Source organism: Coregonus lavaretus, assembly GCF_964263955.1.
Source record: "Coregonus lavaretus genome assembly, contig: HAP1_SCAFFOLD_738, whole genome shotgun sequence".
Lineage (NCBI taxonomy): Eukaryota > Metazoa > Chordata > Actinopteri > Salmoniformes > Salmonidae > Coregonus > Coregonus lavaretus.
This window is the reverse complement of record NW_028157677.1, coordinates 174,844-246,932: the sequence shown is the minus strand read 5'-3', so window position 1 is coordinate 246,932 and position 72,089 is coordinate 174,844. Positions and strand designations below refer to the sequence as shown.

Sequence of the window (72,089 nt, the reverse complement as noted above, 5' to 3'; positions counted from 1 at the left end):
CATCACGCTGCGCATTGGTCTCTCCCTGACGATCGTGACAGAAAAACCCACCATACAAGGACCAAGCAGCGTGTCCAGGAACAGGCAGCCTGGACATGGGAGGAGATATTGGACGGGAAAGGGTCCTGGACTTGGAAGGAGATACAGGCCGGGATGGATCGACGACGGTGGAGGCGCGCCGTAGAGAGGAGCAGCGGCGCCAAACGGGTCAACGTCGGACAAGCGAGAGGCAACCCCAGAAATTTTTTAGGGGGGGGCACACGGCATGGACGACGGGGCTGACGGAGGCAGACAAGGGGCCAGAAGGCAGGTTGGCGGAGCCTGGATGGAGAGCGGAACCAACTTCCCGTGCTCAGGCATGGCAGCATGGGACGGGGCAGGTTCCGCGGTATGCGGAGCGGCGTACTGTGCCACGAGTGGTCCGGCATAGTCCTGTACGTCCTGTGCGAGCACCCCGCACGTGTCGTGCGAAGGTGGGTATGCAGCCAGGACGGAGTGTGCCGGCTCAATGCTCGTGGTCTCCAATGCCTCTCCGCGGTCCCGGATATCCTGCTCCAGTGTCACGTGCTGTTATGCCAGTACGGGTACACAGGCCTGTACGTCCTGTGCGGATGCCTCACACAGAGTGTGTGAGGGTAGGCATTCAGCCAGGACGGGTTGTGGCCGCTCTTCACTCCAGGTCTCCTATCCATCTCCACAGCCCGGTTCGGCCTGTCCCTGCTCCACGCACCAAGCCTACGGTGTGCGTCGCCAGCCCGGTCCGGCCTGTCCCTGCTCCACGCACCAAGCCTACGGTGTGCGTCGCCAGCCCGGTCCGGCCTGTCCCTGCTCCACGCACCAAGCCTACGGTGTGCGTCGCCAGCCCGGCCTGGCCTGTTCCTGCCACTCGCACCAAGTCTACGGTGCGCGTCGCCAGCCCGGCCCGGCCTGTCCCTGCTCCACGCACCAAGCCTACGGTGTGCGTCGCCAGCCCGGTCCGGCCTGTCCCTGCTCCACGCACCAAGCCTACGGTGTGCGTCGCCAGCCCAGTCCGGCCTGTCCCTGCTCCACGCACCAAGTCTACGGTGCGCGTCGCCAGCCCGGCCAGGCCTGTTCCTGCCACTCGCACCAAGTCTACGGTGCGCGTCGCCAGCCCGGCCCGGCCTGTTCCTGCCACTCTCACCAAGTCTACGGTGCGCGTCGCCAGCCCGGCCCGGCCTGTTCCTGCCACTCGCACCAAGTCTACGGTGCGCGTCGCCAGCCCGGCCCGGCCTGTTCCTGCCACTCGCACCAAGTCTACGGTGCGCGTCGCCAGCCCGGCCCGGCCTGTTCCTGCCACTCGCACCAAGTCTACGGTGCGCGTCGCCAGCCCGGCCCGGCCTGTTCCTGCCACTCGCACCAAGTCTACGGTGCGCGTCGCCAGCCCGGCCCGGCCTGTTCCTGCCACTCGCACCAAGACTACGGTGCGCGTCGCCAGCCCGGCCCGGCCTGTTCCTGCCACTCGCACCAAGTCTACGGTGCGCGTCGCCAGCCCGGCCCGGCCTGTTCCTGCCACTCGCACCAAGTCTACGGTGCGCGTCGCCAGCCCGTCCCGGCCTGTTCCTGCTACTCGCACTAAGCCAGGGGTGCGAGACGTCAGCCTGGTAAGGCCCGTCCCTCCTCCACGCACCAAGCCAGGGGTGCGAGTCGTCAGCCTGGTAAGGCCTGTCCCTGCTCCACGCACCAAGCCAGGGGTGCGAGTCGTCAGCCTGGTAAGGCCCGTTCCTCCTCCACGCACCAAGCCAGGGGTGCGCGTCGTCAGCCTGGTAAGGCCCGTTCCTCCTCCACGCACCAAGCCAGGGGTGCGCGTCGTCAGTCCAGCACAACCCGTGCCTGGGTCACCGGTGCCTGGTAAGGTACCGGTCAACTGCTCCACTACGGAGCTGAAGCTAACCGCTCCTGCTAAGTCCAGTTCAGCTCCAGCCAGCGGGGCCAGACTGGACCAGGGGCGCTATGGGGGGTTTATTGGAGGGTGGTGGGCAAGGCCGGAGCCAGAACCGCCGCCGAGCAGGTATGCCCACCCAGCCCTCCCCTATTTTGTTCAAGTTGAGGCGCGGTCGCAGTCCGCGCCTTTAGGGGGGGGTACTGTCACACCCTGGCTCTGGGACTCTATATGTTGAGCCAGGGTGTGTTCATTCTGTGTGTTTATTTCTATGTTGGTAGTTCTGTTGTGTTTAGTTCTAGGTTGGCCAGAGTGACTCCCAATCAGAGGCAACGAGTGTCAGCTGTCGTTGGTTGTCTCTGATTGGGAGCCATATTTAAACTGTCTGTTTTCCCTTTGTGTTTGTGGGTTCTTGTTCCGTGTTGGTCATTGTTACAGTGGACTTCACGAGTCGTTTCTTGTTTTGTTTATTGTTGTCTATTATCACTAAAGATAATAAAGTTAACTATGTTCGTTCATCACGCTGCGCCTTGGTCTATTCAATACGACGATCGTGACAGAAGAACCCACCAAAACTGGACCAACCAGCGTGTCCAGGAGCCATCGCCAGGGGAATCGCTTGCAGATCTCCGTGGCAACCTCGACTGGGTCCAGCCTTGTAAAGAGCAGAGTGGATGGACTTGGGAACAGTGGAGGAGGAGTCTCGACTGGGTCAAGCCTAATGAAGAGCAGAATGGCTGGAATTGGGGGCAGACGAGCGAGAGTTGGGCGAGAACGATAGAGGCCTGGCCCACGGGGAGGAGAGACCCCCAGAAAATTTTTAGGGGGGTCTGTGTCAGCTTTTGGCTGGTTGTCTCTGATTGGGAGCCATATTTAACTGTCTGTTTTTCACTTTGTGTTTGTGGGTTTTTGTTCCGTGTTCGGTCATTGTCACCGTGGACGTTACGAGTCGTTTGTTGTTTTGGTCGTGCTTTAATTTAATAAAGTAAACATGTTCATTCATCACGCTGCGCATTGGTCTCTCCCTGACGATCGTGACATCTTTCCTTTAAATTAAGACCTTGACAACCAAGGAGGGGAGTTACTTACTAATTAGTGACCTTAATTCTACAGGTGGAAAAAACAACATTTATATTCTTATATTCTGAAGGCTACAACCTATCTGTCTGTTGTAAAATATACTGCAGTTACACAAGCAGGACGCAGTCCTTACACTTTGGACACGTTTTGTGTGATGATGCAGGGTAATCTTTATAGTTGCTTCAATATCATAGTTCCTGAAAAAAGAACACTACTTGACTGCCTGTCTGCCTCCTGTGCAGCTTAGCCAATGTTTGCAATGATGATGAATAAATAACATTCAGTCGCTAACTAGCTCAGCTGGTAGCGGCGCTTGTAACGGCGCTTGTAACGCCAAGGTAGTGGGTTCGATCCCCGGGACCACCCATACACACAAAAAATTTATGCACGAATGACTGTAAATCGCTTTGGATAAAAGCGTCTGCTAAATGGCATATTATATTACATTATATTTTATGTTCCACCTCTGGGTAGCCTAACGTTCTAGGCAGCCGAGTATGTTTCAAGACGGGTAAAAAGAGTCTGACAATGGGCGAGTTCGTTTTGCATCGCCCGGTGCCATAGTTTTGCCATATATGCTGATATCTTGGCGAGAGTAAATAGCTGCATGTAACTCAGCAGCTAAGAAGAACATGAAATTGTTATTATGTTTGCAATACTGATAACAAAGTTTGTACGAACATGTCGATAATGTATTTTGTGTAAAACATGTCAATAGCTGCATGTAGCCAACTCCCTTCATGAAAAAGCAACATGACATCACGTTTATTCAACACCTTGATCACACCTACAGCTTCATTGTGCAAAATGGTACACAGCATGTGTTAGACAAATATGATATGTGTTCAACAAAAGTTCAACATTCACCTTCAGCTAATATTCCTATCAAGTCCTCTATGCATACAATTTGGTGCATAATGACTGGATCACACCGACAACGTCTTCCCGTTTTGGTACACCAGAAGTACATTAATTTCCTATGGAAGCTGCATGGCAGTTGCAGTGCGTTCTGTGTGGTGCATAAATCGGATTTATCGAACATATACATCAAATTGTATGTGTAGACGGCTTGACAGAAATGGTAGCAGAGGGTGAATGTTGAACTTTTGTTGCACTCATATCCAGACAATGCTGTGTACCATTTCGAGTAATAATGATGTAGGTGTGTTCAAGGTGTAAATTAGATAAATCCAACCTATGCACCACACAGAACACACTGCAACTGCCTCTGCAATGCAGCGTTCCATAGAGTACCACAGTATGAGTCATAATACCCATAAAACCTAGCGGTCAAACATGGACATTTCTTCCAATCGTTTTTCAACCATAAATTTTTCCCATAAGGGGTGTTTAGAAACACTTAAAATAAGGGCTGTGTTTAATGTTGGCTTACCTTGGTGTGACGATTGATAACCATGTAAATCTCTCTGGACAAGGTGACTTTTATCAATATAATCAGCTGTATTGTACAACATGAAGTTTGTAGGAAATCACCCTTATGCTTAATATACTACTGAAGGAATGTAACAGAACAGACACTTTGTGAATAACGGCCCAGATCTTCTGTGAGTGTATTGGCAGTTCATAAGTACTGAATGCAATCAATTGTTTACTCATCATAACCTAGATATACACCCATATACTACTAACACAACTACACACAGCCCTATACTACTGACACAACTACACACACAGCCCCATACTACTAATACAACTACACACACAGCCCTATACTACTAACACAACTACACACACAGCCCCATACTAATAATACAACTACAAACACAGCCCCATACTACTAATACAACTATACACACAGCCCTATACTACTAATACAACTACACACACAGCCCTATACTACTAATACAACTACACACACAGCCCTATACTACTAATACAACTATACATACAGCCCTATACTACTAATACAACTACAAACACAGCCCCAAACTACTAATACAACTACAAACACAGCCCCATACTACTAATACAACTATACACACAGCCCTATACTACTAATACAACTACACACACAGCCCTATACTACTAATACAACTACACACACAGCCCTATACTACTAATACAACTATACATACAGCCCTATACTACTAATACAACTACAAACACAGCCCCAAACTACTAATACAACTACAAACACAGCCCCAAACTACTAATACAACTACACACACAGCCCTATACTACTAATACAACTACACACACAGCCCTATACTACTAATACAACTACACACACAGCCCCATACTACTAATACAACTACACACACAGCCCTATACTACTAATAAAACTACACACACAGCCCCATACTACTAATACAACTACACATACAGCCCTATACTACTAACACAACTACACACAGCCCCATACTACTAATACAACTACACACACAGCCCTATACTACTAATACAACTACACACACAGCCCTATACTACTAATACAACTACACATACAGCCCTATACTACTAATACAACTACAAACACAGGCCCATACTACTAATACAACTACAAACACAGCCCCAAACTACTAATACAACTACACAAACAGCCCTATACTACTAATACAACTACACATACAGCCCTATACTACTAATACAACTACAAACACAGCCCCAAACTACTAATACAACTACAAACACAGCCCCAAACTACTAATACAACTACACACACATCCCTATACTACTAATACAACTACACACACAGCCCTATACTACTAATACAACTACACACACAGCCCCATACTACTAATACAACTACACACACAGCCCTATACTACTAATACAACTACACACACAGCCCCATACTACTAATACAACTACACACACAGCCCCATACTACTAATACAACTACACACACAGCCCTATACTACTAATACAACTACACACACAGCCCCATACTACTAATACAACTACACACACAGCCCTATACTACTAATACAACTACACACACAGCCCCATACTACTAATACAACTACACATACAGCCCTATACTACTAACACAACTACACACACAGCCCCATACTACTAATACAACTACACACACATCCCTATACTACTAATACAACTACACACACAGCCCTATACTACAAAAACAACTACACACACAGCCCTATACTACTAATACAACTACACACACAGCCCCATACTACTAATACAACTATACACACAACCCTATACTACTAACACAACTACACACACAGCCCTATACTACTAATACAACTACACACACAGCCCTATACTACTAATACAACTACAAACACAGCCCTATACTACTAACACAACTACACACACATCACAATACTACTAACACAACTATACACACAGCCCCATACTACTAACACAACTACACACAGCTCCATACTACTAATACAACTACAAACACAGCCCCAAACTACTAATACAACTACACACACAGCCCCAAACTAATAATACAACTACACACACAGCCCTATACTACTAATACAACTACAAACACAGCCCTATACTACTAACACAACTACACATACAGCACCATACTACTAATACAACTACAAACACAGCCCCAAACTACTAATACAACTACACACACATCCCTATACTACTAATAAAACTACACACACAGCCCTATACTACTAATACAACTACACACACAGCCCCATACTACTAATACAACTACACACACAGCCCTATACTACTAATACAACTACACACACAGCCCCATAATACTAATACAACTACACACACAGCCCTATACTACTAATACAACTACACACACAGCCCTATACTACTAATACAACTACACACACAGCCCAATACTACTAATACAACTACACACACAGCACCATACTACTAATACAACTACACACACAGCCCTATACTACTAATACAACTACACACACAGCCCCATACTACTAATACAACTACACACACAGCCCTATACTACTAATACAACTACACACACAGCCCCATACTACTAATACAACTACACATACAGCCCTATACTACTAACACAACTACACACACAGCCCCATACTACTAATACAACTACACATTCAGCCCTATACTACTAACACAACTACACACACAGCCCCATACTACTAATACAACTACACACACAGCCCTATACTACTAATACAACTACACACACAGCACTATACTACAAAAACAACTACACACACAGCCCCATACTACTAACACAACTACACACAGCCCCATACTACTAATACAACTACAAACACAGCCCCAAACTACTAATACAACTACACACACAGCCCCAAACTACTAATACAACTACACACACAGCCCTATACTACTAATACAACTACAAACACAGCCCTATACTACTAACACAACTACACATTTAGCACCATACTACTAATACAACTACAAACACAGCCCCAAACTACTAATACATCTACACACACAGCCCCATACTACTAATACAACTACACACACAGCCCTATACTACTAATACAACTACACACACAGCCCCATAATACTAATACAACTACACACACAGCCCTATACTACTAATACAACTACACACACAGCCCTATACTACTAATACAACTACACACACAGCCCAATACTACTAATACAACTACACACACAGCACCATACTACTAATACAACTACACACACAGCCCTATACTACTAATACAACTACACACACAGCCCCATACTACTAATACAACTACACACACAGCCCTATACTACTAATACAACTACACACACAGCCCCATACTACTAATACAACTACACATACAGCCCTATACTACTAACACAACTACACACACAGCCCCATACTACTAATACAACTACACATTCAGCCCTATACTACTAACACAACTACACACACAGCCCCATACTACTAATACAACTACACACACAGCCCTATACTACTAATACAACTACACACACAGCACTATACTACAAAAACAACTACACACACAGCCCCATACTACTAACACAACTACACACAGCCCCATACTACTAATACAACTACAAACACAGCCCCAAACTACTAATACAACTACACACACAGCCCCAAACTACTAATACAACTACACACACAGCCCTATACTACTAATACAACTACAAACACAGCCCTATACTACTAACACAACTACACATTTAGCACCATACTACTAATACAACTACAAACACAGCCCTAAACTACTTATACAACTACATACACAGCACCATACAACTAATACAACTACAAACACAGCCCCAAACTACTAATACACCTACACACACAGCCCCAAAATACTAATACAACTACACACACAGCCCCAAACTACTAATACAACTACACACACAGCCCTATACTACTAATACAACTACAAACACAGCCCTATACTACTAACACAACTACACATACAGCACCATACTACTAATACAACTACACACACAGCCCCAAACTACTAATACAACTACACACACAGTCCTATACTACTAATACAACTACAAACACAGCCCTATACTACTAACACAACTACACACACAGCACCATACTACTAATACAACTACAAACACAGCCCCAAACTACTAATACAACTACACACACAGCCCCAAACTACTAATACAACTACACACACAGCCCTATACTACTAATACAACTACAAACACAGCCCTATACTACTAACACAACTACACACACATCACAATACTACTAACACAATTATAAACACAGCCCCATACTACTAACACAACTACACATACAGCCCTATACTACTAATACAACTACAAACACAGCCCCAAACTACTAATACAACTACACACACAGCCCTATACTACTAATACAACTACACACACAGCCCCATACTACTAATACAACTACACACACAGCCCTATACTACTAATACAACTACACACACAGCCCCATACTACTAATACAACTACACACACAGCCCTATACTACTAATACAACTACACACACAGCCCTATACTACAAAAACAACTACACACACAGCCCTATTCTACTAATACAACTACACACACAGCCCCATACTACTAATACAACTATACACACAACCCTATACTACTAACACAACTACACACACAGCCCTATACTACTAATACAACTACACACAGCCCTATACTACTAATACATCTACAAACACAGCCCTATACTACTAACACAACTACACACACATCACAATACTACTAACACAACTATACACACAGCCCCATACTACTAACACAACTACACACAGCCCCATACTACTAATACAACTACAAACACAGCCCCAAACTACTAATACAACTACACACACAGCCCCAAACTACTAATACAACTACACACACAGCCCTATACTACTAATACAACTACAAACACAGCCCTATACTACTAACACAACTACACATACAGCACCATACTACTAATACAACTACAAACACAGCCCCAAACTACTAATACAACTACATACACAGCACCATACTACTAATACAACTACAAACACAGCCCCAAACTACTAATACAACTACACACACATCCCCAAACTACTAATACAACTACACACACAGCCCCAAACTACTAATACAACTACACACACAGCCCTATACTACTAATACAACTACAAACACAGCCCTATACTACTAACACAACTACACACACAGCACCATACTACTAATACAACTACACACACAGCCCTATACTACTAATACAACTACACACACAGCCCCAAACTACTAATACAACTACACACACAGCCCTATACTACTAATACAACTACACACACAGCCCCATACTACTAATACAACTACACACACAGCCCTATACTACTAATACAACTACACACACAGCCCCATACTACTAAGACAACTACACATACAGCCCTATACTACTAACACAACTACACACACAGCCCCATACTACTAATACAACTACACACACAGCCCTATACTACTAATACAACTACACACACAGCCAAATACTACTAATACAAAAACACACACAGCCCTATACTACTAAAACAACTACACACACAGCCCTATACTACTAATACAACTACAAACACAGCCCTATACTACTAATACAACTACACACACAGCCCCATACTACTAATACAACTACACACACGGCCCCATACTACTAATACAACTACACACACAGCACTATACTACTAATACAACTACACACACAGCCCTATACTACTAATACAACTACACACACAGCCCAATACTACTAATACAACTACACACACATCACCATACTACTAATACAACTACACACACAGCCCTATACTACTAATACAACTACACACACAGCCCCATACTACTAATACAACTACACACACAGCCCTATACTACTAATACAACTACAAACACAGCCCTATACTACTAACACAACTACACATACAGCACCATACTACTAATACAACTACAAACACAGCCCCAAACTACTAATACAACTACACACACATCCCTATACTACTAATAAAACTACACACACAGCCCTATACTACTAATACAACTACACACACAGCCCCATACTACTAATACAACTACACACACAGCCCTATACTACTAATACAACTACACACACAGCCCCATAATACTAATACAACTACACACACAGCCCTATACTACTAATACAACTACACACACAGCCCTATACTACTAATACAACTACACACACAGCCCAATACTACTAATACAACTACACACACAGCACCATACTACTAATACAACTACACACACAGCCCTATACTACTAATACAACTACACACACAGCCCCATACTACTAATACAACTACACACACAGCCCTATACTACTAATACAACTACACACACAGCCCCATACTACTAATACAACTACACATACAGCCCTATACTACTAACACAACTACACACACAGCCCCATACTACTAATACAACTACACATTCAGCCCTATACTACTAACACAACTACACACACAGCCCCATACTACTAATACAACTACACACACAGCCCTATACTACTAATACAACTACACACACAGCACTATACTACAAAAACAACTACACACACAGCCCCATACTACTAACACAACTACACACAGCCCCATACTACTAATACAACTACAAACACAGCCCCAAACTACTAATACAACTACACACACAGCCCCAAACTACTAATACAACTACACACACAGCCCTATACTACTAATACAACTACAAACACAGCCCTATACTACTAACACAACTACACATTTAGCACCATACTACTAATACAACTACAAACACAGCCCCAAACTACTAATACATCTACACACACAGCCCCATACTACTAATACAACTACACACACAGCCCTATACTACTAATACAACTACACACACAGCCCCATAATACTAATACAACTACACACACAGCCCTATACTACTAATACAACTACACACACAGCCCTATACTACTAATACAACTACACACACAGCCCAATACTACTAATACAACTACACACACAGCACCATACTACTAATACAACTACACACACAGCCCTATACTACTAATACAACTACACACACAGCCCCATACTACTAATACAACTACACACACAGCCCTATACTACTAATACAACTACACACACAGCCCCATACTACTAATACAACTACACATACAGCCCTATACTACTAACACAACTACACACACAGCCCCATACTACTAATACAACTACACATTCAGCCCTATACTACTAACACAACTACACACACAGCCCCATACTACTAATACAACTACACACACAGCCCTATACTACTAATACAACTACACACACAGCACTATACTACAAAAACAACTACACACACAGCCCCATACTACTAACACAACTACACACAGCCCCATACTACTAATACAACTACAAACACAGCCCCAAACTACTAATACAACTACACACACAGCCCCAAACTACTAATACAACTACACACACAGCCCTATACTACTAATACAACTACAAACACAGCCCTATACTACTAACACAACTACACATTTAGCACCATACTACTAATACAACTACAAACACAGCCCTAAACTACTTATACAACTACATACACAGCACCATACAACTAATACAACTACAAACACAGCCCCAAACTACTAATACACCTACACACACAGCCCCAAAATACTAATACAACTACACACACAGCCCCAAACTACTAATACAACTACACACACAGCCCTATACTACTAATACAACTACAAACACAGCCCTATACTACTAACACAACTACACATACAGCACCATACTACTAATACAACTACACACACAGCCCCAAACTACTAATACAACTACACACACAGTCCTATACTACTAATACAACTACAAACACAGCCCTATACTACTAACACAACTACACACACAGCACCATACTACTAATACAACTACAAACACAGCCCCAAACTACTAATACAACTACACACACAGCCCCAAACTACTAATACAACTACACACACAGCCCTATACTACTAATACAACTACAAACACAGCCCTATACTACTAACACAACTACACACACATCACAATACTACTAACACAATTATAAACACAGCCCCATACTACTAACACAACTACACATACAGCCCTATACTACTAATACAACTACAAACACAGCCCCAAACTACTAATACAACTACACACACAGCCCTATACTACTAATACAACTACACACACAGCCCCATACTACTAATACAACTACACACACAGCCCTATACTACTAATACAACTACACACACAGCCCCATACTACTAATACAACTACACACACAGCCCTATACTACTAATACAACTACACACACAGCCCTATACTACAAAAACAACTACACACACAGCCCTATTCTACTAATACAACTACACACACAGCCCCATACTACTAATACAACTATACACACAACCCTATACTACTAACACAACTACACACACAGCCCTATACTACTAATACAACTACACACAGCCCTATACTACTAATACATCTACAAACACAGCCCTATACTACTAACACAACTACACACACATCACAATACTACTAACACAACTATACACACAGCCCCATACTACTAACACAACTACACACAGCCCCATACTACTAATACAACTACAAACACAGCCCCAAACTACTAATACAACTACACACACAGCCCCAAACTACTAATACAACTACACACACAGCCCTATACTACTAATACAACTACAAACACAGCCCTATACTACTAACACAACTACACATACAGCACCATACTACTAATACAACTACAAACACAGCCCCAAACTACTAATACAACTACATACACAGCACCATACTACTAATACAACTACAAACACAGCCCCAAACTACTAATACAACTACACACACATCCCCAAACTACTAATACAACTACACACACAGCCCCAAACTACTAATACAACTACACACACAGCCCTATACTACTAATACAACTACAAACACAGCCCTATACTACTAACACAACTACACACACAGCACCATACTACTAATACAACTACACACACAGCCCTATACTACTAATACAACTACACACACAGCCCCAAACTACTAATACAACTACACACACAGCCCTATACTACTAATACAACTACACACACAGCCCCATACTACTAATACAACTACACACACAGCCCTATACTACTAATACAACTACACACACAGCCCCATACTACTAAGACAACTACACATACAGCCCTATACTACTAACACAACTACACACACAGCCCCATACTACTAATACAACTACACACACAGCCCTATACTACTAATACAACTACACACACAGCCAAATACTACTAATACAACTACACACACAGCCCTATACTACTAAAACAACTACACACACAGCCCTATACTACTAATGCAACTACAAACACAGCCCTATACTACTAATACAACTACACACACAGCCCCATACTACTAATACAACTACACACACGGCCCCATACTACTAATACAACTACACACACAGCACTATACTACTAATACAACTACACACACAGCCCTATACTACTAATACAACTACACACACAGCCCAATACTACTAATACAACTACACACACATCACCATACTACTAATACAACTACACACACAGCCCTATACTACTAATACAACTACACACACAGCCCCATACTACTAATACAACTACACACACAGCCCTATACTACTAATACAACTACACACACAGCCCCATACTACTAATACAGCTACACATACAGCCCTATACTACTAACACAACTACACACACAGCCCCATACTACTAATACAACTACACACACAGCCCCATACTACTAATACAACTACACACACAGCCCCATACTACTAATACAACTACACATTCAGCCCTATACTACTAACACAACTACACACACAGCCCCATACTACTAATACAACTACACACACAGCCCAATACTACTAACACAACTACACACACAGCCCTATACTACTAATACAACAACACACACAGCCCCAAACTACTAATACAACGACACACACAGCCCTATACTACTAATACAACTACAAACACAGCCCTATACTACTAACACAACTACACACACATCACAATACTACTAACACAACTATAAACACAGCCCCATACTACTAACACAACTACACATACAGCCCTATACTACTAATACAACTATAAACACAGCCCCAAAAAACTAATACAACTACACATACAACCCTATACTACTAACACAACTACACACACAGCACCATACTACTAATACAACTACAAACACAGCCCCAAACTACTAAAACAACTACACACACAGCCCTATACTACTAATACAACTACACACACAGCCCTATACTACTAATACAACTACACACACAGCCCATTACTACTAATACAACTACACACACAGCCCCATACTACTAACACAACTACACACACAGCCCCATACTACTAACACAACTACACACACAACCCCAAACGACTAATACAACTACACACACAACTCTATACTACTAACACAACTACACACACAGCACCATACTACTAATAAAACTACAAACACAGCCCCAAACTACTAAAACAACTACACACACAGCCCTATACTACTAATACAACTACACACACAGCCCCATACTACTAATACAACTACACACACAGCCCTATACTACTAATACAACTACACACACAGCCCTATACTACAAAAACAACTACACACACAGCCCTATACTACTAATACAACTACACACACAGCCCCATACTATTAATACAACTATACACACAACCCTATACTACTAACACAACTACACACACAGCCCTATACTACTAATACAACTACACACACAGCCCTATACTACTAATACAACTACAAACACAGCCCTATACTACTAACACAAATACACACATCACAATACTACTAACACAACTATACACACAGCCCCATACTACTAACACAACTACACACAGCCCCATACTACTAATACAACTACAAACACAGCCCCAAACTACTAATACAACTACACACACAGCCCCAAACTACTAATACAACTACATACACAGCCCTATACTACTAATACAACTACAAACACAGCCCTATACTACTAACACAACTACACATACAGCACCATACTACTAATACAACTACAAACACAGCCCCAAACTACTAATACAACTACATACACAGCACCATACTACTAATACAACTACAAACACAGCCCCAAACTACTAATACAACTACACACACAGCCCCAAACTACTAATACAACTACACACACAGCCCCAAACTACTAATACAACTACACACACAGCCCTATACTACTAATACAACTACAAACACAGCCCTATACTACTAACACAACTACACACACAGCACCATACTACTAATACAACTACAAACACAGCCCCAAACTACTAATACAACTACACACACAGCCCCAAACTACTAATACAACTACACACACAGCCCTATACTACTAATACAACTACAAACACAGCCCTATACTACTAACACAACTACACACACATCACAATACTACTAACACAACTATAAACACAGCCCCATACTACTAACACAACTACACATACAGCCCTATACTACTAATACAACTACAAACACAGCCCCAAACGACTAATACAACTACACATACAACCCTATACTACTAACACAACTACACACACAGCACCATACTACTAATACAACTACAAACACAGCCCCAAACTACTAAAACAACTACACACACAGTCCTATACTACTAATACAACTACACACACAGCCCTATACTACTAATACAACTACACACACAGCCCAATACTACTAATACAACTACACACACAGCCCCATACTACTAACACAACTACACACACAGCCCCATACTACTAACACAACTACACACACAACCCCAAACGACTAATACAACTACACACACAACCCTATACTACTAACACAACTACACACACAGCACCATACTACTAATACAACTACAAACACAGCCCCAAACTACTAAAACAACTACACACACAGCCCTATACTACTAATACAACTACACACACAGCCCTATACTACTAATACAACTACACACACAGCCCAATACTACTAATACATCTACACACACAGCCCCATACTACTAACACAACTACACAAACAGCCCCATACTACTAACACAACTACACACACAACCCCAAACGACTAATACAACTACACACACAACCCTATACTACTAACACAACTACACACACAGCACCATACTACTAATACAACTACAAACACAGCCCCAAACTACTAATACAACTACACACACAGCCCTATACTACAAAAACAACTACACACACAGCCCTATACTACTAATACAACTACACACACAGCCCCATACTACTAATACAACTATACACACAACCCTATACTACTAACACAACTACACACACAGCCCTATACTACTAATACAACTACACACACAGCCCTATACTACTAATACAACTACAAACACAGCCCTATACTACTAACACAACTACACACACATCACAATACTACTAACACAACTATACACACAGCCCCATACTACTAACACAACTACACACAGCCCCATACTACTAATACAACTACAAACACAGCCCCAAACTACTAATACAACTACACACAGAGCCCCAAACTACTAATACAACTACACTCACAGCCCTATACTACTAATACAACTACAAACACAGCCCCATACTACTAACACAACTACACACAGCCCCATACTACTAATACAACTACAAACACAGACCCAAACTACTAATACAACTACACACACAGCCCCAAACTACTAATACAACTACACACACAGCCCTATACTACTAATACAACTACAAACACAGCCCTATACTACTAACACAACTACACATACAGCACCATACTACTAATACAACTACAAACACAGCCCCAAACTAATAATACAACTACATACACAGCACCATACTACTAATACAACTACAAACACAGACCCAAACTACTAATACAACTACAAACACAGCCCCAAACTACTAATACAACTACACACACAGCCCCAAACTACTAATACAACTACACACACAGCCCTATACTACTAATACAACTACAAACACAGCCCTATACTACTAACACAACTACACATACAGCACCATACTACTAATACAACTACAAACACAGCCCCAAACTACTAATACAACTACATACACAGCACCATACTACTAATACAACTACAAACACAGCCCCAAACAACTAATACAACTACACACACAGCCCCAAACTACTAATACAACTACACACACAGCCCCAAACTACTAATACAACTACACACACAGCCCTATACTACTAATACAACTACAAACACAGCCCTATACTACTAACACAACTACACACACAGCACCATACTACTAATACAACTACAAACACAGCCCCAAACTACTAATACAACTACACACACAGCCCCAAACTACTAATACAACTACACACACAGCCCTATACTACTAATACAACTACAAACACAGCCCTATACTACTAACACAACTACACACACATCACAATACTACTAACACAACTATAAACACAGCCCCATACTACTAAAACAACTACACACACAGCCCTATACTACTAATACAACTACATACACAGCCCCATACTACTAATACAACTACACACACAGCCCTATACTACTAATACAACTACACACACAGCCCCATACTACTAATACAACTACACACACAGCCCAATACTACTAACACAACTACACACACAGCCCTATACTACTAATACAACTACACACACAGCCCCAAACTACTAATACAACTACACATACAGCCCTATACTACTAATACAACTACAAACACAGCCCTATACTACTAACACAACTACACACACATCACAATACTACTAACACAACTATAAACACAGCCCCATACTACTAACACAACTACACATACAGCCCTATACTACTAATACAACTACAAACACAGCCCCAAACGACTAATACAACTACACATACAACCCTATACTACTAACACAACTACACACACAGCACCATACTACTAATACAACTACAAACACAGCCCCAAACTACTAAAACAACTACACACACAGCCCTATACTACTAATACAACTACACACACAGCCCAATACTACTAATACAACTACACACACAGCCCCATACTACTAACACAACTACACACACAGCCCCATACTACTAACACAACTACACACACAACCCCAAACGACTAATACAACTACACACACAACCCTATACTACTAACACAACTACACACACAGCACCATACTACTAATACAACTACAAACACAGCCCCAAACTACTAATACAACTACACACACAGCCCTATACTACAAAAACAACTACACACACAGCCCTATACTACTAATACAACTACACACACAGTCCCATACTACTAATACAACTATACACACAACCCTATACTACTAACACAACTACACACACAGCCCTATACTACTAATACAACTACACACACAGCCCTATACTACTAATACAACTACAAACACAGCCCTATACTACTAACACAACTACACACACATCACAATACTACTAACACAACTATACACACAGCCCCATACTACTAACACAACTACACACAGCCCCATACTACTAATACAACTACAAACACAGCCCCAAACTACTAATACAACTACACACAGAGCCCCAAACTACTAATACAACTACACACACAGCCCTATACTACTAATACAACTACAAACACAGCCCCATACTACTAACACAACTACACACAGCCCCATACTACTAATACAACTACAAACACAGACCCAAACTACTAATACAACTACACACACAGCCCCAAACTACTAATACAACTACACACACAGCCCTATACTACTAATACAACTACAAACACAGCCCTATACTACTAACACAACTACACATACAGCACCATACTACTAATACAACTACAAACACAGCCCCAAACTAATAATACAACTACATACACAGCACCATACTACTAATACAACTACAAACACAGCCCCAAACTACTAATACAACTACAAACACAGCCCCAAACTACTAATACAACTACACACACAGCCCCAAACTACTAATACAACTACACACACAGCCCTATACTACTAATACAACTACAAACACAGCCCTATACTACTAACACAACTACACATACAGCACCATACTACTAATACAACTACAAACACAGCCCCAAACTACTAATACAACTACATACACAGCACCATACTACTAATACAACTACAAACACAGCCCCAAACTACTAATACAACTACACACACAGCCCCAAACTACTAATACAACTACACACACAGCCCCAAACTACTAATACAACTACACACACAGCCCTATACTACTAATACAACTACAAACACAGCCCTATACTACTAACACAACTACACACACAGCACCATACTACTAATACAACTACAAACACAGCCCCAAACTACTAATACAACTACACACACAGCCCCAAACTACTAATACAACTACACACACAGCCCTATACTACTAATACAACTACAAACACAGCCCTATACTACTAACACAACTACACACACATCACAATACTACTAACACAACTATAAACACAGCCCCATACTACTAACACAACTACATATACAGCCCTATACTACTAATACAACTACAAACACAGCCCCAAACGACTAATAAAACTACACATACAACCCTATACTACTAAAACAACTACACACAAAGCCCTATACTACTAATACAACTACACACACAGCCCTATACTACTAATACAACTACACACACAGCCCAATACTACTAATACAACTACACACACAGCCCCATACTACTAACACAACTACACACACAGCCCCATACTACTAACACAACTACACACACAACCCCAAACGACTAATACAACTACACACACAACCCTATACTACTAACACAACTACACACACAGCACCATACTACTAATACAACTACAAACAAAGCCCCAAACTACTAATACAACTACACACACAGCCCTATACTACAAAAACAACTACACACACAGCCCTATACTACTAATACAACTACACTCACAGCCCCATACTACTAATACAACTATACACACAACCCTATACTACTAACACAACTACACACACAGCCCTATACTACTAATACAACTACACACACAGCCCTATACTACTAATACAACTACAAACACAGCCCTATACTACTAACACAACTACACACACATCACAATACTACTAACACAACTATACACACAGCCCCATACTACTAACACAACTACACACAGCCCCATACTACTAATACAACTACAAACACAGCCCCAAACTACTAATACAACTACACACACAGCCCCAAACTACTAATACAACTACACACACAGCCCCATACTACTAATACAACTACAAACACAGCCCCACACTACTAATACAACTACACACACAGCCCCAAACTACTAATACAACTACACACACAGCCCTATACTACTAATACAACTACAAACACAGCCCTATACTACTAACACAACTACACATACAGCACCATACTACTAATACAACTACAAACACAGCCCCAAACTACTAATACAACTACATACACAGCACCATACTACTAATACAACTACAAACACAGCCCCAAACTACTAATACAACTACAAACACAGCCCCAAACTACTAATACAACTACACACACAGCCCCAAACTACTAATACAACTACACACACAGCCCTATACTACTAATACAACTACAAACACAGCCCTATACTACTAACACAACTACACACACATCACAATACTACTAACACAACTATAAACACAGCCCCATACTACTAACACAACTACACATACAGCCCTATACTACTATTACAACTACAAACACAGCCCCAAACGACTAATACAACTACACATACAACCCTATACTACTAACACAACTACACACACAGCACCATACTACTAATACAACTACAAACACAGCCCCAAACTACTAAAACAACTACACACACAGCCCTATACTACTAATACAACTACACACACAGCCCTATACTACTAATACAACTACACACACAGCCCAATACTACTAATACAACTACAAACACAGCCCTATACTACTAACACAACTACACACACAGCACCATACTACTAATACAACTACAAACACAGCCCCAAACTACTAAAACAACTACACACACAGCCCTATGCTACTAAAACAACTACAAACACAGCCCCAAACTACTAAAACAACTACACACACAGCCCTATGCTACTAATACAACTACACACACAGCCCTATACTACTAATACAACTACACACACAGCCCCACACTACTAATACAACTACACACACAGCCCAATACTACTAACACAACTACACACACAGCCCTATACTACTAATACAACTACACACACAGCCCCATACTACTAACACAACTACACACACAGCCCCATTCTACTAACACAACTACACACATAGCACCATACTACTAATACAACTACACACACAACCCTATACTACTAACACAACTACACACACAGCCCCGTACTACTAATACAACTACACACACAGCCCCATACTACTAATACAACTACACAAACAGCCCTATACTACTAATACAACTACACACACAGCCCTATACTACTAATACAACAACACACACAGCCCCATACTACTAATACAACTACACACACAGCACTATACTACTAATACAACTACACACACAATCCTTTACTACTAATACAACTACACACACAGCCCTATACTACTAATACAACTACACACACAGCCCTATATTACTAACACAACTACACACATAGCCCTATACTACTAACACAACTACACACACAGCACCATACTACTAATACAACTACACACACAGCACCATACTACTAATACAACTACAAACACAGCCCTATGCTACTAATACAACTACACACACAGCCCTATACTACTAACACAACTACACACACAGCACCATACTACTAATACAACTACACACACAGCCCTATACTACTAATACAACTACACACACAGCACCATATAACTAATACAACTACACACACAGCCCTATAGTACAAATACAACTACACACACAGCCCTATACTACTAATACAACTACACACACAGCACCATCCTACTAATACAACTACACACACAACACCATATAACTAATACAACTACACACACAGCCCTATACTACTAATACAACTACACACACAGCCCTATACTACTAATACAACTACACACACAGCCCCATACTAATAATGCCACTACACATACAATCCTTTACTACTAAAACAACTACACACACATCCCTATACCCACTAATACAACTACACACAAAGCCCCATGCAACTAATACAACTAAACAAACATCCCTATATTTTTTATACAACTACACAAACAATCCTATACTACTAACACAACTACACACACAGCACCATCCTACTAATACAACTACACACACAGCCCTATACTACTAACACATCTACACACACAGTCCTATACTACTAATTCAACTACACATACAGCCCCATACTACTAATACAACTACACACACAGCCCTATACTACTAATACAACTACACACACAGCCCTACACTACTAATACAACTACACACACATCCCTATAGTACTAATACAACTACACACACAGCCCTATACTACTAATACAACTACACACACAGCCCTATACTACTAATACAACTACACACACAGCCCTATACTACTAACACAACTACACACACAGCCCTATACTACTAATTCAACTACACATACAGCCCCATACTACTAATACAACTACACACACAGCCCTACACTACTAATACAACTACACACACATCCCTATACTACTAATACAACTACACACACATCCCTATACTACTAATACAACTACACACACAGCCCTATACTACTAATACAACTACACACACAGCCCTATACTACTAACACAACTACACACACAGCAACATACTACTAATACAACTACACACACAGCATCATACTACTAATACAACTACAAACACAGCCCTATACTACTAACACAACCGCACTCACAACTACACACACATCACAATACTACTAACACAAATACACAAACAGCCCCATACTACTTATACAACTACAAACACAGCCCTATACTACTAACACAACTACACATACAGCACCATACTACTAATACAACTACAAACACAGCCCCAAACTACTAATACAACTACATACACAGCACCATACTACTAATACAACTACAAACACAGCCCCAAACTACTAATACAACTACACACACAGCCCCAAACTACTAATACAACTACACACATAGCCCTATACTACTAATACAACTACAAACACAGCCCTATACTACTAACACAACTACACACACATCACAATACTACTAACACAACTATAAACACAGCCCCATACTACTAACACAACTACACATACAGCCCTATACTACTAATAAAACTACAAACACAGCCCCAAACGACTAATACAACTACACATACAACCCTATACTACTAACACAACTACACACACAGCACCATACTACTAATACAACTACAAACACAGCCCCAAACTACTAAAACAACTACACACACAGCCCTATACTACTAATATAACTACACACAAAGCCCTATACTACTAATACAACTACACACACAGCCCAATACTACTAATACAACTACACACACAGCCCCATACTACTAACACAACTACACACACAGCCCCATACTACTAACACAACTACACACACAGCCCCAAACTACTAATACAACTACACACACAGCCCTATACTACTAATACAACTACAAACACAGCCCTATACTACTAACACAACTACACACACAGCACCATACTACTAATACAACTACAAACACAGCCCCAAACTACTAAAACAACTACACACACAGCCCTATGCTACTAATACAACTACACACACAGCCCCATACTACTAATACAACTACACACACAGCCCTATACTACTAATACAACTACACACACAGCCCCATACTACTAATACAACTACACACACAGCCCAATACTACTAACACAACTACACACACAGCCCTATACTACTAATACAACTACACACACAGCCCCATACTACTAACACAACTACACACACAGCCCCATACTACTAACACAACTACACACACAGCACCATACTACTAATACAACTACACACACAACCCTATACTACTAACACAACTACACACACAGCCCCGTACTACTAATACAACTACACACACAGCCCCATACTACTAATACAACTACACAAACAGCCCTATACTACTAATACAACTACACACACAGCCCTATACTACTAATACAACAACACACACAGCCCCATACTACTAATACAACTACACACACAGACCTATACTACTAATACAACTACACACACAATCCTTTACTACTAATACAACTACACACACAGCCCTATACTACTAATACAACTACACACACAGCCCTATATTACTAACACAACTACACACACAGCCCTATACTACTAACACAACTACACACACAGCACCATACTACTAATACAACTACACACACAGCCCTATACTACTAATACAACTACACACACAGCACCATATAACTAATACAACTACACACACAGCCCTATAGTACAAATACAACTACACACACAGCCCTATACTACTAATACAACTACACACACAGCACCATCCTACTAATACAACTACACACACAACACCATATAACTAATACAACTACACACACAGCCCTATACTACTAATACAACTACACACACAGCCCTATACTACTAATACAACTACACACACAGCCCCATACTAATAATGCCACTACACATACAATCCTTTACTACTAAAACAACTACACACACATCCCTATACCCACTAATACAACTACACACAAAGCCCCATGCAACTAATACAACTAAACAAACATCCCTATATTTTTTATACAACTACACAAACAATCCTATACTACTAACACAACTACACACACAGCACCATCCTACTAATACAACTACACACACAGCCCTATACTACTAACACAACTACACACACAGCCCCATACTACTAATACAACTACAAACACAGCCCCATACTACTAATACAACTACACACACAGCCCTATACTACTAACACAACTACACACACAGCCCTATACTACTAATTCAACTACACAAACAGCCCCATACTACTAATACAACTACACACACAGCCCTATACTACTAATACAACTACACACACAGCCCTACACTACTAATACAACTACACACACATCCCTATACTACTAATACAACTACACACACAGCCCTATACTACTAATACAACTACACACACAGCCCTATACTACTAATACAACTACACACACAGCCCTATACTACTAACACAACTACACACACAGCCCTATACTACTAATTCAACTACACATACAGCCCCATACTACTAATACAACTACAGACACAGCCCTACACTACTAATACAACTACACACATCCCTATACTACTAATACAACTACACACACATCCCTATACTACTAATACAACTACACACACAGCCCTATACTACTAATACAACTACACACACAGCCCTATACTACTAACACAACTACACACACAGCAACATACTACTAATACAACTACACACACAGCACCATACTACTAATACAACTACAAACACAGCCCTATACTACTAACACAACCGCACTCACAACTACACACACATCACAATACTACTAACACAAATACACACACAGCCCCATACTACTTATACAACTACACACACAGCCCCATACACCTAATACAACTACACACACAGCCCCATACTACTAACACAACAACACACACAGCCCTATACTACTAATACAACTACACACACAGCCCCATACTACTAATACAACTACACACACAATCCTATGCTACTAATACAACTACACACACAGCCCAATACTACTAATACAACTACAAACACAATCCTATACTACTAATACAACTACACACACAGCCCTATACTACTAATACAACTACACACACAATCCTATACTACTAATACAACTACACACACAGCCCAATACTACTAATACAACTACAAACACAGCCCTATACTGCTAACACAACTACACACACATCACAATACTACTAACACAAATACACACACAGCCCCATACTACTAATACAACTACACACACAGCCCTATACTACTAATACAACTACACACACAGCACCATATAACTAATACAACTACACACACAGCCCTATACTACTAATACAACTAAACACACAGCCATATACTACTAATACAACTACACAAACAGCCCCATACTACTAATACAACTACACACACAGCCCTATACTACTAACACAACTACACACACAGCCCCATACTACTAATACAACAACACACACAGCCCCATACTACTAATAAAACTATACTCACTGCCCTAAACTACTAATACAACTACACAAACATCCCCATACTACTAATACAACTACACACAAAGCCATAAAGTACTAATATAACTACACATACAGCCCCATACTACTAATACAACTACACACACAGCCCCATACTACTAATAAAACTATACTCACTGCCCTATACTACTAATACAACTACATAAACATCCCCATACTACAAATACAACTACACACAAAGCCATTTAGTACTAACATAACTACACATATAGCCCCATACTACTAATTCAACTACACACACATCCTTAAACTATTAATACAATTACACAAATAGCCCTATACAACTGACACAACTACAAACGCAACCCTATACTACTAACACAACTACACACATAATAAAACTGTACTCACAGCCTTATACTGCTAATTCATCTACACAAACATCCCCACACAAATAATTCAACTACACACACATCCCTACACTACTAACACAACTACACACCCAACCCCATACCACTAGTACAACTACACACACATCCCTATACTACTAACACAACTACACACACAGCCCCATAATAATACATCTAAACAAACAGCCCTACACTACTAAGACAACTACACACAGCCCCATACTACTAATACAACTACACACACAGCCCTATACTACTAATACAACTACACACACAGCCCTATACTACTAATACAACTACACACACAGCCCTATACTACTAACACAACTACACACACAGCCCCATACTACTAATACAACTACACACACAATCCTACACTACTAATACAACTACACACACAGCCCCATACTACTAATACAACTACACACACAGCCCTATACTACTAATACAACTACACACACAGCCCTATACTACTAACACAACTACACACACAGCCCTATACTACTAATACAACTACACACACATCCCTACACTACTAACACAACTACACACAGCCCCATAATAATACATCTAAACAAACAGCCCTACACTACTAAGACAACTACACACAGCCCTATACACTACGTTCATCCACCTCTGGCCTGCTGGCCCCCCTACATCTACGGAAGCACAGTTCCTGCTCAGCCCAGTCAAAGCTATTCGCTGCTCTGGCACCCCAATGGTGGAACAAGCTCCCCCATGACGCCAGGACAGCGTAGTCACTGACCACCTTCCGGAGACACTTGAAATTCAACCTCTTTAAATAATACCTGGAATAGTATAAAGTAATCCTTCTACCCCCCCCCTTTACTACCACTGTCTTTTGTCTAAACTAACACCAGACTTATTTCACCTGCTAGCACTGACTTGTTTAAAGAAATGTGCTTATTGTGATGGAGATGTAGTTGTCCCTGATTGCACTGACTTTGCTCACAGCTGCTTGTTTGAAGAAGTGTACTTACTGTGATCAAGATGTGGTTGTCCCACTGGCTATCCTAAGTTGAATGCACCAATTTGTAAGTCGCTCAGGATAAGAGCGTCTGCTAAATGACTTAAATGTAAATGTACTACTAATACAACAAATACAAATACGGACAAAGCCCCCTACTACTAATACAACTAAGGGTAGGCAACACCACATGTGATGATGATGACGGTGATGATGATCATGATGGTGGTGATGATGACGATGGTAATGATGATCATGATGGTGGTGATGATGATGATGATGGTGATGGTGATGATGATGTTGATGGTGATGGTGGTGATTTACATCAAATGTGTTAGTGTAGAATTGGTCATATCTGGTTTGACTATGAAAATGTAGAACATGTTGACGACAATTAAAAGTATTACAAAGTGAGAAGCAACTGTTGAACATTTCATTCACCAAGTATGTTATTTGGACCTTCACACCACAGAGTTTCATAATTATCTCCAGCTGGTGTTTTGTATAAATGACCACTGAACAAAAGGTAATATTGCAGACTGTGCCTTTATTTAAAACAATCTCATATGCTGAGAGCCTCTCCAATGTATTCTCTCCTAAAATGTAGCCATCACCGCTTTATGGAACACAGGAAGGGAAGTTTAAACCAGCAGGGGACATCATTCTGGCGGCGGGAAGCTGGGAAAGAGAGAAACACAGAAAGGTAGGTATTGTATCTATGTTGGTTTTATAAATATGTAGCTAATAAAGGAACAAATTCCCTTTAAGATGCATTTTACAACTATCCAAATGTTTGATGTATAATGAGAGGGAGAATACTCTGGTGACAGTATTGTACCTCCGTAGTTCATCTCCATGCAATGCTCCCGGCCGTTCGTGTTGTCCTTCACAACACCATGGTTGGAATTAGAGGGTTGCCCCGGGAACCAGTTCTGGTAGTTAAACCTGGACCCGTCACTCCACAGCCAAAGACCCTCCTACAGAGCACACAGGAGGATGCATCACCAGCACACAGTAAACACTATATATTTACACTGTAATTACTGTCTTTAAAGGGGCAATCTGGGAATTGGAAAATAACTAATTGGCAACCCACCACTGTTTGGGTAAATAGCTGAGGGATGGGCCTGGAGAAATGTAACCACTCTCAGATTCCTAGACAGAGCTATGGATGCCAGGACTGACCATCTATGAGATCACATGATTTAACCATGGCTTGAAGCTATACAGTGTTTGTAATATCAGAAAACAAACTGATATGAGGGTTGAGGCACCACTAGGCCTTTATAGATGGAATTAATCAAGAATCAATGCATCCTATATGTTTCATGAGGGTTGAACAGACCTTGATGGCATCGTTGGCTCCAATCCAGGTGCGCTGCGCTTTCTTGGTACTCTTCTTGATGACAGACTGAAGAAAATGATACTGGGGAAGGCTGTGCACTGATGCCAGATTACCTCCCAAGAGCAAACATTTCCTCTGGAGAGAGAGAGAGAGAGAGAGAGAGAGAGAGAGAGAGAGAGAGAGAGAGAGAGAGAGAGAGAGAGAGAGAGAGAGAGAGAGAGAGAGAGAGAGAGAGAGAGAGACAGAGAGAGCGAGAGAGAGACGGCGAGAGACAGACAGAGAGAGAGAGAGAGACGGGGAGAGAGGAGAGGGAGAGAGAGACAGAGAGAGAGAGACAGAGAGAGAGAGAGAGACAGAGAGAGGAGAGAGAGAGAGAGAGAGAGAGAGAGAGACAGAGACAGAGAAAGAGAGGAGAGAGAGAGAATTAAACAGAGGTAGAATGTAAGGGTAAACAGAAGGACTAGCACATCATGTTATAGTTTCTCAACCCTGTTGAACACAGACTAAACCTACAGAGTCAACTGCAACAATGTATGGCCACCAGACAGGGATGGAGATAGCATCCCAGCTAGCCCAAGTCTAGTGCTTTTCAGACCAGGCTTGTAGAAAATGTTTCCAACTAGCCCAAGATGCAGGTCAATTATTGTCTTTTCCATTATCACATAGCACATTTTGGACCCTGGCTAGTAGAAATTGCGGTCTACCAGCCTGGCTGGCCAGTGTCCAAAATCCTTAAATAAGCGGATGATCTCTCATTAAACCATCAATACTTAAAATCACCCACACAGCTGATCTCAATTATCTACAGCAAACGTCCAGGTACCTCTGCCTCTGGCCATGTGGTCACAAGGGGGACGTAGCGATAGCAGTGTGTCTTATAACTGGGCCAGCCATGTGGGCAGACTCTGCGATGACACCCTGTAGGGGGGAGAGATCACATTAAATAACATTATGAAATGGTTAGTTCCCACCAGACAATCTGATTGGTCAAAAGTGCGTTCCAGCTGTGATGTTACTGAACAAAACCCCATGGCTAACCACCTGTTGTTGAAAAATGACCGATTCACTTTGAGTCCATTATATCTGCAATATGTAACTTTTTGGGCGACCTGACTAAATTCACATAGAAATGTGAGTTATGGATCTATCATTCTCATTGAAGTCAAGTCTAAGAAGCAGTATATCTGTTCTATGTGCGCTATTTCTATGCTTCTATTCTTAAATTTCGTTTTTTTGTCTTTTACTTTCGGTTTTGTATGACAGCTTCAAACAGCTGAAAATACAATGTTTTTGGTTATGGAAAATATATTTCACAGTGGTTAAGATGTTACAATGATTCTCTACACTTTGCTTGCTTGTTTTATCACATAAACTGAAAGTTTTATCGGTTGGCAGTTTGCATATCAGGTTCTCCATAATATGTTTCTCACCTTTCGGAGGAGAAATGTGTTCCTCCGAGGAAGAATGATGATGCTGATCCTTGGGAGGAGAAATGTGTTCCTCCGAGGAAGAATGATGATGCCGATGCTTCGGAGGAGAAATGTGTTCCTCCGAGGAAGAATGATGATGCTGATCCTTGGGAGGAGAACTGTGTTCCTCCGAGTCAGAATGATGATGCTGACCTTTCGGAGGAGAAACGTGTTCCTCCGAGTCACAGCGTTTACCCCGATCATGCCGATCCCCTACAACAAAAGAGAGACAAGGACAGAGGGAAGATTGAGACATGCTTTTTTTAAAGATTTGGGTCTCGATTCAATCTGTAAAGCTGAAGCGTTACAGATTACGTGATAGAAAATTAAAAGTAATTTCAGATTGCAGCGTTAACCGTGAATGCAGTCTCTGCTAAAGAGGGAACATTGCCTTTACATTTCAATCACTCTGTAAAGCTGAACGATGCGAATTGAATAGAGCCCTAGATCAGTTTCAGAGCTATGAAACCACAACAGACCTGTATAGAATTATATTTTAGTGAATACAGGGGGAGCCCCAACCAGGAACCTGGGTCCAGTGACCTAGGTCACTAGGTGTTGTGTTAAGGTCACTAAAACCTTTGATCAGAATACCTCTGCTACCCCTTGCATCTCCCAGAGCAAAGAGAGCGCTGAGAAGCAGAAGAGTGGTCAACATCGCCATGGTGATAGTCTCCTGAGAGAGAGAGACAGAGAGAGAGAGAGAGAGAGACAGAGACAGAGACAGATAGAGAGAGTGAGTGAGAGACAGAGAGAGAGAGAGAGTGAGTGAGAGACAGAAAGAGAGAGAGAGAGAGAGAGAGAGAGTGAGAGAGAGAGAGAGTGAGAGAGAGTGAGAGATTACAGACAGAGACAGACACACAGACAACAAGACAACAAGACAGTAAAAGAGAGAAGCCGTCAAGACCAATTCAGAGAGTACTTCAGAGATTAGGGGAGTGCAGTGTTCCCCTAACCTGTAGTTGAGTACAGTGTTAGAAAAAAAGGTGATATCTAGAACCTAAAGGGTGTTCTTTGACTGTCCCCATAGGAGAACCATTTGAAGAACCCTTTTTGGTTCCAGGTAGAAACCTTTTTTATTTATTTTTAATTTTAATTTAACCTTTATTTAACCAGGTAAACCAGTTGAGAACAGGTTCTCATTTACAACTGCAACCTGGCCAAGATAAAGCAAAGCAGTGCGATAAAAACAACAACACAGAGTTACATATGGGATAAACAAAACGTTTACATAGAGGGTTCTACATGGAACCCAAAAGGGTTCTACCTGGAACCAAAAGGGTTCTACCTGGAACCTAAAAGGGTTCTCATATGGGGACAGCTGAAGAACCCTTTTGGAACCCTTTTTTCCAAGTGTACCTCCAGCCATTCCACTTATCAGATGGGTTCCAGTAATTTCACATCAGAGCAGATTCAACTAATGAACGGCTTGGTGATTAGCTGGATCAGCTGTGCTTGTACTGGAAGATATCAAATCAGTGGAGCGGCTGGGGGTACTTGGGAGGTCAGGGAAACCCTATGCTATGTATATAACGTATGCAACTGCTAAGGCAGCGTTTTCTAAACTCGGTCCTGGGGACCCCAAGCGGAGCGTACATATTCCTGTGTGCTAGGATAATCTACTGTACTTGGTTGAAGACATGAGACCTGAGTTTTGGCAGCAGACTTGAATTCCTTAGCACAGCGTTTCCCAAACTCGGTCCAACACGTGCACCCATTGGGGTCCACAGGACCGAGTTTCCAAATAGCACCCTTTTCCCTAAGTAGTGCACTACTTTTGACCAGAGCTACATACTACATATGATTCACTATGGGCCCTTGTCAAAAGTAGTGCACTACAAAGGGAAAAGGGTGCCATTTGGGATGCACTCAGGTACAGTATTAGATGAACAGATGTTGAAATCTCACCTTCTGAAATCTTCAGTTGTAGCTTCACTTCTTCAGAGATCTTCAAAGGTCTTCACTGGGTCTCTCTCTCTCTCTCTCTCTCTCTCTCTGTCCTGCCTGTGAGTTGAGTTCTACCTCTCCCAACTCTCCTATTTAAGGATCCGTCCAGTCAGACCCCTCCCTCTCTTTTTCTCTATCTCTCTGTATCGTTCTTTAAATTGAATTGGAATTGAAGTTCACTTCCTGAATTGACTTTGTAATGGGAATATTTAAGATTAATAAAGTTCATAATCAGTTTAGAGATTCACACAAAGTTTAGCATATTTTTATATTTTCCTTTCTGTAAAACACATGATTTCCACTGTTCTGTTTGTGACACTTGGGTTGATGGTCACTAGACTAGAAGCTGAATGTTATGGATTAAACTCATATCTGTTGATAGTGATTGACGCCAGACGGGAGGTACAAGGACAGAGGACCCTGATTATTATTGCAGTCTCTGAACACTGTGTGATTCTGTAGCAGGTGGCAAATTAAGTTACTGCTTTCTGTTTTGACTTCTTACAAGCAAGGGCATAACTTTGTGTTGCATATTGGGGGGTTCTTTTAAAATAAAAAGTTGTGAAATAGCTGTTTCTGGTGCATTTTGAGTGGGAAATATGTCCAGAACTTTCCTGATAATTTGGTCAATATATCCGAAACTCAACTGAAATACCAACAATATCTGTATTACTTTAAACTGTTGGTCTAACTCTAATAGTTCAGAAAGCCACCACCAAACCCCTGCTTTAACTACATTTAAATTTAACTAAATGTAAGTGCCATAACCCCTGCAAACCCCTGCTTTAACTGAATTTAAGTTTTCATAACCTGTCTATTTGTGTACCCTTCACTACGCTTGGCATGCTCCCCCGCCCAAAAAACCCCCAAACAGAAATACCTTATTTACATAAGTATTCAGACCCTTTACTACGAGACTCGAAATTGAGCTCAGGTGCATCCTGTTTCCATTGATCATCCTTGAGATGTTTCTACAACTTGATTGGAGTCCACCTGTGGTAAATTCAATTGATTAGACATGATTTGGAAAGGCACACAACTGTCTATATAAGGTCCCACAGTTGACAGTGCATGTCAGAGCAAAAACCAAGCCATGAGGTCGAAGGAATTGTCCGTAGAGCTCCGAGACAGGAATGTGTCGAGGCACAGATCTTGGGAAGGGTACCAAAACATTTATGCAGCATCGAAGGTCCCCAAGAACACAGTGGCCTCCATCATTCTTAAATGGAAGAAGTTTGGAACCTCAAGACTCTTCCTAGAGCTGGCCGCCCGGCCAAACTGAGCAATAGGGGGAGAAGGGCCTTGGTCAGGGAGGTGACCAAGAACCCGATGGTAACTCTGACAGAGCTCTAGAGTTCCTCTGGGAGATGGGAGAACCTTCCAGAAGGACAACCATCTCTGCAGCACTCCACCAACTAGGCCTTTATGGTTCACTATGGGCCCTTGTCAAAAGTAGTGCACTACAAAGGGAAAAGGGTGCCATTTGGGATGCACTCAGGTACAGTATTAGATGAACAGATGTTGAAATCTCACCTTCTGAAATCTTCAGTTGTAGCTTCACTTCTTCAGAGATCTTCAAAGGTCTTCACTGGGTCTCTCTCTCTCTCTCTCTCTCTCTCTCTCTCTCTCTCTGTCCTGCCTGTGAGTTGAGTTCTACCTCTCCCAACTCTCCTATTTAAGGATCCGTCCAGTCAGACCCCTCCCTCTCTTTTTCTCTATCTCTCTGTATCGTTCTTTAAATTGAATTGGAATTGAAGTTCACTTCCTGAATTGACTTTGTAATGGGAATATTTAAGATTAATAAAGTTCATAATCAGTTTAGAGATTCACACAAAGTTTAGCATATTTTTATATTTTCCTTTCTGTAAAACACATGATTTCCACTGTTCTGTTTGTGACACTTGGGTTGATGGTCACTAGACTAGAAGCTGAATGTTATGGATTAAACTCATATCTGTTGATAGTGATTGACGCCAGACGGGAGGTACAAGGACAGAGGACCCTGATTATTATTGCAGTCTCTGAACACTGTGTGATTCTGTAGCAGGTGGCAAATTAAGTTACTGCTTTCTGTTTTGACTTCTTACAAGCAAGGGCATAACTTTGTGTTGCATATTGGGGGGTTCTTTTAAAATAAAAAGTTGTGAAATAGCTGTTTCTGGTGCATTTTGAGTGGGAAATATGTCCAGAACTTTCCTGATAATTTGGTCAATATATCCGAAACTCAACTGAAATACCAACAATATCTGTATTACTTTAAACTGTTGGTCTAACTCTAATAGTTCAGAAAGCCACCACCAAACCCCTGCTTTAACTACATTTAAATTTAACTAAATGTAAGTGCCATAACCCCTGCAAACCCCTGCTTTAACTGAATTTAAGTTTTCATAACCTGTCTATTTGTGTACCCTTCACTACGCTTGGCATGCTCCCCCGCCCAAAAAACCCCCAAACAGAAATACCTTATTTACATAAGTATTCAGACCCTTTACTACGAGACTCGAAATTGAGCTCAGGTGCATCCTGTTTCCATTGATCATCCTTGAGATGTTTCTACAACTTGATTGGAGTCCACCTGTGGTAAATTCAATTGATTAGACATGATTTGGAAAGGCACACAACTGTCTATATAAGGTCCCACAGTTGACAGTGCATGTCAGAGCAAAAACCAAGCCATGAGGTCGAAGGAATTGTCCGTAGAGCTCCGAGACAGGAATGTGTCGAGGCACAGATCTTGGGAAGGGTACCAAAACATTTATGCAGCATCGAAGGTCCCCAAGAACACAGTGGCCTCCATCATTCTTAAATGGAAGAAGTTTGGAACCTCAAGACTCTTCCTAGAGCTGGCCGCCCGGCCAAACTGAGCAATAGGGGGAGAAGGGCCTTGGTCAGGGAGGTGACCAAGAACCCGATGGTAACTCTGACAGAGCTCTAGAGTTCCTCTGGGAGATGGGAGAACCTTCCAGAAGGACAACCATCTCTGCAGCACTCCACCAACTAGGCCTTTATGGTAGAGTGGCCAGACGGAAGCCACTCCTCTGTAAAAGGCACATGACAGCCCGCTTGGAGTTTGCCAAAAGCCACCTAAAGGACTCTCAGACCATGAGAAACAGGTCTGATGAAACCAAGATTGAACTCTTTGGCCTGAATGCAAAGCGTCATGTCTGGGGGAAAATTGGCACCATCCCTATGGTGAAGCATGGTGGTGGCAGCATCATGCTGTGGGGATGTTTTTCAGCGGCAGGGACTGGGAGACTAGTCAGGATCAAGGGAAAGATGAACGGAATAAAGTACAGAGGTATCCTTGATGAAAACCTGCTCCAGAGCGCTCAGGACCTCAGACTGGGGCGAAGGTTCACCTTCCAACAGGACAACGACCCGAAGCACACAGCCAAGAAAACGATTTCATCAATTTTAGAATAAGGCTGTAACATAAATTTATTTTGAAAAAAGTCTGAATACTTTCCGAATGCATAATATAATTTTCCCCTTCAGAAATGGGTCTAACAACATATTGATCCATAAGATCAGGCTGGTGTTATTCAGCACCTGTAACCCATAGCCCATCTGTTATTCAGCATGATAACCTGTAACCCATAGCCCATTTGTTATTCAGCATGATCACCTGTAACCCATAGCCCATCTGTTATTCAGCATGATAACCTGTAACCCATAGCCTATCTGTTATTCAGCATGATCACCAGTAACCCATAGCCCATCTGTTATTCAGCATGATCACCTGTAACCCATAGCCCATCTGTTATTCAGCATGATAACCTGTAGCCCATCTGTGGCTATGAATAGAATAGGCTGAAGCATGGGGTTACTCATCTGTAGTTGTTTTAATCATCAGCTAGATCAGTGTTTCCCAAACTTTTTCAGTCACACCACTTTCATCGTGAGAGAACGTCCTGTGCATGTCTGTTGTGATGTCACATCCCTGTCAATGAAGACCTACTAGTGTGATGTCACATCCCTGTCAATGAAGACTTACTAGTGTGATGTCACATCCCTGTCAATAAAGACCTACTAGTGTGATGTCACATCCCTGTCAATAAAGACCTACTAGTGTGAGGTCACATCCCTGTCAATGAAGACCTACTAGTGTGATGTCACATCCCTGTCAATAAAGACCTACTAGTGTGATGTCACATCCCTGTCAATAAAGACCTACTAGTGTGATGTCACATCCCTGTCAATAAAGACCTACTAGTGTGAGGTCACATCCCTGTCAATGAAGACTTACTAGTGTGATGTCACAGAAGTTGGTTCCTGCCTGAGGTTCAGAGAAACAAGCTAGTTTCAGCCTACTGCCTGAGGTTCAGAGAAACAAGCTTGTTTCAGCCTACTGCCTGAGGTTCAGAGAAACAAGCTTGTTTCAGCCTACTGCCTGAGGTTCAGAGAAACAAGCTTGTTTCAGCCTACTGCCCGAGGTTCAGAGAAACAAGCTTGTTTCAGCCTACTGCCTGAGGTTCAGAGAAACAAGCTTGTTTCAGCCTACTGCCTGAGGTTCAGAGAAACAAGCTTGTTTCAGCCTACTGCCTGAGGTTCAGAGAAACAGCCCTTCAATAATGCTGTAGCCTACTAGATACCAGATATTTTAAGGTTAATAAACTACCAACGTTGTCTTTGAAGTCTAAAAATGTAGCCCAATATAACCATGAGGAATTATCTCTCTTTTTGAGAACTAGTGCTCACACAGGAGATAGCATCTGTCACTTCCCAAGATAAACTTCTCCTTTTGAAAAACATCATTTTCTATATAATTCTTACTCCTGCTTATTAATTTACCATGTTGTAGTATTTTATGTGTTCCAAGGTAGCGCACAGATTTGATGGTTTGTAAAGGAAAGATTCACCCTTTTTGAAAAATATATATCGTTTTTGTGCATCTCTGAATGATGTTCCATCGATTCCCAGGATCATTTCATGTTTTCATGTGAAGTTGCAGCCTTCCCATAACTCTAACCTTAACCCTTTTAGCTAACCTTTCCCCTAACTCTAATCCTAACCCTTTTAGCTAACCCTTCCCCTAACTCTAACCTTAACCCTTTTAGCTAACCCTTCTCCTAACTCTAACCCTAACCCTTTTAGCTAACCCTTCCCCTAACTCTAACCTTAACCCTTCCCATAACTCTAACCTTAACCCTTTTAGCTAACCCTTCCCCTAAATCTAACCCTTTTAGCTAACCCTTCCCCTAAATCTAACCTTAACCATTTTAGCTAACCCTTCCCCTAACTCTAACCCTAACCCTTTTAGCTAACCCTTCCCCTAACTCTAACCCTAACCCTTTTAGCTAACCCTTCCCCTAACTCTAACCTTAACCCTTTTAGCTAACCCTTCCACTAACTCTAACCTTAACCCTTTTAGCTAACCCTTCCCCTAACTCTAACCCTAACCCTTTTAGCTAACCCTTCCCCTAACTCTAACCCTAACCCTTTTAGCTAACCCTTCCCCTAACTCTAACCTTAACCCTTTTAGCTAACCCTTCCCCTAACTCTAACCTTAACCCTTTAGCTAACCCTTCCCCTAAATATAACCCTTTTAGCTAACCCTTCCCCTAACTCTAACCTTAACCCTTTTAGCTAACCCTTCCCCTAACTCTAACCCTAACCCTTTTAGCTAACCCTTCCCCTAACTCTAACCTTGACCCTTTTAGCTAACCCTTCCCCTAACTCTAACCTTAACCATTTTAGCTAACCCTTCCCCTAACTCTAACCTTAACCCTTTTAGCTAACCCTTCCCCTAACTCTAACCTTAACCCTTTTAGCTAACCCTTCCCCTAACTCTAACCTTAACCCTTTTAGCTAACCCTTCCCCTAACTCTAACCCTAACCCTTTTAGCTAACCCTTCCCCTAACTCTAACCCTTTTAGCTAACCCTTCCCCTAAATCTAACCTTAATCCTTTTAGCTAACCCTTCCCCTAACTCTAACCTTGACCCTTTTAGCTAACCCTTCCCCTAACTCTAACCTTGACCCTTTTAGCTAACCCTTCCCCTAACTCTAACCTTAACCCTTTTAGCTAACCCTTCCCCTAACTCTAACCCTAACCCTTTTAGCTAACCCTTCCCCTAACTCTAACCTTAATCCTTTTAGCTAACCCTTCCCTTAACCCTAACCTTAATAACGCAACGTTTCCACATTTTGGTTTTTGCCTGAACACTACACAGCCGATTCAAATGATCAAAGCTTGATGATTAGTTGATTATTTGAATCAGCTGTCTAGTGTTGGGGCAAAAAACAAAACGTCCAACGAGTTTGGGAAACACTGCTTTAACCTAAATCCTAACCTTAACACAGGGGTTTCAAACTCATTCCATGGAGGGCCTAGTGTCTGCAGGTTTTTGGTATTTCCTTTAAATTAAGACCTTGACACAGGTGAGGGGAGTTCCTTACTAATTAGTGACGTTAATTCTACAGGGGGAAAAACAACATGTATATTCTGAAGGCTACAACCTATCTGTCTGTTGTAACAGATACTGCAGTTGCACAAGCAGGACGCAGTCCTTACACTTTGGACACGTTTTGTGTGATGATCTTTATAGTTGCTTCAATATCATAGTTCCTGAAAAAAGAACACTACATGACTGCCTGTCTGCCTCCTGTGCAGCTTAGCCAATGTTTGCAATGATGATGAATAAATACCATTCAGTCGCTAACTAGACTGCCTGTTTGTGTTCCACCTCTGGGTAGCCTAACGTTCTAGGCAGCCGAGTATGTTTCAAGACGGGTAAAAAGAGTCTGACAATGGGCGAGTTCGTTTTGCATCGCCCAGTGCCATAGTTTTGTCATATATGCTGATATCTTGGCAAGAGTAAATAGCTGCATGTAACTCAGCAGCTAAGAAGAACATGAAATTGTTATTATGTTTGCAATACTGATAACAAAGTTTCTACGAACATGTCGATAATGTATTTTGTGTAAAACATGTCAATAGCTGCATGTAGCCAACTCCCCTCCTGAAAAAGCAACATGACATCACGTTTATTCAACACCTTGATCACACCTACAGCTTCATTGTGCAAAATGGTACACAGCATGTGTTAGACAAATATGATATGTGTTCAACAAAAGTTCAACATTCACCTTCTGCCAATATTTCTATCAAGCCGTCTATTCATACAATTTGGTGCATAATGACTGGATCACACCGACAACGTCTTCCCGTTTTGGTACACCAGAAGGACATTCATTTCATATGGAAGCTGCATGGCAGTTGCAGTGCGTTCTGTGTGGTGCATAAATCGGATTTATCGAACATATGCATGAAGTTTGTAGGAAATCACACCTTATGCTTAATAGACTACTGAAGGAATGTAACAGAACAGTTTTGGGTAAAGCCACTGGGTTGTGAATAACGTCCCAGATCTTCTGTGAGTGCATGGGCAGCTCATAAGCACTGAATGCAATCAAATGTCAAACTGCAAGAAAAATGTAATCATCAATGCAAGCAAGCTAAAAACCAGTCACATTACACCAGACGTTAGATAATTTCAATGCCAAGCCTGAACAGTGGAATCCGACCGCAATGGGATCAAGGACCTCATTGTTTTGGTTCTGAAGCCTCCATTCCCTTGGAGCACAGGACCCGATGTTCCAGCCTTGGCAACGACCTGACGACGACAAAACTAACACATCAAACATCCTGAAACAATTGGGATTGTTTACTCATCATAACCTAGATAGAGCTACGGAGGACAAGCACGACATCTTTATTCAGGTGACACAACTACACTACTAACATAACTACATACATAATAAAACTATACTCACAGCCCCATACTACTAATACAACTACACACACAGCCCTATACTACTAATACAACTACACACACAGCCCTAAACTACTAATACAACTACACACACAACCCTAAACTACTAATACAACTACACACACAACCCTATACTACTAATACAACTACACACAAAGCCACATACCACTAATACAACTACACACACAACCCTATACTACCAATACAACTACTACACACAGCCCCATACTACTAATACAACTACACACAGCCCTATACTACTAATACAACTACACACACAGCCCCAGACTACTAATACAACTACACACAAATCTATACTACTACTACAACAACAACTACACTCACATCCCCATACTACTAATACAACTACACACACAGCCATATACTACCAATACAAATAAACAAAAAGCTTTATACTACAAATACAACTACACACACATCCCCATATTGCTAATACAACTACACACACATACAACTACACACACAGCTTTATACTACTGCTACAACTACACACACATCCTATACTACTAATATAAATACACACACAGACCGATACTACTAAAATAACTACAAACAGCCCTATACTACTAACACAACCACACACACAGCCCTAAACTACTAACGCAACTACACACACATCTCCATACTACTAATACAACTACACACTGCCCCATACTACTAATACAACTACACACACAACCCCATACTACTAACACAACTACACAAACAGCCCTATACTACTAATACAACTACACACAAAGCCACATACCACTAATACAACTACACACACAACCCTATACTACCAATACATCTACTACACACAGCCCCATACTACTAATACAACTACACACACAGCCCCAGACTACTAATACAACTACACACAAATCTATACTACTACTACAACAACTACACTCACATCCCCATACTACTAATACAACTACACACACAGCCATATACTACCAATACAAATAAACAAAAAGCTTTATACTACAAATACAACTACACACACATCCCCATATTGCTAATACAACTACACACACATACAACTACACACACAGCTTTATACTACTGCTACAACTACACACACATCCTATATTACTAATACAACTACACAGAAAGCCCCATATTACCAACAAAACTACTAACACATCCGTATACTACTAACACAACTACAAACACAGCCCTATACTCCTAACACAACTACACACTCAGCCCTATAGTACTAATACAACCACACATACAACAACACATGAGCCCTATACTACTAATACAACTGCACACACATTTTATAATACTAATACAACTACACATACAGCCAAATACCGCTAATACAACTACACACAGAGCCCCATACCACTAATACAATTACACACAACCCTATACCACTAAAACAACTACACATACAGCCCCAGACTACTAATACAACTACACATACATCTATACTACTACTACAACAACTACACTCACATCCCCATACTACTAATACAACTACACACACAGCCATATACTACCAATACAACTAAACAAAAAGCTTCATACTACAAATACAACTACACACACAGCCCCATATTGCTAATACAACTACACACACAGCCCTATACTACTACTACAACTACACACACATCCTATACTACTAATATAAATACACACACAGACCGATACTACTACCACATCTACACACAGCCCTATAATACTAATACAGCTACACATACAGCCCTATACAACTAATCCAACTACACACACAGCCCCATACTACTAAAATAACTACAAACAGCCCTATACTACTAACACAACCACAATCACAGCCCTAAACTACTAACGCAACTACACGTACATCTCCATACTACTAATACAACTGCACACACAGCCCTATAATACTAACAAAACTACACACAAAACCCCATACTACTAATACAACTACACACAAAGCCACATACCACTAATACAACTACACACAAAGCCACATACCACTAATACAACTACACACAAAGCCACATACCACTAATACAACTACACACAAAGCCACATACCACTAATACAACTACACACAAAGCCACATACCACTAATACAACTACACACAAAGCCCCATACTACTAATAAAACTACACACACAGCCCTATACTACTAATTCAAATACACCCACAGACCTTTACTAATAATACAACTACACAAACAGCCATATACTACAAATAGTACTACGCACACAACCCTGTAATACTAATACAACTAAACACACAGCCCTATACTACTAATTCAACTAAACACACAGACCTTTACTACTAATACAACTACACACACAGCCCTATACTACTAATACAACTACACACACAGCCCTATACTACTAATACAACTACACACACAGCCCCATACTACTAATACAACTACACACACAGCCCTATACTACTAATACAACTACACACACAGCCCTACACTACTAACACAACTACACACACAGCCCCATACTACTAACACAACTACACACACAGCCCTATACTACTAATACAACTACACACACAGCCCCATACTACTAATACAACTACACACACAGCCCTATACTACTAATACAACTACACACACAGCCCTATACTACTAACACAACTACACACACAGCCCCATACTACTAACACAACTACACACACAGCCCTATACTACTAATACAATTAAACATGAGCTTTATACTACTAATACAACTACACACACACCCATATACTACTAATACAACTACACACACAACCCTATACTACTAATACAACTACACACTGTCACGATCGTCTGAAGAAGCGGACCAATACGCAGCGCGTGGAGTGAACATGATGACTTTATTTAATAAAGCAACCACGAAAAACAACAAAATGACGATAGTGAAGTCCTCTGTAACACTGACAGAAACATGGAACAAAAACCCACAAACCAAGGAGAAACCACACAGTTTAAATATGGCTCCCAATCAGAGATAACGAGCTGACAGCTGACACTCGTTACCTCCGATTGGGAGTCATATGACTAATCAAGACCAATCACCAAACATAGAAATGAACAACTAGAAATACCCAACATAGAAATACACCCAAACAATGAAAATGAACAACCCTGGCTCAAATAATCAAAGTCCATGGAGCCAGAGTATCACAGTACCCCCCCCCTAAAGGTGCGCACTCCGGGCGCACCAGCATACAGTCTAGGGGAGGGTCTGGGTGGGCGTCTGTCCATGGTGGCGGCTCTGGCCCAGGTCGTGGTCCCCACCCCACCTTAGTCACTATCCGCTTCCGTAGCCCCCTCCACCTGACCACCCCCCAATTAAACCCCACTGGATTAAGGGGCGGCACCGGACTAAGGGGCAGCACCGGACTAAGGGGCAGCACCGGACTAAGGGACAGTACCTGACTAAGGGGCAGCACCGGACTGAGGGGCAGCACCGGACTGAATGGCGGATCCTGGCTGGCTGGCTCTGGCGGATCCTGGCTGGCGGAAGGCTCTGGCTGATCCTGTCTGGCAGAAGGCTCTGGCTGATCCTGTCTGGCAGAAGGCTCTGGCTGATCCTGTCTGGCGGAAGGCTCTGGCTGATCCTGTCTGGCGGAAGGCTCTGGCTGATCCTGTCTGGCGGAAGGCTCTGGCTGATCCTGTCTGGCGGAAGGCTCTGGCTGCTCCTGTCTGGCGGAAGGCTCTGGCTGATCCTGTCTGGCGGAAGGCTCTGGCTGATCCTGTCTGGCGGAAGGCTCTGGCTGCTCCTGTCTGGCGGACGGCTCTGAAGGCTCATGGCAGACGGGCGGCTTTGCAGGCTCAGTACAGACGGGCAGTTCCTGCGGCGCTTGGCAGACGGACAGTTCAGACGGCGTTGGGCAGACGGGCAGTTCAGGCGCCGTTGGGCAGACGGGCAGTTCAGGCCCCGTTGGGCAGACGGACAGTTCAGGCCCCGTTGGGCAGACGGCAGACTCTGGCCGTCTGAGGCGCATCGTAGGCCTGGTGCGTGGTGCCGGAACAGGAGGTACCGGGCTGAGGACACGCATCTCAGGGCTAGTGCGGGGAGAAGCAACAGGGCATGCTGGACCCTGGGGACGCACCGTAGGCCTGATGCGTGGTGCCGGAACTGGAGGTACCGGGCTGAGGACACGCATCTCAGGGCTAGTGCGGGGAGAAGCAACAGGGCATGCTTGGCCCTGGGGACGCACCGTAGGCCTGATGCGTGGTGCCGGAACTGGAGGTACCGGGCTGAGGACACGCATCTCAGGGCTAGTGCGGGAAGCAGCAACAGGGCATGCTTGGCCCTGGGGACACACCGTAGGCCTGATGCGTGGTGCCGGAACTGGAGGTACCGGGCTGAGGACACGCATCTCAGGGCTAGTGCGGGGAGAAGCAACAGGGCATGCTGGACCCTGGGAACGCACATAAGGGCTAGTGCGGAGAGCCGGAACAGGGCATGCTGGACCCTGGGGACTCACATTAAGCCTAGTGCGGAGAGCAGCAACAGGACGCACAGGACTCGGGAGACACACAGGAGGCTTGGGGCGTGGTGTAGGCACTGGTGGGAAAGGGCTGGCGACGCGCACCGTATCCCTGGTGCGAGTGGCCGGAACAGGCCGGGCCGGGCTGGCGAAGCGCACCGTATCCCTGGTGCGAGTGGCCGGAACAGGCCGGGCTGGGCTGGCGAAGCGCACCGTATCCCTGGTGCGAGTGGCCGGAACAGGTCGGACCGGGCTGGAGACGCGCACCGTCCCTTTGGTGCGAGGGGCCGTACCAGGCCGGACCGTACTGGGGACACACACCACTGGCTCTACCCCGGGAACTGGAACGGGCCGGACCGGACTGGATACACACCTCAGTCTCTCACGCCGTGCCTCTACATCTCCTTTCCCTCCTTTAACCAGTAGCCCCCGTAACCTGGTGGCCTCTTGAATTCGCCCCTTCTCTGCCTCCGTTAGCCCCGTCGTCCTAGCCATGTGCCCCCCCCAAAAAACTTGTTGGGGTTGCCTCTCGTCCTTCCAACGATGATGGCCCTGCTGACGCCGTTGCTCCTCTCTCGCCAGGGCCTTGATCTTCCCCCAAGGTCCCTTGCCCCCGAGCATGTCCTCCCAGGACCACGATTTGCCCACCTGGGCCATCGCCAGCCTCTCGATCTCCTTTCCAGGCGCTTCCTCCCATGTCCAGCTGTCTTGCTCCTGGACCCGCTGCTTGGTCCTTCTATGGTGGGTTTTTCTGTCACGATCGTCTGAAGAAGCGGACCAATACGCAGCGCGTGGAGTGAACATGATGACTTTATTTAATAAATCAACCACGAAAAACAACAAAATGACGATAGTGAAGTCCTCTGTAACACTGACAGAAACATGGAACAAAAACCCACAAACCAAGGAGAAACCACACAGTTTAAATATGGCTCCCAATCAGAGATAACGAGCTGACAGCTGACACTCGTTACCTCCGATTGGGAGTCATATGACTAATCAAGACCAATCACCAAACATAGAAATGAACAACTAGAAATACCCAACATAGAAATACACCCAAACAATGAAAATGAACAACCCTGGCTCAAATAATCAAAGTCCATGGAGCCAGAGTATCACACACACACAGCCCTATACTACTAATTCAACTACTCACACAACCCTATACTACTAATACAACTGCACACACAGCCAATACTACTAATAAAACTTCACAAACAGCCCTATACTACTAATACAACTAAACACATAGCCCCATACCACAAATACAACTACACACACAGCCCTATACTACTAATACAACTACACACACAGCCCAATACTACTAAATTAACTACAATCACAGCCCTATACTACTAATACAACTACACACACAGCCCAATACTACTAAATTAACTACAATCACAGCCCTATACTACTAATACAACTACACACACAGCCCCATAATAATAAAAGAACTACACTCACATCCCTAAACTACTAACAAAACTACACACACATCCCTAAACTGCTAATACAACTACACACACAGCCCCATAATAATAAAATAACTACACTCACATCCCTAAACTACTAACAAAACTACACACACATCCCTAAACTACTAATACAACTACACACACAGCCCCATAATAATAAAATAACTACACTCACATCCACTACACACACTCAGTCCTATACTACTAATACAATTACACACACATCCCCATACTATTAATACAACTACACACACACCCTATACTACTAATACAATTACACACACAGCCCTACAACACTAATACAACTACACACACAGCCCCATACTACTAATACAACTACACACACAGCCCTATACTACTAATACAACTACACACACAGCCCTATACCACTAATACAACTACACACACAGCCCCGTACTACTAATACAACTACACACACAGCCCAATACTACTACTACAACTACACACACAGCCCTATACTACTAATACAACTACACACACAGCCCAATACTACTAATACAACTACACACACAGCCCCGTACTACTAATACAACTACACACACAGCCCTGTACTACTAATACAACTACAAACACAGCCCAATACTACTAATACAACTACACACACAGCCCTATACCACTAATACAACTACACACACAGCCCTATACTACTAATGCAACTACACACACACACACAGCCCCATACCACTAATACAACTACACACACAACCCCATAATACTAATACAACTACACACATAGCCCCATTGTCATAAGCATCAGTGAATTGCGGTGGGCAAAGTCAAACGCAGGACACAGAGCTTTACCTGTCAACGGGTGCTGAAGTTGGGTGTGGTGTATGAATCAGGCGCAGGACGCAGAGGCTCAGTCCAAAGGCTTTAGTGCAATATTCACAAAAGACAGAAGCACAATAAGCCCGAAGGCGAATACACGGCGCACACAGGCGACAAAACAAATGGCGCACAAACATGTGCAAAATAACCTCTCCAAAACACTGGAGGGAAAAGGTAGCTCCAACACGAAACAGAATAGAAATCACACACAAACACAGACACACACAACGAGAACTAAATAGAACACTAACGAGGACTAACTAGACACAGGTGTACAACATCAAGACCAAACCAAACGAACATGAAACATAGATCGGTGGCAGCTAGTACTCCGGGGACGACGACCGCCGAAGCCTGCCCGAACCAGGAGGAGGAGCAGCCTCGGCCGAAACCGTGACAGTACCCCCCCCTTGACGCGCGGCTCCAGCCGTGCGCCGACCACGGCCTCGGGGACGACCAGGAGGACGCGGAGCAGGGCGCGCGGGATGGTCCCGGTGGAACTCCGACAGGAGAGATGGGTCTAGGATGTCCCTCCGCGGCACCCAGCACCGCTCCTCCGGGCCGTACCCCTCCCACTCCACGAGATACTGGAGACCCCCCATCCGGCGTCTGGAGTCCAAGATGGACCGAACGGTGTACGCCGGAGCCCCCTCGATGTCCAATGGGGGCGGAGGAGTCTCTCCTATCTCATTGTCCTGGAGTGGACCAGCTACCACCGGCCTGAGAAGAGACACATGGAACGAGGGGTTAATATTCTTATATTCAACAGGTAGATGTAACCTATAACACACCTCGTTCAATCTTCTCAGGACTTTAAAGGGCCCCACAAACCGCCGACCCAGCTTCCGGCAGGGCAGGCGGAGGGATAGGTTTCTGGTAGAGAGCCAGACTCGATCTCCGGGTGCGTACACCGACCCCTCACTGCGGTGGAGATCGGCGCTCGCCTTGTGACGATGGACGGCCCGCTGCAGGTGGACGTGGGCAGCGTTCCACGTCTCTTCCGAGCGCCTCATCCAATCATCCACCACAGGGGCCTCGATCTGGCTCTGCTGCCACGGTGCCAGAACCGGCTGGTAACCTAATACATATTGGAAAGGGGTTAGGTTGGTAGAGGAGTGGCGGAGAGAGTTCTGGGCCATCTCGGCCCAGGGAAGGTAACGCGCCCACTCCTCAGGCCGGTCCTGGCAATACGACCTCAGAAACCTACCCACATCCTGGTTGACACGTTCTACCTGCCCGTTACTCTCCGGGTGGTACCCCGTGGTAAGGCTAACCGAGACCCCCAAACGCTCCATAAACGCTCTCCACACACGGGAGGTAAACTGGGGGCCTCGATCAGACACTATATCCTCGGGGACCCCGTAATGCCGGAAGACGTGGGTAAATAGGGCCTCAGCGGTCTGTAGGGCAGTAGGAAGACCCGACATAGGGAGAAGACGACAGGCCTTAGAGAACCGGTCCACAACGACCAGGATGGTGGTATTCCCCTGAGAGAGGGGAAGGTCTGTTACAAAATCCACCGAGAGGTGGGACCATGGTCGTTGTGGAACGGGTAGGGGCTGTAACTTACCCCTGGGCAGATGTCGGGGCGCCTTACACTGGGCGCACACCGAGCAGGAGGAGACGTAAACCCTCACATCCCTAGCCAAAGTAGGCCACCAGTATTTAGTGCTAAGGCAATGCACTGTCCGGCCAATACCCGGATGTCCAGAGGAGGGTGACGTGTGAGCCCAGTAGATGAGTCGATCCCGAATCTCGAGCGGAACGTACCTCCGAACCTCAGGACATTGTGGAGGGCTGGGGTCGGTACGCAACGCTCGCTCGATCTTGGCATCGACCTCCCACGCCACCGGTGTCACAAGGCAAGACTCCGGTAGTATGGGAGTAGGCTCAACGGACCTCTCCTCCGTGTCATACCACCGGGACAGTGCATCTGCCTTACCATTCTGGGACCCAGGGATGTACGTGATTTTAAATACGAACCTGGTGAGAAACATACTCCATCGAACCTGGCGAGGGTTCAGTCTCCTCGCTGCCCAGATGTACTCCAGGTTCCGATGGTCAGTCAAAATGAGGAAAGGGTGTTGAGCCCCCTCAAGCCAATGCCTCCACACCTTAAGGGCTTGAACTACAGCTAACAGCTCCCTGTCCCCAACGTCATAGTTACGCTCCGCCGGGCTGAGCTTTTTGGAGTAAAAAGCACAGGGGCAGAGTTTAGGTGGCGAGCCGGACCGTTGAGAGAGAACGGCCCCTATACCAGCCTCAGACGCGTCCACCTCAACCTGAAAGGGAATTGTGGGATCCGGATGCGCCAGCACCGGAGCCGACGTAAACAGGTCCTTCAGTCTCACAAAGGCCCTGTCCGCATCAGCTGACCACTGCAGGCGCACCGGACCCCCTTTCAGAAGGGACGTGATGGGAGCTGCCACCTGTCCAAAACCCCGGATAAACCTCCGGTAGTAATTTGCAAAGCCCAAGAACTGCTGCACCTCTTTTACAGTGGTTGGAGTTTGCCAATTACGCACAGCGGACACACGATCCACCTCCATTCTCACCCCTGACGCGGACAACCGATAACCCAAAAAGGAGACCGACTCCTGGAAAAACAGACATTTCTCTGCCTTGACATATAGGTCGTGCTCCAACAGCCTCCTCAATACATGTCGCACCAGGGTTACATGCTCGGCTCGGGTAGACGAGTACACCAGAATATCATCAATGTACACGACCACCCCTTGTCCCTGCATATCCCGGAAAATGTCATCTACGAAGGATTGGAAGACTGATGGAGCATTCATCAACCCATATGGCATGACAAGATACTCGAAATGACCTGACGTGGTACTAAACGCTGTTTTCCATTCATCGCCCTCCCTAATGCGCACCAAGTTATACGCGCTCCTGAGATCCAATTTTGTGAAAAACCGCGCCCCATGCAATGACTCCGTCATGGTCGCAATCAGAGGTAGTGGATAACTGTATTTCACAGTAATCTGATTGAGACCACGGTAATCAATGCACGGGCGTAACCCTCCATCTTTCTTTTTCACAAAAAAGAAACTCGAAGAGGCGGGGGAAGTGGAAGGCCGAATGTATCCCTGTCTCAAAGATTCGGCTATGTAAGTCTCCATAGCTTTTCTCTCCTCTTGAGACAAAGGATACACATGGCTCTGTGGGAGCGCTGCTCCTGCCTGGAGATCAATCGCACAATCCCCCTGTCTATGGGGAGGCAACTGCGTCGCCCTAGTTTTGCTAAACACAAGAGCTAAATCCCCATATTCAGGCAGAATGTGCAGTGCGGGCACTTGGTTTGGACTTTCCACCGAAGTCGCCCCCACGGAAACACCCAGACATCGCCCCTCACACTGAGCAGACCACCCATCGAGAGCCCTCTGTTGCCACGAAATAGCAGGGTTATGGGTGCTTAACCAGGGAATTCCCAGCACCACTGGGTACGCAGGAGAGTCGATCAGATACAACTGTATAGTCTCTTCATGACCCCCCTGCGCACACATCCTAAGTGGCGCTGTGACTTCCCTGATCAACCCCGATCCCAACGGGCGGCTATCTAAGGCATGAACGGGAAAAGGTTTGTCAACAGGTAGGAGAGGGATCCCTAACTCTAAACAAAACTTTCGATCAACAAAATTCCCAGCTGCGCCTGAATCTACTAGCGCCTTATGCTGGGAATGAGGTGCAACCTGTGGAAAACCAACAGGTATACAAAAGTGCGCAACAGAAAGCTCTGGGTAAGTGGGGCGTCTACTCACCTGGGAGGCCCCCCCAGTGCGTGGCCTGTTGTCTTCTCCCCCGGAGAACCCTCCCCAGCACCTGGCCGCAGTGTGCCCTCCACGACCGCACTTGGTGCAGGAGACAGGCCCCCTCGGGCTCTTCCTCCTCCGTTCTCTAGCGCCGGCACCCCCGAGCTCCATAGGGCTCGGCTCGGAGGTGCCGGAGGGCGGAATGGACGGACCCCCCTCGGGACGTCCACGGGTGGCCAGCAGGGTGTCTAAACGGATGGACATATCGACCAACTGGTCGAAAGTCAGATGGGTATCCCTGCAGGCCAACTCCCGTTGAACGTCCTCCCGGAGGCTACACCGAAAATGGTCGATGAGAGCCCGTTCATTCCACCCTGCATCCGCCGCTAGAGTCTGGTACTCTAAAGCAAACGCCTGTGCGCTCCTCCTCCCCTGTCTCAAGTGGACTAGCCGCTCCCCCGCCGCTTTGCCCTCAGGTGGATGGTCAAACACGGCCTTGAAGCGGCGGGAGAACTCAGCGTAGGAGATGGTGTTGGCGTCCATCTTCCTCCACTCAGCGTTAGCCCACTCCAACGCCTTTCCCGAGAGACAGGAGATGAGGGCGGAAACGCTCTCGTGTCCCGAGGGCACCGGGTGTACAGTGGCCAGGTAGAGCTCCACCTGCAGGAGGAACCCCTGACACCCGGCAGCTGTTCCGTCATACGCCCTCGGGAGCGAGAGCCGAATCCTCCTGGGTTCCGGACCTGAGACTGGTGGACCGGCCGATGGGGTGGGTAGGGTAGGTGGAGGTGTGGGTACCCTGCTGGCTTCCCATAGATGCAAGGTGTTGATCACGTCCTGTAGAGCGATCTCCAGTTGTCTTATCTGGCCATCTTGCCCACGGATATGCTCCTCGAGCGACACAGGCGTCACTGCCGATCCTGCTGATTCCATTGTGGTGTGTGATTCTGTCAACGGGTGCTGAAGGTGGGTGTGGTGTATGAATCAGGCGCAGGATGCAGAGGCTCAGTCCAAAGGCTTTAGTGCAATATTCACAAAAGACAGAAGCACAATAAGCCCGAAGGCGAATACACGGCGCACACAGGCGACAAAACAAACGGCGCACAAACATGTGCAAAATAACCTCTCCAAAACACTGGAGGGAAAAGGTAGCTCCAACACGAAACAGAATAGCAATCACACACAAACACAGACACACACAACGAGAACTAAATAGAACACTAACGAGGACTAACTAGACACAGGTGTACAACATCAAGACCAAACCAAACGAACATGAAACATAGATCGGTGGCAGCTAGTACTCCGGGGACGACGACCGCCGAAGCCTGCCCGAAAACAGGAGGAGGAGCAGCCTCGTCCGAAACCGTGACATTACCGAAAACGTACTTTACTAGAAAGGAAACTGAGCATATACAATCTCCACACAGTGAGGAAATAACCCGCACACTAACGACTGCCGATAACGAATACAATCACACACAACACACAGTGTAAGACAGAGGGTAAAATAGGGAAGACAATACAGCATAATGGGAAATAGGTGTACACAATCAAGACAGAACAAGTCGAACACAGAAACATAGATCGGTAGCAGCTAGTACTCCGGGGACGACGAACGCCGAAGCCTTCCCGAGCAAGGAGGAGGGGCAGCCTCGGCTGAATCTCCCGGTGCATACACCGGAGCCTCACTGCGGTGGCGATTGGCGCTTGCCATTTTGTCGGCTGATAGCCCGCTGCAGGTGTACATGCGCAGCGTTCCAGGTCTCTTCCGAGCGCCGAAACCACTCGTCCACTGCAGGAGCTTCGATCTGGCTCTGATGCCAAGGTGCCAGGACCGGCTGATAACCTAACACACACTGAAAAGGCGTAAGGTTAGTTGAGGAGTGGCGAAGTGAGTTTTGGGCTATCTCTGCCCAGGGGATATATCCCGACCCTGCTGGTCCTGGCAATAGGACCTCAGAAACCTACCCACATCCTGCTTCACTCTCTCCACCTGCCCATTACTCTCGGGGTGAAAACCCGAGGTAAGGCTAATCGAGACCCCCAGACGTTCCATAAACGCCCTCCAGACTCTAGAGGTGAACTGGGGACCCCGATCAGACACTATATCCTCAGGCACCCCGTAGTGCCGGAAGACGTGTGTAAACAGGGTGTCAGCAGTTTGTAGGGCTGTAGGGAGACCTGGCATAGGAATGAGACGGCAGGCCTTTGAAAACCGATCCACAACGACAAAGATCGTAGTGTTCCCCTGTGAGGGGGGAAGGTCCGTGACAAAGTCCACCGATAGATGAGACCATGGCCGTTGTGGAATGGGTAGGGGTTGTAATTTCCCTCTTGGCAGGTGTCTAGGTGCCTTACACTGGGCGCACACCGAGCAGGAGGAAACATAAACCCTCACGTCCTTGGCTAAAGTGGGCCACCAGTACTTCCCACTAAGGCAGTGCACTGTCCGACCGATACCAGGATGACCAGAGGAGGGTGACGTGTGAGCCCAATAGATCAATCGATCACGAACCTTGAGCGGCACGTACATTCGACAATCCAGACACTGTGGGGGAGTAGGCTCGGTACGTAACGCCCGCTCGATGTCCGCGTCAACCTCCCACACCACCGGCGCCACCAGACACGACGCCGGGAGTATGGGAGTGGGCTCAGTGGACCTCTCCTCTGTGTCATATAGTCGGGACAGGATGTCTGCCTTAGCGTTCTGGGAACCTGGTCTGTAGGTGAGCGTAAACACAAATCGAGTGAAAAACATAGCCCACCTTGCCTGACGAGGGTTCAACCTCCTCGCCGCCCGGATGTACTCCAGGTTACGATGGTCAGTCAAAATGAGAAAAGGGTGTTTAGCCCCCTCAAGCCAATGTCTCCACACCTTCAGGGCTTGAACCACAGCTAACAGCTCCCTGTCCCCCACATCACAATTGCGCTCCGCCGGACTGAGCTTCTTAGAAAAGAAAGCACAGGGATGGAGTTTTGGTGGCGTACCCGAGCGCTGAGACAGTACAGCACCGATCCCAGCCTCGGACGCATCCACCTCAACTTGGAATGCCAAAGAGGGATCCGGATGAGCCAGCACCGGAGCCGAAGTAAACAGGGCCTTCAGATGCCTAAAAGCCCTGTCCGCCTCAGCCGACCACTGCAGATGCACCGGCCCTCCCTTTAGCAGGGAGGTAATGGGAGCCGCTACCTGCCCAAAGTCCCGGATAAACCTCTGGTAGTAATTGGCAAAACCCAAGAACCGCTGCACCTCCTTCACCGTGGTTGGAGTCTGCCAATTGCGCACGGCCGAAACGCGGTCAATCTCCATCTCCACACCTGACGCGGACAAGCGGTGTCCTAGGAAGGAGATGGACTCTTGGAAGAACAGACATTTCTCTGCCTTCACATACAGGTCATGCTCCAACAGTCTACCAAGCACCCGACGAACCAGGGACACATGCTCGGCTTGTGTAGCGGAGTATATTAGAATGTCATCGATATACACAAATACACCCTGTCCATGCAGGTCCCGGAAAATCTCATCCACAAACTATTGGAAGACTGAAGGAGCATTCATCAGACCGTATGGCATGACGAGGTACTCATAGTGCCCCGAGGTGGTACTAAATGCTGTCTTCCACTCATCTCCCTCCCGAATATGCACCAGGTTGTACGCACTCCTGAGATCCAATTTTGTGAAGAAGCGCGCCCCGTGTAATGACTCCGTCATACTAGCAATCAGAGGTAGTGGATAGCTGTATTTGATTGTGATCTGATTGAGACCATGGTAGTCAATGCACGGGCGTAAACCACCATCCTTCTTCTTCACAAAAAAGAAACTCGATGACGCAGGGGAATTGGACGGCCGTATGTATCCCTGTCTCAGAGATTCGGTGACATGTCTCCGTAGCTGCCGTCTTCTCCTGAGACAGAGGATACACATGACTCCGGGGAAGCGCAGAGACTACTTGGAGGTTTATCGCACAATCCCCCTGTCGATGGGGTGGTAATTGAGTCGCCTTCTTTTTACAGAAGGCGAGAGCAAAATCGGCATATTCAGGCGGAATGTGCATGGTGGGAACTGGGTTCGGACATTCCACCGTCGTTTTCCCTACGGAAACACCTACACAACTCCCCAAGCACTGATCAGACCATCCCTTGAGAGCCCTCTGTTGCCATGAAATATTGGGGTCATGAGAAGTTAACCAGGGAAGCCCCAACACCACAGGAAACGCAGGAGAATCAATCAGATACAAACTAATTATCTCCTCATGGCCCTCCTGCGTTTTCATCCTGAGAGGCGCTGTGACCTCCCTAATCAACCCTGACCCTAAAGGGCGGCTATCTAGGACATGGATAGGGAAGGGCACATCGACAGGCACAATAGGAATCCCTAATTTATAGGTAAACTGACGATCGATAAAGTCCCCAGCTGCGCCTGAATCTACTAGCGCCTTATGCTGGGAATAAGGAGCAACCTCGGGAAACACAACATTAATACACATATGAGCAACAGGGAGCTCTGGGTGAGTTGGGTGCCTACTCACCTGGAATGGCTCATCAGTGCGCTGCCTACTGCCTCGACTCCTGGGAGACCCTCCCCAGCACCGACCAGCTGTGTGTCCTCTGCAGGGGACGGCCCCTCTCCTGGTCTCACTCATACCAGCACCGAGCTCCATAGGGGTAGGCTCGGAATTGCTGGGGGATGGAATGGACGGCCTCGGAGCCGGACGTCCGCGGGTAGCCAACAGGGTATCCAGTCGAATCGACATGTCCACCAGTTGGTCCAGGCTTAGGTTGGTGTCCCTGCAGGCCAATTCCCGACGCACGTCCTCCCTTAAGCTACATCGGTAGTGGTCGATGAGGGCCCTCTCATTCCATTCCGCATTGGCAGCCAGAGTCCGAAAGTCCAGTGCGAATTCCTGCACGCTCCTCCTCCCCTGTCTGAGGTGGAATAGACGCTCACCCGCCGCTTTTCCTTCTGGTGGATGATCGAATACCGCCCTAAAGCGGCGGGTGAACTCCGCATAGCTGACAGTAGCGCTTCTATTCCCCCCCCCCCCACTCGGCGTTGGCCCACTCCAGCGCCTTGCCGGACAGACAGGAGATGAGGGCGGACACGCTCTCGTATCCAGAGGGGACCTGGTGGATGGTTGCCAGGTAGAGTTCGGCCTGGAGCAGAAAACCCTGACTCCTGGCAGCCCTCGGGAGCGAGAGCAGAATCCCACTGGACCCCGGAGGTGAAGCGAAGGGTATCGATGATGGTGGTGGTGTAATCGGAGGAGGTGTAGGCAGACCTCCTCTCTCCCATCGCTCCATTGTGTTAACCACAGGTTCCATGGCGGTGCCGAGAGCCTGGATCATGGCCGCTTGTTGTTGAACACGTTCTTCCATTGATCCTGCTGGCACCGCTGCTCCTGCTGACTCCATGTCAGTGGTGTGCGATTCTGTCATAAGCGTCAGTGAATTGCGGTGGGCGAAGTCAAACGCAGGACACAGAGCTTTACCGAAAACGTACTTTACTAGAAAGTAAACTGAGCATATACAATCTCCACACAGGGAGGAAATAACCCGCACACTAATGACTGCTGATAACGAATACAATCACACACAACACACAGTGTAAGACAGAGGGTTAAATAGGGAAGACAATACAACATAATGGGAAACAGGTGTACACAATCAAACAGAACAAGTCGAACACAGAAACATAGATCGGTAGCAGCTAGTACTCCGGGGACGACGAACGCCGAAGCCTGCCCGATCAAGGAGGAGGGGCAGCCTCGGCTCAATCCGTGACACCCATACTACTAATACAACTACACACAGCCCTATACTACTAATACAACTACACACACAGCCCTATACTACTAATACAACTACACACACAGCCCTATACTACTAATACAACTACACACAGCCCTATACTACTAATACAACTACACACACAGCCCTATACTACTAATACAACTACACACATAGCCCCATACAACTATTACAACTACACACACAGCCCCATTATACTAATACAACTACACACACAGCCCTATACTACTAATACAACTACACACACAGCCCTATACTACTAATACAAATACACACACAGCCCTATACTACTAATACAAATACACACACAGCCCTATACTACTAATACAACTACACACACAGCCCTATACTACTAATACAACTACACACACAGCCCCATACTACTAATACAACTACACACACAGCCCTATACTACTAATACAACTACACACACAGCCCCATACTACTAATACGAATACACACACAGCCCTATATTACTAATACAACTACACACTCAATTACACACACAGACCGATACTACTAATACAACTACACACAGCCCCATAATACTAATAGAACTAAACACACAGCCCTATACTACTAATACAACTACACACACAGCCCTATACTACTAATACAACTACACACACAGCCCCATACTACTAATACAAGTACACATACAGCCCCAAACTACTAACACAACTACACGCACAGCCCTATACTGCTAATACAACTACACAACCAGCCATATAACACTAATACAACTACACACAAAGCCCTTTACTACTAATACAACTACACACATCCCTATACTACTAATACAACTACACACACAGCCCTATAATATTAATACAACAACACAGACAACGCCATACTACTAATACAACTACACACACATCCCAAACCTTCTAACACAACTACACACACATTTCTATAATACTAACACAACTACACATACAGCCAAATATCGCTAATACAACTACAGACGCTGCCTTTTACTACTAATACAACAACACAAATAGCCCCATATTACTAACAAAACTACTAACACAGCCCTATACTCCTAACACAATTACACACTCAGCCCTTTAGTACTAATACAACTACACACAAAATTACACACACAGCCCTATACTACTAATACAACTACAGACACATACAAATACTACTAATACAACTACACACACAGCCCTATACTACTAATACAACTACAGACACATACAAATACTACTAATACAACTACACACACAGCCCTATACTACTAATACAACTACACACACAGCCCTATACTACTAATACAACTACACATACAGCCAAATACCACTAATACAACTACAGACATTGCCTTTTACTACTAATACAACAACACAGATAGCCCCATATTACTAACAAAACTACAAACACAGCCATATACTACTAACGCAACTACAAACACAGCCCTATACTCCTAACACAACTACACACTCAGCCCTATAGTACTAATACAACTACACACACAATTACACACACAGCCCTATACTACTAATACAACTACACACACAGCCCCATACTACTAATACAACTACACACACAGCCCTATACTACTAATACAACTACACACATAGCCCCATACTACAAATACAACTACACATACAGCCCAATAATACTAATACAACTACACACATATCTATACTACTACTATAACAACTACACACACATCCCCAAACTATTAATACAACTACCCACACATACAACTACACACACAGCCCTATACTACTAATACAACTACACACACAACCCTATAATACTAAAACAACTACACATACAGCCACATACTACTAATACAACTACACACACAGTGCCATACTACTAATACAACTACACATAAAGCCCCATACCACTAATACAAATACAAACACATAAATGACAAGGATGTTAAGCTTGAATGGGCTAGTGACTGTGACAGCATGGAATTCAAATGAGGAGATAGACAGATGGGTCAGGGGAAAAAGAGAGAATATCCACTTGGGAGAGATGAGGATTCCTGTGCCACCACCCCGCTGACCAGATGCTCTCGGGGTATGCGAGAACACATGGTCAGACGAGGAGAGAGCAGTAGGAGTAGCAGTGTTTTCAGTACCGGTACCCCCTGTATATAGCCTTGTTATTACCTCGACTAACCTGTACCCGGCGCATTGACTCAGTACCGGTACCCACTGTATATAGCCTCGTTATTACCTCGACTAACCTGGTCCGGCCTGTTCCTGGCCTGTTCCTGCTCCCCGCACCAAGCCTGTGGTGCGCGTCGCCAGCCCGGTCCGGCCTGTTCCTGCTCCCCGCACCAAGCCTGTGGTGCGCGTCGCCAGCCCGGTCCGGCCTGTTCCTGCTCCCTGCACCAAGCCTGTGGTGCGCGTCGCCAGCCCGGTCCGGCCTGATCCTGCTCCCCGCACCAAGCCTGTGGTGCGCGTCGCCAGCCCGGTCCGGCCTGTTCCTGCCCCTCGCACCAAGCCAGTGGTGCGCGTCGCCAAACCGGTCCGGCCCGTTCCTGCTCCCCGCACCAAGCCAGTGGTGCGCGTCGTCAGCCCGGTCCGGCCCGTTCCTGCTCCCCGCACCAAGCCAGTGGTGTGCGTCGCCAGCCCGGTCCGGCCCGTTCCTGCTCCCCGCACCAAGCCAGTGGTGTGCGTCGCCAGCCCGGTCCGGCCTGTTCCTGCCCCTCGCACCAAGCCAGTGGTGCGCGTCGCCAAACCGGTCCAGCCCGTTCCTGCTCCCCGCACCAAGCCAGTGGTGCGCGTCGTCAGCCCGGTCCGGCCCGTTCCTGCTCCCCGCACCAAGCCAGTGGTGTGCGTCGCCAGCCCGGTCCGGCCCGTTCCTGCTCCCCGCACCAAGCCAGTGGTGTGCGTCGCCAGCCCGGTCCGGCCCGTTCCTGCAACTTGCACCAAGCCAGTGGTGCGCGTCGCCAGCCCGGTCCGGCCTGTTCCTGCTCCCCGCACCAAGCCAGTGGTGCGCGTCGTCAGTCCGGCACAGCCCGTGCCTGAGCAATCCGCTCCACCGGTGTCCAGTCCAGCTCCGGCCAGCGGGACCAGACCAGGGGCGCTACGGACGGGTAGCGAGAGAGTGGTGGTCACGCCCGGAGCCGGATCCGCCTCCGAGGCGGAATGCCCACCCGGCCCCTCCCCTGTTGGGTTTAGTTGGTGCTGTCGCAGTCCGCGCCTTTGGGGGGGGGTACTGTCACACCCTGGCTCTGGGGACTCTTATATGTTGAGCCAGGGTGTGGATTGTCTATGTTGTATTTTCTATGTTTTGTTCTAGTTCGTGTGGATCTATGTTGGCCAGGGTGGTTCCCAATCAGAGGCAGCTGTTTCTCGTTGTCTCTGATTGTGAACCATACTTAGGCAGCCTGTTTGGCACAGTTAATTGTGGGATCTTGTTCTGTATAGGTTTGTGTTGGTGAACCTTTAGACTTCACGTATCGTTTTGTTGTTTTGTGGTATATGTTAAAGTACTCATTAAAAGATGTACGTTTATCACGCTGCGTCTTGGTCCGTTTCATATAACGATCGTGACAGTCATTGAATACCAGTAGAAGAAAAAATAGTGTGTGTGTGTGCGCGTGTGTGTTTTTAGAACTGATGAATGACCACTAGGTGGCAGAATATGCTCCCCAAATCAGATCCTCCCTGTTCTAGTTTGGCTGGAGTGGACGACAGTTCAGTAACCATTAACCCTGATGGTGATGATGATGATGGTAATGATGACAATGATGGTGATGGTGATGATGATGATGATGATGATGATGGTGTTGATGATGGTGATGATGATGATGGTGGTGATGGTGATGATGAAGATGATGATGGTGATGATGGTGATGATGGTGATTTACATCAAATGTGTTATTGTAGAATTGGTCATATCTGGTTTGACTATGAAAATATAGAACATTTCGACGACAATTAAAAGTATTACAAAGTGAGAAGCAACTGTTGAACATTTCATTCACCAAGTATGTTATTTGGACCTTCACACTACAGAGTTTCATAGTTGCCTTCAGCTGGTGTTTTATATAAATGACCACTGAACAAAAGGTAATATTGCAGACTGTGCCTTTATTTAAAACAATCTCATATGCTGAGAGCCTCTCCAATGTATTCTCTCCTAAAATGTGGACATCACAGCTTTCTGGAACACAGGAAGGGAAGTTTAAACCAGCAGGGGGCATCATTCTGGCGGCGGTAAGCTGGGAAAGAGAGAAACACAGAAAGGTAGGTATTGTATCTATTTTGGTTTTATAAATATGTAGCTAATAAAGGAACAAATTCCCTTTAAGATGTATTTTACAACTATCCAATTGTTTGATGTATAATGTGAGGGAGAGTACTCTGGTGACAGCATTGTACCTCCACAGTTCATCTCCATGCAATGCCCCCGGCCATTCGTGATGTCCTTCACAAAACCATGGTTGTAGTTAGAGGGTTTCCCCGGGGCCCAGTTCTGGTAGTTAAACCTGGACCCGTCACTCCACAGCCAAAGACCCTCCTACAGAGCACATAGGAGGATGCATCACAAGCACACAGTAAACACTATATATTTACACTGTAATTACTGTCTTTAAAGGGGCAATCTGGGAATTGGAAAATAACGAATTGGCAACCCACCACTGTTTGGGTAAAAAGCTGAGGGATGGGCCTGGAGAAATGTAACCACTCTCAGATTCATCAAGAATCAATGCATCTTATATGTTTCATAAGTGATGAACAGAGAGCTTCTGACCTTCATTGCATCGTAGGCTCCAATCCAGGTGCGCTGAACTCTACTCTCTTGGATGAGAGACTGAAGGAAACGATACTGGGGAAGGCTGTGCACTGATGCCAAATTACCTCCCAAGAGCAAACATTTCCTCTGGAGAGAGAGAGATAGAGAGATAGAGGAGAGAGAGAGAGAGAGGGGAGAGAGGAGAGAGAGACACAGAGAGAGAGAGAGACAGACAGAAAGAGGAGAGAGGAGAGAGAGAGAGAGAGGAGAGAGAGAGAGAGAGAGAGAGAGAGAGAGAGAGAGAGAGAGAAAGATAGGAGAGAGAGAGAATTAAACAGAGGTAGAATGTAAAGGTTAACAGAAGGACTAGCACATCATGTTATAGTTTCTCAACCCTGTTGAACACAGACTAAACCTACAGAGTCAACTGCAACAATGTATGGCCACCAGACAGGGATGGAGATAGCATCCCCGCTAGCCCAAGGCTAGTGCTTTTCAGACCAGGCTTGTAGAAAATGTTTCCAACTAGCCCAAGATGCAGGTCAATTATTTACATTTTTACATTTTAGTCATTTAGCAGACGCTCTTATCCAGAGCGACTTACAGTTAGTGAATACATATTTAGTTAGTTACTTACAGTTAGTGAATACATATATTTTTTTTATACTGGCCCCCCGTGGGAATCAAACCCACAACCCTGGCGTTGCAAACGCCATGCTCTATCAACTGAGCTACATCCCTGCCGGCCATTCCCTCCCCTACCGTGGACGACGCTGGGCCAATTGTGTGCCGCCCATGAGTCTCCCGGTCGCGGCCAACTGCGACAGAGCCTGGATTCGAACCAGGATCTCTAGTGGCACAGTTAGCACTGCGATGCAGCGCCTTAGACCACTGCGCCACTCAGGAGTTAATTATTGTCTTTTCCATTATCACATAGCACATTTTGGACACTGGCTAGTAGAAATTGAGCCCGGCTGGCCAGTGTCCAAAATCCTTAAATAAGCGGATGATCTCTCATTAAACCATCAATACTTAAAATCACCCACACAGCTGATCTCAATTATCTACAGCAAACGTCCAGGTACCTCTGCCTCTGGCCATGTGGTCACGAGGGGGACGTAGTGATAGCAGTGTGTCTCATATCTGGACCAGCCATGTGGGCAGACTCTGCGATGACACTCTGTAGGGGGGAGAGATCACATTAAATAACATTATGAAATGGTTAGTTCCCACCAGACAATTGGTCAAAAGTGCGTTCCAGCTGTGATGTTACTGAACAAAACCCCATGGCTAACCACGTGTTGTTGAAAAATGACCGATTCACTTTGAGTCCGTTATATCTGCAATATGTAACTTTTTGGGCGACCTGACTAAATTCACATAGAAATGTGAGTTATAGATCTATCATTCTCATTGAAGTCAAGTCTAAGAAGCAGTATATCTGTTCTATGTGCGCTATTTCTATGCTTCTATTCTTACATTTCAATTTTTCGTCTTTAACTTTCGGTTTTGTATGACGGCTTCAAACAGCTGAAAACACAATGTTTTTGGTTATGGAAAATATATTTCACAACGGTTTAGATGTTACAATGATTCTCTACACTTTGCTTGCTTGTTTTATCACATAAACTGACATTTTACCGGTTGGCAGTTTGCATATCAGGTTCTCGATAAAATGTTTCTCACCTTTCGGAGGAGAACTGTGTTCCTCCGAGTCAGACCGATCATGCCGATACTTCGGAGGAGAACTGTGTTCCTCCGAGACAGACCGATCAAGCCGATTCTTCGGAGGAGAACTGTGTTCCTCCGAGTCAGACCGATCATGCCGATACTTCGGAGGAGAACTGTGTTCCTCCGAGTCAGACCGTTCATGCCGATACTTCGGAGGAGAACTGTGTTCCTTCGAGTCAGACCGATCATGCCGATACTTCGGAGGAGAACTGTGTTCCTCCGAGTCAGACCGATCATGCCGATACTTCGAAGGAGAACTGTGTTCCTCCGAGTCAGACCGATCATGCCGATACTTCGGAGGAGAACTGTGTTCCTCCGAGTCAGACCGATCATGCCGATACTTCGGAGGAGAACTGTGTTCCTCCGAGTCAGACCGATCATGCCGATACTTCGGAGGAGAACTGTGTTCCTCCGAGTCAGACCGATCATGCGGATACTTCGGAGGAGAACTGTGTTCCTCCGAGTCAGACCGATCATGCCGATACTTCGGAGGAGAACTGTGTTCCTCCGAGTCAGACCGATCATGCCGATCATGCCGATCCCCTACAACAAAAGAGAGACAAGGACAGAGGGAAGATTGAGACATGCTTTTTTAAAAGACTTGGGTCTCGATTCAATATGTAAAGCTGAAGAGTTACAGAATACGCGATAGAAAATTAAAAGTAATTTCAGATTGAGCAGACGTATGCAGCGTTTATCGTGAATGCAGTCTCTGCTAAAGAGGGAACATTGCTTTTAAATTTCAATCACTCTGTAAAGCTGAACGATGCGGATTGAATAGAGCCCTAGATCAGTTTCAGAACTATGAAACCACAACAGACCTGTATAGAATTATATTTTAGTGAATACAGGGGGAGCCCCAACCAGGAACCTGGGTCCAGTGACTCTCACCCCAAAACCTAGGTCACTAGGTGTTGTGTTAAGGTCACTAAAACCTTTGATCAGAATACCTCTGCTACCCCTTGCATCTCCCAGAGCAAAGAGAGCGCTGAGAATCAGAAGAGTGGTCAGCATCGCCATGGTGATAGTCTCCTGAGAGAGAGAGACAGAGAGAGAGAGAGAGAGAGAGAGAGAGAGAGAGAGAGAGAGAGAGAGAGAGAGAGAGATAGAGAGAGAGAGTGAGAGAGAGAGAGAGAGATTACGGACAGACACACAGACAACAAGACAACAAGACAGTCAAAGAGAGAAGCCGTCAAGACCAATTCAGAGAGTACTTCAGAGATTAGGGGAGTGCAGTGTTCCCCTAACCTGTAGTTGAGTACACTGTTAGAAAAAAAAGTGATATCTAGAACCTAAAGGGTGTTCTTCGACTGTCCCTGTTGGAGAACCACTTGAAGAACCGTTTTTGGCTCCAGGTATAAACTTTTTCATTCCAGGAAGAAACCTTTTGGGTTCGATGTAGAACCCTTTCCACAGACGGTTCTACATGGCACCCGAAAGGGTTCTACCTGGAACCAAAAGGGTTCTACCTGGAACCAAAAGGGTTCTACCTGGAACCTAAAAGGGTTCTCATATGGGGACAGCTGAAGAACCCTTTTGGAACCCTTTTTTCCAAGTGGACCTCCAGCCATTCCACTTATCAGATGTGTTCCAGTACTTTCACATCAGAGCAGATTCAACTAATGAACGGCTTGGTGATTAGCTGGATCAGCTGTGCTTGTACTGGAATATATCAAATCAGTGGAGCGGCTGGGGGTACTTGGGAGGTCAGGGAAACCCTATGCTATGTATATAACGTATGCAACTGCTAAGGCAGCGTTTTCTAAACTCGGTCCTGGGGACCCCAAGCGGAGCGTACATATTCCTGTGTGCTAGGATAATCTACTGTACTTGGTTGAAGACATGAGACCTGAGTTTTGGCAGCAGACTTGAATTCCTTAGCACAGCGTTTCCCAAACTCGGTCCAACACGTGCACCCATTGGGGTCCACAGGACCGAGTTTCCAAATAGCACCCTTTTCCCTAAGTAGTGCACTACTTTTGACCAGAGCTACATACTACATATGATTCATTATGGGCCTTTGTCAAAAGTAGTGCACTACAAAGGGAAAAGGGTGCCATTTGGGATGCACTCAGGTACAGTATTAGATGAACAGATGTTGAAATCTCACCTTCTGAAATCTTCAGTTGTAGCTTCACTTCTTCAGAGATCTTCAAAGGTCTTCACTGGGTCTCTCTCTCTCTCTCTCTCTCTCTGTCCTGCCTGTGAGTTGAGTTCTACCTCTCCCAACTCTCCTATTTAAGGATCCGTCCAGTCAGACCCCTCCCTCTCTTTTTCTCTATCTCTCTGTATCGTTCTTTAAATTGAATTGGAATTGAAGTTCACTTCCTGAATTGACTGTGTAATGTGAATATTTAAGATGAATAAAGTTCATAATCAGTTTAGAGATTCACACAATGTTTAGCATATTTATATGTTTTCCTTTCTGTAAAACACATGATTTCCACTGTTCTGTTTGTGACACTTGGGTTGATGGTCCCTAGACTAGAAGCTGAATGTTATGGAATAAACTCATATCTGTTGATAGTGAAGGACAGAGGACCCTGATTATTATTGCAGTCTCTGAACACTGTGTGATTCTGTAGCAGGTGGCAAATTAAGTTACTGCTTTCTGTTTTGACTTCTTACAAGCAAGGGCATAACTTTGTGTTGCATATTGGGGGGTTCTTTTAAAAGAAATAGCTGTGAAATAGCTGTTTCTGGTGCATTTTGAGTGGGAAATATGTCCAGAACTTTCCTGATAATTTGGTCAATATATCCGAAACTCAACTGAAATACCAACAATTTCTGTATTACTTTAAACTGTTGGTCTAACTCTAATAGTTCAGAAAGCCACCACCAAACCCCTGCTTTAACTACATTTAAATTTAACTCAATGTAAGTGCCATAACCCCTGCAAACCCCTGCTTTAACTGAATTTAAGTTTTCATAACCTGTCTATTTGTGTACCCTTCACTACGCTTGGCATGCTCCCCCCCCCAAAAAAAAACAGAAATACCTTATTTACATAAGTATTCAGACCCTTTACTATGAGACTCGAAATTGAGCTCAGGTGCATCCTGTTTCCATTGATCATCCTTGAGATGTATCTACAACTTGATTGGAGTCCACCTGTGGTAAATTCAATTGATTAGACATGATTTGGAAAGGCACACACCTGTCTATATAAGGTCCCACAGTTGACAGTGCATGTCAGAGCAAAAACCAAGCCATGAGGTCGAAGGAATTGTCCGTAGAGCTCCGAGACAGGAATGTGTCGAGGCACAGATCTGGGGAAGGGTACCAAAACATTTATGCAGCATCGAAGGTCCCCAAGAACACAGTGGCCTCCATCATTCTTAAATGGAAGAAGTTTGGAACCTCAAGACTCTTCCTAGAGCTGGCCGCCCGGCCAAACTGAGCAATCGGGGGAGAAGGGCCTTGGTCAGGGAGGTGACCAAGAACCCGATGGTAACTCTGACAGAGCTCTAGAGTTCCTCTGGGAGATGGGAGAACCTTCCAGAAGGACAACCATCTCTGCAGCAGTCAGGCCTTTATGATCACCTGTAACCCATAGCCCATCTGTTATTCAGCATGATCACCTGTAACCCATAGCCCATCTGTTATTCAGCATGATCACCTGTAACCCATAGCCCATCTGTTAGTCAGCATGATCACCTGTAACCCATAGCCCATCTGTTATTCAGCACCTGTAACCCATAGCCCATCAGTTATTCAGCATGATCACCTGTATCCCATAGCCCATCTGTTATTCAGCATGATCACCTGTAACCCATGCCCATCTGTTATTCAGCATGATCACCTGTAACCCATAGCCCATCTGTTATTCAGCATGATCACCTGTAACCCATAGCCCATCTGTTATTCAGCATGATCACCTGTAACCCATAGCCCATCAGTTATTCAGCATGATCACCTGTAACCCATAGCCCATCTGTTATTCAGCATGATCACCTGTAACCCATAGCCCATCTGTTATTCAGCATGATCACCTGTAACCCATAGCCCATCTGTTATTCAGCATGATCACCTGTAACCCATAGCCCATCTGTTATTCAGCATGATCACCTGTAACCCATAGCCCATCTGTTATTCAGCATGATCACCTGTAACCCATAGCCCATCTGTTATTCAGCATGATCACCTGTAACCCATAGCCCATCTGTTATTCAGCATGATCACCTGTAACCCATAGCCCATCTGTTATTCAGCATGATCACCTGTAACCCATAGCCCATCTGTTATTCAGCATGATCACCTGTAGCCCATCTGTGGCTATGAATAGACAGGCTGAAGCATGGGGTTACTCATCTGTAGTTGTTTTAATCATCCGCTAGATCAGTGTTTCCCAAACTTTTTCAGTCACACCACTTTCATCGTGAGGGAACGTCCTGTGCATGTCTGTTGTGATGTCACATCCCTGTCAATGAAGACGTACTAGTGTGATGTCACATCCCTGTCAATAAAGACCTACTAGTGTGATGTCACATCCCTGTCAATGAAGACTTACTAGTGTGATGTCACAGAAGTTGGTTCGTGCCTGAGGTTCAGAGAAACAAGCTTGTTTCAGCCTACTGCCTGAGGTTCAGAGAAACAAGCTTGTTTCAGCCTACTGCCTGAGGTTCAGAGAAACAAGCTTGTTTCAGCCTACTGCCTGAGGTTCAGAGAAACAAGCTTGTTTCAGCCTACTGCCTGAGGTTCAGAGAAACAAGCTTGTTTCAGCCTACTGCCTGAGGTTCAGAGAAACAAGCTTGTTTCAGCCTACTGCCTGAGGTTCAGAGAAACAAGCTTGTTTCAGCCTACTGCCTGAGGTTCAGAGAAACAAGCTTGTTTCAGCCTACTGCCTGAGGTTCAGAGAAACAAGCTTGTTTCAGCCTACTGCCTGAGGTTCAGAGAAACAAGCTTGTTTCAGCCTACTGCCTGAGGTTCAGAGAAACAAGCTTGTTTCAGCCTACTGCCTGAGGTTCAGAGAAACAAGCTTGTTTCAGCCTACTGCCTGAGGTTCAGAGAAACAAGCTTGTTTCAGCCTACTGCCTGAGGTTCAGAGAAACAAGCTTGTTTCAGCCTAGTGCCTGAGGTTCAGAGAAACAAGCTTGTTTCAGCCTAGTGCCTGAGGTTCAGAGAAACAAGCTTGTTTCAGCCTACTGCCTGAGGTTCAGAGAAACAAGCTTGTTTCAGCCTAGTGCCTGAGGTTCAGAGAAACAAGCTTGTTTCAGCCTACTGCCTGAGGTTCAGAGAAACAAGCTTGTTTCAGCCTACTGCCTGAGGTTCAGAGAAACAAGCTTGTTTCAGCCTACTGCCTGAGGTTCAGAGAAACAGCCCTTCAATAACTCTGTAGCCTACTAGAAACCAGATATTTTAAGGTTAATAAACTACCAACGTTGTCTTTGAAGTCTAAAAATGTAGCCCAATATAACCATGAGGAATTATCTCTCTTTTTGAGAACTAGTGCTCACACAGGAGATAGCATCTGTCACTTCCCAAGATAAACTTCTCCTTTTGAAAAACATCATTTTCTATATAATTCTTACTCCTGCTTATTAATTTACCATGTTGTAGTATTTTATGTGTTCCAAGGTAGCGCACAGATTTGATGGTTTGTAAAGGAAAGATTCACCCATTTTTAAAAATATATATCGTTTTTGTGCATCTCTGAATGATGTTCCATCGATTCCCAGGATCATTTCATGTTTTCATGTGTCGTTGCAGCCTTCCCATAACTCTAACCTTAACCCTTTTAGCTAACCTTTCCCCTAACTCTAACCTTAACCCTTTTAGCCAACCCTTCCCCTAACTCTAACCTTAACCCTTCCCCTAACTCTAACCCTAACCCGTTTAACTAACCCTTCCCATAACTCTAACCTTAACCCTTTTAGCTAACCTTTCCCCTAACTCTAACCTTAACCCTTTTAGCTAACCCTTCCACTAACTCTAACCTTAACCCTTCCCATAACTCTAACCTTAACCCTTTTAGCTAACCCTTCCCCTAAATCTAACACTTTTAGCTAACCCTTCCACTAACTCTAACCCTAAACCTTTTAGCTAACCCTTCCCCTAAATCTAACCTTAACCATTTTAGCTAACCCTTCCCCTAACTCTAACCTAACCCTTTTAGCTAACCCTTCCCCTAACTCTAACCTTAACCCTTTTAGCTAACCCTTCCCCTAAGTCTAACCTTAACCCTTTTAGCTAACCCTTCCCCTAACTCTAACCTTAACCCTTTTAGCTAACCCTTCCCCTAACTCTAACCTTAACCCTTTTAGCTAACCCTTCCCCTAACTCTAACCTTAACCCTTTTAGCTAACCCTTCCCCTAACTCTAACCTTAACCCTTTTAGCTAACCCTATTCCTAACTCTAACCCTAACCCTTTTAGCTAACCCTTCCCCCAACTCTAACCTTAACCCTTTTAGCTAACCCTTCCCCTAACTCTAACCTTAACCCTTTTAGCTAACCCTTCCCCTAACTCTAACCTTAACCCTTTTAGCTAACCCTTCCCCTAACTCTAACCTTAACCCTTTTAGCTAACCCTTCCCCTAACTCTAACCTTAACCCTTTTAGCTAACCCTTCCCCTAACTCTAACCTTAACCCTTTTAGCTAACCCTTCCCCTAACTCTAACCTTAACCCTTTTAGCTAACCCTATTCCTAACTCTAACCCTAACCCTTTTAGCTAACCCTTCCCCTAACTCTAACCTTAACCCTTTTAGCTAACCCTTCCCCTAACTCTAACCTTAACCCTTTTAGCTAACCCTTCCCCTAACTCTAACCTTAACCCTTTTAGCTAACCCTTCCCCTAACTCTAACCTTAACCCTTTTAGCTAACCCTATTCCTAACTCTAACCCTAACCCTTTTAGCTAACCCTTCCCCTAACTCTAACCTTAACCCTTTTAGCTAACCCTTCCCCTAACTCTAACCTTAACCCTTTTAGCTAACCCTTCCCCTAACTCTAACCTTAACCCTTTTAGCTAACCCTATTCCTAACTCTAACCCTAACCCTTTTAGCTAACCCTTCCCCTAACTCTAACCTTAACCCTTTTAGCTAACCCTTCCCCTAACTCTAACCTTAACCCTTTTAGCTAACCCTTCCCCTAACTCTAACCTTAACCCTTTTAGCTAACCCTTCCCCTAACTCTAACCTTAACCCTTTTAGCTAACCCTTCCCCTAACTCTAACCTTAACCCTTTTAGCTAACCCTTCCCCTAACTCTAACCTTAACCCTTTTAGCTAACCCTTCCCCTAACTCTAACCTTAACCCTTTTAGCTAACCCTATTCCTAACTCTAACCCTAACCCTTTTAGCTAACCCTTCCCCTAACTCTAACCTTAACCCTTTTAGCTAACCCTTCCCCTAACTCTAACCTTAACCCTTTTAGCTAACCCTTCCCCTAACTCTAACCTTAACCCTTTTAGCTAACCCTATTCCTAACTCTAACCCTAACCCTTTTAGCTAACCCTTCCCCTAACTCTAACCTTAACCCTTTTAGCTAACCCTTCCCCTAACTCTAACCTTAACCCTTTTAGCTAACCCTTCCCCTAACTCTAACCTTAACCCTTTTAGCTAACCCTTCCCCTAACTCTAACCTTAACCCTTTTAGCTAACCCTTCCCCTAACTCTAACCTTAACCCTTTTAGCTAACCCTTCCCCTAACTCTAACCTTAACCCTTTTAGCTAACCCTTCCCCTAACTCTAACCCTAACCCTTTTAGCTAACCCTTCCCCTAACTCTAACCCTAACCCTTTTAGCTAACCCTTCCCCTAAATCTAACCTTAATCCTTTTAGCTAACCCTTCCCCTAACTCTAACCTTAACCCTTTTAGCTAACCCTTCTCCTAACTCTAACCCTATCCCTTTTAGCTAACCCTTCCCCTAACTCTAACCTTAATCCTTTTAGCTAACCCTTCCCTTAACCCTAACCTTAATAACGCAGCGTTTCCCAAACTCGGTCCTCGGAAACCCAAGGGTGCACATTTTGGTTTTTGCCTGAACACTACACAGCCGATTCAAATGATCAAAGCTTGATGATTAGTTGATTATTTGAATCAGCTGTCTAGTGTTGGGGCAAAAAACAAAACGTCCAACGAGTTTGGGAAACACTGCTTTAACCTAAATCCTAACCTCAACACAGGGGTTTCAAACTCATTCCATGGAGGGCCTAGTGTCTGCAGGTTTTTGGTCTTTCCTTTAAATTAAGACCTTGACACAGGTGAGGGGAGTTCCTTACTAATTAGTGACCATAATTCTACAGGGGAAAAACAACATGTATATTCTGAAGGCTACAACCTATCTGTCTGTTGTAAAAGATACTGCAGTTGCACAAGCAGGACGCAGTCCTTACACTTTGGACACGTTTTGTGTGATGATGCAGGGTAATCTTTATAGTTGCTTCAATATCATAGTTCCTGAAAAAAGAACATTTGTTGCACACATATCCAGACAATGCTGTGTACCATTTCGAGTAATAATGATGTAGGTGTGTTCGAGGTGTAAATTCGATAAATCCAACCTATGCACCACACTGCAACTGCCTCTGCAATGCAGCGTTCCATAGAGTACCACAGTATGAGTCA

The 72,089-nt window shown here is 44.6% G+C and overlaps 1 protein-coding gene across 1 annotated transcript; it reads right to left on the bottom strand.

The window, feature by feature from the left end:
* Positions 1-28,757: 28,757 nt before the first annotated feature.
* LOC311125089 (galactose-specific lectin nattectin-like) lies at positions 28,758-33,002 on the bottom strand. Its single transcript, XM_084199163.1, has 7 exons — positions 32,927-33,002; positions 31,613-31,694; positions 30,980-31,231; positions 30,373-30,467; positions 29,550-29,684; positions 29,043-29,181; positions 28,758-28,882 (listed from the first exon to the last, which is right to left on the bottom strand). Exons 2-7 carry the CDS (start codon positions 31,680-31,682, stop codon positions 28,815-28,817), a joined length of 759 nt encoding a protein of 252 aa, XP_084055289.1. The 5' UTR covers positions 31,683-31,694; positions 32,927-33,002; the 3' UTR covers positions 28,758-28,814.
* Between the last annotated feature and the right edge of the window lie 39,087 nt (positions 33,003-72,089).

Coding starts and splice junctions, on each gene's coding strand:
- LOC311125089 (XM_084199163.1), bottom strand. CDS start 31,682: ATGGCGATGTTGACCACTCTTCTGCTTCTCAGCGCTCTCTTTGCTCTG. Junction 31,232..31,612: donor AGATGCAAGGGGTAGCAGAG/GTATTCTGATCA, acceptor CTTTTGTTGTAG/GGGATCGGCATGATCGGGGT. Junction 30,468..30,979: donor ACACATTTCTCCTCCGAAAG/GTGAGAAACATA, acceptor TCCCCCCTACAG/GGTGTCATCGCAGAGTCTGC.